Genomic DNA, 72,089 nt, shown 5'->3' on the forward strand with positions numbered 1-72,089 from the left:
TAGTTGCTGTTGAAATTGTCAGGAGCACCCGATGGCGCTCCCATCTCCGGCGGCGCTGCTCCCAAGATGGTGGCAGCCACGGCCGCCACGTGGGTAGCAGCGCCGATGTCTCGTCGCCGGCGTGATGACATCACCGGTCCGCCGAGAAATAAAAAGATGCCAAGGTCATGGGTTCAATGCCCGGATATAGGATTTCCTGTTTGTTTGTTTCCTGGGTGCTTCTATAATTACTTCTGATTGACTCCTGAACTTCTTGACCTTGCCTGAACTTGGATATTGCTACTCTGCTGCCTGCCTACTGATCTTTTGCCTGGAATTGACGAGGATTACTGCGAACTTGGACTTTAACCCCTAAACCTCCTCCTTGGTCCAGACTACTCCCACTGGGAGCCGATAGTCCGCCTGACAGAAATATGATTCCCAACAGCCAATTTCTCCCCACTAAAGCATGTAGCTGATTTGTAAACATATTGGTTTCAAGTGGATTTGCACCATGAGATACATGTGTGGGATCCGGAAACCCGTTATCCAAAAAACCTAGCCCATCTTTCATAGCCCTTTTTTTAATCAAATAATTAATTTTTTTTAAAAAACATTCCCTAGTCAAACAATCAAATTATTTAATTTGCTTAACTGATATAAAGACACTGTTGTTCAGTCTCTAGGCTGAAGAAGCTCGCCGCGTTGAGACGTTTCCCATCATCTTTTGCCTCGTATGCCGAGTGTCAGCCTAAATTCCACCTCCATTTATCTTCCCAGACAAATCTGACTTTGGTTTTTTTTTTTTGAATTTCTCAGGGAATTGCCAGCTGTCAGGTCGTCTTTAATGCCAAGTGTTCTTTGAAAGAAGATGTTTCCATTTCAGGAGAGCGGTTGTGACAGAATTACTGACGACTTCATCCAACTCGCACTTAACTTTACATAATCATCAGCTTCCTCTGAATTATTGCTCACACTGATTTCTTAAAGCGACAGATCTGGCACCAGAACAAAAGCTTTCCCCGCCGAGACATGTCAGAGCCGAGCGCTATAGGCTGCCGTCGTATAGAACAATCCCAAATCATTCTGTCATTTGCACTTTCCTTTTTTATTGCTTTTTGAAAGTTAAAAAAATTATACGGAGGGTTTTCACCATATTCGCTGTCACGGTCAATCAGCAAAAGTGAAATTGGAAATGTAATATATATAAATATACGGCTGCTCCTTTTTTTTAATAAAGACATTTCAGTTGCCGACAAGGCAAAGCTGAAAGCCTTAAACACTTTGATTTGACGAATCCTGGTAACGCTCTCATTCCAAAAAGACATATTATTAAGCTGTCCAAATTCTAATACACAGGATGGGGCTGCAATGGAGTAAGGAGTAGAATCCTTCATTCTTATATATTGCTGCCTTTTATTTGAAACACAGATGACAGATGCAGTGGTATATATTTTGTTACCCTTTAATGGTGTTTTTTGTCTTTAGAATCCAAGCAAGAGCAGTTGTTGTACACACAGGGGCTCCTTTACAAACACAGGGCAAATATGCACCAAAAGAACCTTTATTTTTAAGCCAGCTGCAGGTAGAACAATGAAAGTAAACATCTAATATGTTGCCATGGGTTACTGCCCAGGTGCAAATCTCCCCAGTGTTGATAAATGATCCCCACAATGTGCGTTTGATTTCAATGTATGATTATTATCATAGGCATCATACAGTATATTAAGAGCAAACGGGAACCCACAGTCAGCACCCTGGGTCACATTTCAATGATTTTGGGTCTGCTTTAAGAGCAGCAGAGGAAATCCAGTTTTATCTATGCTGCATACAAGATTGTTGTATTGGATTAAAGTAGCTCTCACTCTTATGCAGTAGTTGGCTGAGTGGGGGTCATTGTGCAGTTTAATGCTGGGAGTCACTGTGTGATTTAGTGCTGGGAGTCACTGTGTGATTTAGTGCTGGGAGTCACTGTGTCTATGTCAGCTGTTTCTTATGTACAGATTTCCTGCATATTCCCTGTCATGTGACGCTGGTAATCACTGTGGTATTTTATTCTGGGGTCACTATTCAAGTTAATGCTGAAAGTCACTGTGCCAATGTCCACTGTTTGCAGTGCACAGCATTTGCTGTGTTCTTGCATATTCCCTGGCATTTCATGCTCCAATTCACTGTGCAATTTTTTTACAGATGGCCACTTGTGGCATTTGATGCTGGTAATGACTGTTGCATTTTGTGCTGGGGGTCACTTTGTAATTTAATGCTGGAAGTCACTGTGCAATTTAATGCTGGAAGTCACTGTGCAATTAAATGCTGGAAGTCACTGTGCAATTTAATGCTGGAAGTCATTGTCCAATGCAATGCTGGAAGTCACTGTACAATTAAATGCTGGAATTCACTGTGCAATTTAATGCTGGAAGTCACTGTGCAATTTAATGCTGGAAGTCACTGTGCAATTAAATGCTGGAAGTTACTGTGCAATTTAATGCTGGAAGTCACCGTGCAATTAAATGCTGGAAGTCATTGTGCAATTAAATGCTGGAAGTCTTTGTGCAATTTAATGCTGGAAGTCACTGTGCAATTTAATGCTGGAAGTCACTGTGCAATTTAATGCTGGAAGTCACTGTGCAATTTAATGCTGGAAGTCACTGTGCAATTAGATGCTGGAAATGTTTGTGCAATTAAATGCTGGAAGTCACTGTGCAATTTAATGCTGGAAGTCACTGTGCAATTTAATGCTGGAAGTCACTGTGCAATTAGATGCTGGAAATGTTTGTGCAATTAAATGCTGGAAGTCACTGTGCAATTAAATGCTGGAAATCACTGTGCAATTAAATGCTGGAAGTCATTGTGCAATTAAATGCTGGGTGTCACAATGTCATCTCATGCTGGACATCACTGTGGCATTCTATGCTGGGGGTCATTGTACAATTTAATGCTGGGGTCACTATGCAATCATGGGAGCAGTAGTGTGCCTGCCATGATACCAGGTAAGAACCTTGCCTCAGGCAGCATTGCCCCACAAGTTACAGTATAAGAGGTGTCAAAAATCTGCTCCTGGTAACTTTAAGAGCCAAATTTTTAAATTTGAAATATGGCTCTTTTAGTGCAAGAGAGAACAGATGAGCTTTTTGCACTAATAATGAGTAGGGGCAGCATCACAGGAGCCACTTCAGGGCAACTTAGGGGCCCAAAGCGCCCCTTGTCTGAGGGATTACTGTGTAATTTTATGGAGCAGATAGATATCTATCGGACAGGTTTAAAAATTCCATCATGTGAGGACCACTTGTTGATGCAACCTCATTTGAGGGGTCTCCATAGGCCCAGTGGGGCTCTTGAAAAACAGAAAAAAACAATCATCCTGGTTACCTAGGAGGGGAGCCACATTTTTTCTGCTTGTGGGTGTTTCCAGGAGGTTGTGGTGGGTGCACTTTCTAGAATTCCTATCCTGCAATTGTACCCAGCCCAATCATATACAAGGAACGTATACGGGATTATTGTTGTCATCAAGTAGTTTTAGAGCGCCAACATATTGCGAAACGCTGTAAAATTACTGTGATTAAACAAAGAAATCACATGAATTACATACATATAACATACAGAGTTGCATACATATCAACCAATACCGGTACAAAAGGTGAGGAAGGCCTATGCAAAAGAGCTAACAATCTAAAGGGGAAGGGAATGAGACACAAGAGGCGTGAATGAGCAAAATCAAACCAAAAGAAAGTTGGCGGCCCCTCTTTAATTTTAATTCTCCTTGTACTTTCCACTGAAAGTTGAATCACATCTAACTCAATCAAGTTTTTTTCTTATAGATTTATCGTCAATAATCATCAGCTAGTTTATGTGGTTGGCCCCTTCTGAAGGGAAGAAAAATCAGTCCGTGCGGCTACTCACTGGTGGTTTAACCCGGCCTTTCCCTTGATTGATCGCAGTGTTTATAACGTCATAAAGAATTAGTACCCCGAGGCACAAACGTATTGCAAATACACACATTGCTTCACAGAACAGCTTGTTCCGGAGAAAATATATTCAATGTATTCCTTAATTCGTTGTTATTTTGTAAATAATTATTTAATATATCATGTTTGTGTGTTTGCTGTGCCTTGAAGGTTACTCAAAGGGAAAATCATTTTTTTTTAGTTCCTAATAACATGACTGTTGTCTGAAGGTTTAGCTTTTCCTTCATGAGTACATTCCTGCCTGTAGTACATGCCATCACTGAGCAGCCAGGATACTTGCTCTGGGGGGTCCCTTTGGAGCCAGGACAATACTCTCTACATAATGAAGAGAATACAGGTTGGTCTAGCCCTGTGATCATTCTAATACTCTGAGTGGATACAGGTTGGTCTAGCCCTGTGATCATTCCTATACTCTGATTGGATACAGGTTGGTCTAGCCCTGTGATCATTCTAATACTCTGATTGGATACAGGTTGGTCTAGCCCTGTGATCATTCTAATGCTCTGATTGGATACAGGTTGGTCTAGCCCTGTGATCATTCTAATGCTCTGAGTGGATACAGGTTGGTCTAGCCCTGTGATCATTCCTATACTCTGATTGGATACAGGTTGGTCTAGCCCTGTGATCATTCTAATACTCTGATTGGATACAGGTTGGTCTAGCCCTGTGATCATTCTAATGCTCTGATTGGATACAGGTTGGTCTAGCCCTGTGATCATTCTAATACTCTGATTGGATACAGGTTGGTCTAGCCCTGTGATCATTCTAATGCTCTGATTGGATACAGGTTGGTCTAGCCCTGTGATCATTCTAATGCTCTGATTGGATACAGGTTGGTCTAGCCCTGTGATCATTCTAATACTCTGATTGGATACAGGTTGGTCTAGCCCTGTGATCATTCTAATACTCTGATTGGATACAGGTTGGTCTAGCCCTGTGATCATTCTAATACTCTGAGTGGATACAGGTTGGTCTAGCCCTGTGATAATTCTAATACTCTGAGTGGATACAGGTTGGTCTAGCCCTGTGATCATTCCTATACTCTGATTGGATACAGGTTGGTCTAGCCCTGTGATCATTCTAATACTCTGATTGGATACAGGTTGGTCTAGCCCTGTGATCATTCTAATGCTCTGATTGGATACAGGTTGGTCTAGCCCTGTGATCATTCTAATACTCTGATTGGATACAGGTTGGTCTAGCCCTGTGATCATTCTAATACTCTGAGTGGATACAGGTTGGTCTAGCCCTGTGATAATTCTAATACTCTGAGTGGATACAGGTTGGTCTAGCCCTGTGATCATTCCTATACTCTGATTGGATACAGGTTGGTCTAGCCCTGTGATCATTCTAATACTCTGATTGGATACAGGTTGGTCTAGCCCTGTGATCATTCTAATGCTCTGATTGGATACAGGTTGGTCTAGCCCTGTGATCATTCTAATACTCTGATTGGATACAGGTTGGTCTAGCCCTGTGATCATTCTAATGCTCTGATTGGATTCAGGTTGGTCTAGTCCTGTGATCATTCTAATGCTCTGATTGGATACAGGTTGGTCTAGCCCTGTGATCATTCTAATACTCTGATTGGATACAGGTTGGTCTAGCCTTGTGATCATTCTAATACTCTGATTGGATACAGGTTGGTCTAGCCCTGTGATCATTCTAATGCTCTGATTGGATACAGGTTGGTCTAGCCCTGTGATCATTCTAATGCTCTGATTGGATACAGGTTGGTCTAGCCCTGTGATCATTCTAATGTTCTGATTGGATACAGGTTGGTCTAGGCCTGTGATCATTCTAATGCTCTGATTGGATACAGGTTGGTCTAGTCCTGTGATCATTCTAATGTTCTGATTGGATACAGGTTGGTCTAGCCCTGTGATCATTCTAATGCTCTGATTGGATACAGGTTGGTCTAGCCCTGTGATCATTCTAATGCTCTGATTGGATACAGGTTGGTCTAGCCGTGTGATCATTCTAATGCTCTGATTGGATACAGGTTGGTCTAGCCCTGTGATCATTCCCATGCTTTGATTAGATATAATTTGGTCTAGCCTTGCAGCATTATAATGTTCTGACTGGATACAGGTTGGAATACTATAGCAGAATACTATCCAAAGGGTTTGCACATTTTCTGCAACTCAAAATATTAATTTTGCAATCATACACAGTACATCATTAATCAAACAAGTCTGCATTTTATTGTCCTGATTTCAAGTATTTCCAGCACAGCACAATTTACCCCAACCATATTGAGACCCATGAACAGAATCAGACTATAGATCATTTTTATAGAAAGTTTAAACCAAATACATGCTTTTGTACTATTGCTGAGCTTCCCCCAAATTTCCGTATGTAAAGTTTCTGGGGTGTCATTTATAAAAGTGCATACACCCAAGTTAAATAGACATTTACACCACAGTCTATTGACATGTATGGGAAGGAAGGGTATTTACGCTTTGTTTTTCTTTTAATAATTGTGGCCCCTCTTGATAGTTGTACCTTTCAGCAGGTTGAGTATTTCACACAGAGCATTAATAAGTAGATGTGTTTTATTACAGGCACTCCGTAGAAGATTCTCAGTACCCTTTAACGATTGGTTCCTGACGTCTCCATTTCAGAATGTATCGAGAGTCGTATTCCAATAAATTTCCATTTTCCGTGGTCGCATGTCAGTTCTGGCACCTGCTTTGTGATTCGCCAACCACAGCATTTTCACACTCAGCAAAGCGCTTTTGCAGTGCTCCATAGGTCTACAAGGGAAAAGTCCCAGCAAAGCATTTTAGAATTTATTGCATTAGCAGCATTTGTAGAAAAAAAAATCAATATGTGCCCAATCTGCCTCTCTGAAATGGGAATACAGCAAATCTTTGCATACACATTTCTTTCTGTTAAACCTCCAAATGACTATTTCATAGGCATGCTGGATCCTTCTCCTCTGAGCTATAATGAAAAAACAGCAATACAATTTGAAGATAAACTCAGTTATAAACTGAGATGTAGAAATAAAGTGAATACAATATGTTAACAATGTGCATTCCTCAAGCAAAGCAGACAGTAACCCATCCAACACTTTCCTCTTGTTTCTATCTCTATATATTAGGTACCTATCTAGTGCTACCAATCCTTATTTCTGTAGGGGAAATGAGACCAGAGTAGTTAAATACAAACTCATCAGGGTATAATTAAAATACATCTGCTCAGGGTATGTCAGATTCAGTTTAAAGGGCCACCAGTTTGTTTTACCCATACATCAGCTACCCAAAAGCATTCAATTAGGAAATGTACAGCACCTACAAAAGCAAATTCTTTGTGATATTTGGAAATATTTAGTCTGATTCAATATCAGAATTATTTAGGGGCCGATTCACTATGGGTCGAATATCGAGGGTTAATTAACCCTCGATATTCGACTAGGAATTAAACTCTTTCGACTTCGAATATCGGAGTCGAAGGATTTAGCGCAAATTCTGCGATCGTACGATCGAAGGATTATTCCTTCGATCGAACGATAAAATCCTTCGAATCGAACGATTCGAAGGATTTTAATCCAACGATCGAAGGAATATCCTTCGATCAAAAAAAGTTAGGCAAGCCTATGGGGACCTTCCCCATAGGCTAACATTGACTTCGGTAGCTTTTATCTGCCGAACTAGGGGGTCAAAGTTTTTTTTAAAGAGACAGTACTTCGACTATCGAATGGTCGAATAGTCGAACGATTTTTACTACGAATCCTTCGATTCGAAGTCGTAGTCGAAGGTCGAAGTAGCCCATTTGATGGTCGAAGTAGCCCAAAAAACCCTGTTTTTTTACTTCGAATCCTTCACTCGAATTTAGTGAATCGGCCTCTTAATGTCTAAGTGACTAAGTCACACATTTCCCTCTGGAGGGTCAGTCCAATATACCATCGGCCCTCTTCTTTAAGGAGGAATTATACTCCCCTATAGTTGCTACATACATTGTTCAGAATTGATATTCTGAAACTATTTGCCATTGGTTTTCCTTTTTTATTATTTGTGGTTTTTGAGTTATTTTGTTGTTTATTCAGCAGCTCTCCAGTTTGCAGTTTCAGCAATCTGGTTGCTAGGGTCCAAATTACCTTAACAACCAGGCATTGATTTGAATAAGAGACCGGAATATGTTGTAGCTCCCACCCTTCCCAACTATAGTCAGGTGATCCCACTGGTGTCTAATAAAAGGGCAGCCAAGTTTGGGAGTTTTACTTTGAAAGCAGCAAGTAAGTTGCAGGTAAAACTTAGTCTCTTTGTAAAACGTATAATGAAGCAATAGAATTCTTAATGAATCAGATGAAAATTGAGCGTAGGACTGGCCAGATATGGGATGACTTTGACGTAGTTGGCCAGCTTAAATATATTGCAATATATGGACAAACAATCCCTGTTTTGTTTAAAGGGTAAGGCATTTTTCAGTAGCAGTAGCACAAAATGTCTCTGTCTTAAATATATTGATAATGGGTTGAGTGCAGAGGACTCTTGTATTTGTCTATGTGTATTTTGTGGTCACAGCCTCATTGCACCCCCGCCTAATGGTTTTAAAAATTAGTGGTGAGCACAACTTTCCCTTGTTTATGAATAGGAGAGGAACTGAACAGAAAGATGAGAAGTAAAAAGTAGCTATAACAATACATTTGTAGCCTTAAAGGGCATGTAAAGGCAAAAAAATAAAATCCCATTTTTACTTTCTTTAATGAAAAAGAAACCTATCTCCAATATACTTTAATTAAAAGATGTGTACCATTTTTATAAGAAACCTGACTGTATGCAGTGAAATTCTCCCTTCATTTACTGCTGTGGATAGGAATTGTCAGATGGTCCCTAACTGCTCTGCAGGGAAACAATCATACTTATGAACAGCAGGGGGAGCCCCCGCCTTACTTCCCAGCCATGCAGAACTCAAGCAGCTTTGTTTATGACGATCCCTAAGCAGCCCAGACCACACTGAGCATGTGCACAGTCTTCGTCTTGCAAAGATGTATAACAAAGTTACAAGATGGTGACCCCCTGTGGCCAACTTTGAAAGCATAAATCATTTGTTTGATTAGGCTTGTGGTGCAGTAAGTTCATGTTTATGTTTAGTATACAAAATACAGCATTTCTAGCCTTATTCTATTTGAGACTTTACTCCCCCTTTAAAGATCATTTTTAATGGGATCAGTGACCCCCGTTTGGAAACTGGAAAAAGTCAAAAGAAGAAGGCACATCATTCAAAAACTTAAAGGTGAACCATGCCTTTAAACTAACAAGAAGTATGAGGGGGCTTGGCTTATCAAAAAAAAGCTCGTTGAACCCTTCTCTATAAATAACAGGGAATGCGGGGACATATAATAAAGATTGGGATCATCCTACCCCTTAGTTTAAGAAAGATTAATTTATTTAAACCATGTTTGCTATGGAGTATGTTTGAGTATAGACAACACTTGATAGAACTAGGTTTACTATGAATATTCTAGAAGTTCCAGGGCCTTACAGTCCACCTTTCAAAAATTACCTTTCTCCCACACATACTTTAAAACAGGACAGGGCTCCACTGGGCCTAAACCTGTTACCCCTAATGTTACCCCATCATATTTTTTTAAAGGAGAGCTAAACCCTAAAAGTGGCTAAAAATGCCATGTCTTATATACTGAACTTATTGCACGAGGCTAAAGTTTGAGCTTGTCAATAGCAGCAATGATCCAGGACTTCAAACTTGTCACAGGGGGTCACCATCTTGGAAAGTGTCTGTGACACTCACATGCTCAGTGGGCTCTGATTGGCTGTTGAGAAGCTAAGCTTAGGGCTCGTCACTAATTATCCAGCAGAAAATGAGCTTCCCTGGCTGTAATATAAGCTGATGCTACAGGTTTGCTGATTATTAAATTCTGATGCTAATTGCACTGGTTTCTGTGCTGCCATGTAGTAATTATCTGTATTAATTACTAATCAGCCTTATATTGTGAAATTTTTATTCTATGTGTACTGTATATTGTGAGTAGGTCCCTAAGTTCAGTAAGTGACAGCAGCACAGAGCATGTGCAGTGAATCAGCAGAAAAGAAGATGGGGAGCTACTGGGGCATCTTTGGAGACACAGATCTTTACTGCTAAAGGGCTGTGGTTGCCTTGGGCTGGTACAGAAGCACAAAACATCATGTACAACATTTCTAGCTACTTCTTTAGTTAGGCTTTAGTTCTCCTTTAAACAAATATGAATGCATAAATAAGATGAACAATGCTCCAGCACACAGGCACTACTGATGGAAGAGACCCATTTGCTGTATATGTATGTTACATGTCATGTTGGTTTCCATAATGCCAGGATATGTATATGGATATAGCCTTTCTTAAATGAATTGTCTTTTATTTGCACCAGACGCAACCCAATAAAGCACCAACCCAGAATGGAAAGCTGAAAGCTGCCTAGCAGGTCACAATTGGGGCTGAATGATGGATGGATTGGGAACAAGGTTTCCCTTACACTGCAGGGAGTGCAGATTTTATTCTCTGTGCTGTTTAGTTCCACTTCAGTGGATTTATTCCCTCCCTATTGTATTGGGTATGTTTATATTTATCTCTCCCTGCACCTTATTAATTTAAATGTCTCCCAGCAGAGTAGTGTCACTTGGGTTAACCATCTTCTACCTGAAAGTGATCCGTTATCTAGTTACAAACACAATGGCAGCTGTAACTGTACATCTCATTAGTATTAATATAAACAGAACTCAATTCAAGCCATAGAATTGTATGGAGTGCAAGGGAAACCTTACACTAGTTCTGTTATAAGTCCAAGTATTAGAAGGGCACTGGACAGTAAAAGGGGGTTCAGGGTGCACATGAAAGAATATAAAATACATCTCTGATTTAATAATCTTTTGCCTCTACTCCAGTTGAAACCTTATATAAATACAGGCATGGGATCTGTTATCTGGAAACCCATTATCCAAATAATTAAAAATTTTTAAAATGATTTCCTTTTTCTCTGTAATAATAAAACAGTAGCTTGTACTTAATCCCAACTAAGATATAATTAATCCTTATTGGAAAAAAAAACAGCCTATTGGGTTTATTTAATGTCTATGATTTTCTAGTAGATTTTAGTTATGAAGATCCAAATTACAGAAAGATCCGTTATCTGGAAAACCCCAGGTCCCGAGCCTTCTGCACAACAGGTCCCATTCCTTTACTAATATACATCTACTTTGTACTTAGCTATACTTTTTCCCCAAAAGGCCCCTTCTGAAACTGGGTGCCCAAGGCCAATGCTTTTTCCATCCAACTATTAATCAGGTCTAGTGATGGGCGAATTTATTTGCCAGGCTCAAATTCACGTTGAATATACGTGTTTCGCTGCTGGCGAATAAATTCGCAAATTTGCAGCAAAAACGTTTTTGACGCCGGCGACGGAATTGACGCCAGTGGCAATTTAGACGATTAAGGCAATGACTTTAATGGACACCAATTTTGACGCAGGCGCCAAAATCTCAGTTTCACAAATTTTTCGCCCGTTCCACGAATTTCGCTGGAAATTAGCAAAATTTGTGTCAAAATGAACGGGGACAAAATCGCTCATCACTAATCAGGTCCTGTTTTATCTCTGCTCTTCCATCTCCATCTCTGCCTTAATGCCCAAGGAAAGGGGATAAATAGAAGCAACGAGAGTTGTTTCCATATTTCAGTTTTTACAGACCCCTATGCATTTCATTCTGCCCTGCAGAAAACCCCCAAAAATTCAATATAATATTCAGTTTTCCAGTATGTTCTGCACCTTTTCAGCTCCTGGTCTTGGGCTGGCTGCTAACTCATGTCCTTCAGATGATTTCAGACCTTCAGCATAGGGTGATACCGTTGTCTCTACTGCAAGACCTGGAAAACAAGCACAGCCTACAATCAATAGGCCACAATTCTGATAAAATAAATGCAAATAAGTAAAATAGTTTTTTTTATGAATTTTATACATTTATATACAGTACTTCTACTGCTTAAACTGCTTACTTGCCTAGTAGATAAGAACCTCTGCCACCCATCAAGTGTACTATTCTGAATAAAATTAGCACCACATATCTTTTGATATTGAAACAGGCTCCAGACATCTATTGCTGAACAACCAGGAAGGAATTTTATAGCCTTTCCTGTTTCTATAGGTATAACAGATTTTTACAGAAGACGTGTCCCTTTTCACTGGAAGTTGCTGCATGTCTTAAAAATATAAAAAATATTTAAGTTCTTCTTATGCTAATTTTGAGGTACAGGTATGGGATCTGTTCTGCAGAAACCCATTATTCAGAAAATTCCAAAAGAATTGATGACCATCTCCCATAGAATCCATTTTATCCAAATAATTCAAGATTTTAAAGTGAGGTGAATATTATTTTCTGCTGTTGGAACAGACACACGTCAATCACATCAGTGTCGCATCTTTATTTTATTTACAGTGGCCTTTCCTTTATAACAAGCTGGAATCTAAATGAAGTGTTATAGATAGGCAAGCTCACTGTGAGATGCTCTGATGTTCTTTCCTATTGGGAAGCTGTCTCTCTCTCTCTCTCTCTCTCTCTTACACTCTAATAAATGTGCAAGCTCTATCACCAAGCAATATGCCTTTGAGAAAATATAATATTTAGACCCCAAGGACGTATGATGTTGTTTTAACGTTTGCTGAATATTTTTAATATTTTAAGCTCCCCATTCAGGTCTACAGCCATAGAACAGGTTTGTATTCAAGGGGATCACCACCCAAAAATCCTTTTTTTTTTTTTTTTGCATAATGAAAGAAAATGTAAGTCTAAGAACTTTCAAATGTACATTAAAGGGATACTGTCATGGGAAAAAAATTTTTTTTCAAAATGAATCAGTTAATAGTGCTGCTCCAGCAGAATTCTGCACTGAATCCATTTCTCAAAAGAGCAAACAGATTTGTTTATATTCAATTTTGAAATCTGACATGGGGCTACACATTTTGTCAATTTCCCAGCTGCCCCTGGTCATGTGACTTGTGCTCTGATAAACTTTAATCACTCTTTACTGCTGTACTGCAAGTTGGAGTGATATCACCCCCTCCCTTTTCCCCCCAGCAGCCAAACAAAAGAACAATGGGAAGGTAACCAGATAACAGCTCCCTAACACAAGATAACAGCTGCCTGGTAGATCTAAGAACAACACTCAATAGTGAAAACCCAGAGCAGCACTATTAACTGATTCATTTTGAAAAGAAATTTTTTTCCCATGACAGTATCCCTTTAATAAACATTTTCAGTGTTTTTTTCAAAACTGCAGGTTTTGTTTGAGAAAATGCGATTTTTTTTTTTTTTGATTTTTTAAGTCTGTGGCCGTAGAACGTATTCAAGGGTATCACCAGGCAAAAATACTTTTTTTGTAAATGTAATGCTAAGAAATTTTTCAAATGCATTAAAATTTTGCAGCTACAGTCCCAACTACCGTAGGAGGGTCACCATAATGTACAGTGCATAGTATAGTTTCCCTTGTTTAAGCCTCTATTCAACAGCTTGGATAGCATTAATGAAAAATAGCAGAACTTTCAGCCAGCTATATTAGGCCGCTGTTTTTTTTTTCTTTTTTTTCTCCGAGGGACGCCCTTTTCAAATACCCTTTGGACCCTGCAATTTATTGCACAATGGCCTGCGGTTTTGCAAAATTATCCTTGGTGACCAGTTGTCAAACCACGGGGACAAAGGGTCCACGAGAACAAGGAAAATAAGTTAAACATGCCTTTTAGAAAGGTTTTTTTTGTGCTCTGATTAGTGGCCAATTTACCCATCCAGCTTAAACACCCCATCACTTTGCAAAGTAAGCAAGCTGTAAAGGGCAAACAGTGGCAAGTTCCAAGAAAAAGAACCGGGGCATGAAAGTTTCCTAGTATTACTTTCTTCCTAGTTGAAATGTATTAAAATACTTACACTCTTACACATTAATTTAAATATGGCAGTTACATAAAGGTCATATCTATGTATTCATTAGAGATGTTGGTGAAATTGCTGGAAGTGATCAAATGTTATTAAAAATGTCCAAGGAAGTAAAATAAAGACAAGAGATCCTCATGAGACTTTAGCCTACCCTATAACAAATGTAGCATGAGACTTTAGTGCTTAGAAAAAAGTGTAAATAACATATATTTAACATTTACAACTTGTAAACCTAAATTTTTTTTGTAAAGTACAGAATATGATGTCACTGACAATAATGCTGAGGATTTATCTTCATCTTATCAAATCTCTCCAGCCAGAACCTGGCTAAATAGACTTTGTCGAAAAATGGTAACGTATATATTTGCCTGGTGAAACCGTGCAAGACTTTTCTTGTGCCGAGCTTTTTCGCTAGCGAATTGTCTTCTTCGCCTTTTAGTAAGTTGGCTGTCCCTGCGAATTTTTATTTTGCCGAATTGGCCACTGGGAGCAACATCGAAGGGGTTAGTGAGCAACATGTTGTTCATGAGCCACTGGTTTGGGATCACTGGCCTAGACAATCTATAGAACTAAACAAAAGTGCAAGAGCACTAAGGGATACAAAAGTGTCCTACTTAGTGCTAATTCGTGGTGCATCTTTCTCCAGGGTCACAGTGCTCTCTGTACTTTGTGCCATATCAAAAATCTGACATGCAAGACCATTATTATGTGCAAGAATGGGAAATATATCTTAATTATTTCATACATTCTCATGACTGGTCTACAATTTGGTAGACAACTAAATAAAACTCTACCTGCTCTATTAACAGGATTTAATTGGAGGCTTCGCTAAGGATAGCTAAATATGTCGCTTACCCTATAAATAAATAAATAAACACTGGTTTGGGACTTTGCTCTTTGAACAAGAAGTCAGAAGCCTTAAGTCACCAGTCAGATAAACCTATTAGAAAAAGTTTATAGTGGTCTCATCCCAGGGAACCCCCAGTCCAAGAGTTACCAAGTTTTTTAGGATATATAAGAAAAGTTTAAATAGGAAAAGACCCACTACTAATAAAGCAGTAGCCAAAGTAATTATAAAATTAAGAAATCTTTATTAGGACATGCAATAGCCTAACGTGTTACGTGTCTAAATGGGCACTTACTCACAGGGTCGGACTGGGGGTTCTGGGCCCACTGGGGCTGCTCAAACCTGCCCATTTAGGCACAAAACACGTTAGGCTATTGCATGTCCTAATAAATATTTCTTAATTTTATAATTACTTTGGCTACTGCTTTATTAGTAGTAGGTCTTTTCCTATTTAAACTTTTCTAATATATCCTAAAAAATTGGTAACTCTTGGACTGGGGGTTCCCTGGGATGAGGGTCCCAGGGTCTCTTCCTATTTAAACTTTTCTTATTCTGCTAAATGTAACTACTATAGGGGTTACCCACAACCAGGTTCTATGTGCCATATACAGTATGGTGGACCTGTCCTGTTGTTACCAGATTGTAGATAAGGACATACAAAGTCATCTTTCCTCTATATATAATATCAGTTGTGATCCAGTACATGCTCATTTTAACGAGAAATGTCCAGAATTTACAAAGTCTAAGCATAAATGAGTCACAAATATCTTCTTAGCTGCAAGACAAACTCTATTGCTAAAGCTTGGAATCCTAAATCAATACCGTTCCAGGAATTTATTCCAAAAGTGGACTGGACATGATACATGTTGGGGCCCTTGGGTTCAATATAAGCAGAAAGAAAGAACTTACACTCGCACACCCTGGCCATCCAGACAAACACAATGGTGCTCGGTGATAGAGGAACTTGGCAACCTCAAAAGTAGCATAGAAACAGAACACACCGGCATAACATGGGTACTGCTAGCAGGTATAACCTTGCTCGTTTATTGCAGATGCATTATTGCTGTTTCTTCAATAGAAGCACCCTGATCCAGTATCTTGTTGTTTCCTCCTGTGCTTGTGAAAATAATATTTCTAGGTACCCAGAGCTGACTAACTCTAACTTAACGTCTGAAAATATTTCTTGACGATTACTTGAAGCTCATAGACAATGCTCAACATCTAAATATGTTTTTGCTAATGTTTTTTACTTTGTTTAGTTATTTTTTATTAACAAGGAGTGGCTTTGTGGCCTAATACCTCTCACAAAACTTACCCATAAAAACTATGGTTTAAAAAATAAAATCTGGCCATAGGGCCAGTCCAGTGCCAAGGTGCATCCCTTAGTGCAGTGATCCCCGACCAGTCGCTCTTGAGGAACATGTCGCTCCCCAACCCCTTGGATGTTGCTCCCAGGGGCCTCAAAGCAGGTTCTTATTTTTGAATTCCAGGCTTGGAAGAAAGTTTTAGTTGCATAAAAAACCAAGTATAGTGCCAAGCAGAGCCCTTATTTGGAACCCCAAGGGATTTTTTCATGCTTGTGTTGTTCCCCGACCTTTTACATTTGAATGTGGCTCATGGGTAAAAAACGTTGGGGACCCCTGCCTTTGGGGGTTATTTATTAAAGTCTGAATGCCAAAAACCCTGAAAAATCTGTGGGTTTTTTTTTGGAAAATAGTATAGCCCGAGGATGGAAAACTTTAGAATCTGAAATTCGGGCATCTCAGAACTGTCGAGGTTGCATATAAGTCAATGGGAGAAGTTACGAAGATATCTTGATCTGCACTGGGTTTCGTGCAATAATCCGAAGATTTTGTGTTTTTTGGACAAAAATCCAAAAAAGTTGGAGTTTTCGTGTGGAAAATCCGAAAAATTCATGCAATATGAATTTTTCACAAATTTTTCGGGTTATATCCTGCACAAGAAATTTTTGGGGACATGTATTGGGCAAAAAACCGAAGCTGATTTGGTGGAAGTAGTTTTCAGAAAATAATTAGATAAATTCGGACTTTGATAAATGGTCCTCTGTATGTTCATTCATAGAGTGTGGGGGCTCGCCTTAGGTGCCCCTTAAAATTTGGCCTGGCATTGTGACTGGTGCAAAGATCGTGAAGAATTTCTCCTCCAGAAAAAATCTGATGGGACAAGGTTAGAGAGCAGCCTTGAAGTAATTGTTAAACTGAGAGGAACTGTGAAAAGTGAGCTCAAGGATCCCAATAACTGGAAGTAGGATACACTATATAAATGTTTTCCATCCGAGAGAATCTATGGCATTGACAGTGCCAATGCTAACTGGTTTAAAATAGATTACAACGTTGACATTGTAGAGAAATGAACATTACAGCAGCTTCTTTCCTTATTACTTGGCTACTTCTGACAAATGGACCTGTTTATATCCTATTGACCTTCCCTGCTGCCGGCTGTGGAGAATAGCACTGGGAATGGGAATGATTAAAGAATCCACAGTTCCAGGGACAGAGTTAATGTTGAAATAAGTAGCAAGGTTACTGGGAAATGAGGCTTTTTTTTAGTTCCTTTTTAAAAAAGAATGATGCTTTTCTTTGAGTCATTTCTCACTTTCTCACTACACATAGGACAGGGCAGAGAACGACCATTTACATTGGTTCAAATGGTGCCCTTTGTGCAGTGAGCATGTAAGTTGCCTCCCACTGTTATTATATTAAATGAACGCAAGTGTAAAATATATTCATTAACATGATAAAAGCCACCCTTTGTTTCATTTGCCTCTGCAAAGGCAGTGTAAAATGATTTTACTTCTGAAATGCTTCTGGCCATACAAAAGTAGATCCACTTAACTGATAAGTCAGAGATGTTCTCTTCACCAACAATTGTATCACATGGGCTCATGTGAAGAACTCGAAAGGACCACATCCAGGGGTGTAACTACAGAGGAAGCAGACCATGCGGCTGAAGAGGGACCCAGCAGGTATAGGGAGCCCCAGAAGGCCCTAATTTGTAATTAATTTCAATATATATTGATAAAACAGGTCAACCTTTGGATATGTTGGGGGCCCTAACATTCATTTGCTGTGGGGCCCAGTTGCATCTAGTTACACCATTGACCACAACCATTGACCACATCCAAAGCCTGATGTGGATCAAGTTGATTTCCCTTTCCAGATATTGATGGTGGAAGCCACGTCAAGGCTGGCCATGTTGCTAGCCAATATCAATCCATGTTGTAGTCATCATCATCATCATCATCTAAATGAATGAATCTAGTTAAAGCAGTGGTTTTTAGATTATTTATGTCAAATATCTTCAACTGTGATTCAAACTTTGGTCAAGGGTTCCTCTATATCAGTGATCCCCAACCAGTAGCTCGTGAGAAACATGTTGCTCTCAGTAGCCTTAAAAGCAGGGGCTTATTTTTGAATTCCAGTCTTGTAAGCAAGTTTTGGTTGTATAAAAACCAGGTGCATTGCCAAACAGAGCCTCAATGTAGGTTGACAATCCACATAGGGGCTACCAAATGGCCAATTACAGCCCTTATATGACACCCCAAGAAGATTTTTCATGCTAGCGTTGCTCCCCAACTCCTTTTTACTTCTGAATGTTGCTCACGGGTTCAAAAGGTTGGAGATTCCTGCTCTATATCTAAAACAAAGTAGCATTCATATGGTATAAAAGTTCCGTATAGAGCTATAATGCCAGGAATATCTAGGACATCTAATGTGTTTATCCGAAATTTCACCCTATTTGCTCCTAAATTGGGTTTATGGGACTAATTTGGAGCAACAAAGAAGACTAATTCCACAGTCTTGCACCGTACATCAGGAACTTCAAAGAGAGGGACACTGTATTTGGTGGCAGTATACAGTTGCCCTCTGTTATGATAGTTAGATGTAGATATTGCTATCATATATTCTAGTTCATGTACTATAATTCTTTTTGCTGCATTTGCCTTTTTCCCCATTGAGAATGGGCTTTTTTTTTCTTCAAGGAAATGTAAACCCTCAAAACAAATGAATGTCAAATTGCTCAGAGTGCTCCTCTCAACATTTTGCAATTTACATTATTTTTATTTTGATTTCAAGATTTTGACAGAGTTGGGGGGGTTATTAATCAAAATAATATTTTAATTAAAAAAAACGCTGACCAAACCAAAATCCATGATTGGACCTTATTTATTATAAAAAAAGCAAGATTTCATCAGATCGGGAACAAACTAATTGTACGATCGTTTAGATTTTTTTCCCGAATCGTTCGTTTTTTTTTCTGGCTTTTTTTTTTTTTTTTGGAAAAGTCCAAGTTTTTTGGATTTTTGCGCAAAATAGTCAGGTTTTCCGGCTATATCCAGCGCAGACCACAGAAACTTCCAAATAGGATAGGGACCTCTCCCATTGACTTACTGTATATACAACCTCGGCAGGTATGAGATGCCATCCTCTGCTGAGCCTATGATTAAGTGTCAATTGGCACGAAATGCGTAAGGCTATGCAATTATTTATTATTGTGGCCTAAATAAAGTTCTCCGTTTTTTTTACAAGCCTGCTTGTGGGATCTGTGATTGCGTGCAGTTTTTCTTCTTTGGTTGGATGCCTCCACCTTGAGCTGTAGGTTTCGCGCATGAGCACCCAGACCCCACGTATTACTGGTGAGAAAATATAAACTTTTTAGTTTTTTACATGGTGACTTTCTTTCTAAACATTTAATTTATAACCCCCTAAATGGTTGTACCATCTGTCACTGACTATAATGACTACATTGAACAGTGGAAGCCAAAATGCCTCTGCCCACCTGTCACCACTCCTAATTCAAGTGCCCTGTCTGATGACCTTGGTTTGTCAGGTATCACTTTGTTCTGATACAGTTCATAAGAAATATTCAGTAGTTTTTAAAGCTTATCTTGTCAATTTCCATGTCAAACCCAATCAGACTGCAGAATCCTGAACCAATAAGTTCTCGTGTGCAGGCATCTATAGACATATTTGGAGAAATCAAGCAGAGGGTGTAGGTTGATGTTAATAGGACACGTTATCGAGAAGACATTCTATGGGTGAATCATCTATACTATACAGAACGTTATCGGGCTGAGTCAAACAAGATAAAATTATGCCTGAACAGCGAGTATATATGGAAGTAGATCTTACAGTATAACCACATATGTGTGTTTCTTTCTCAGGAATTAACAGCTAGGACTTTATGGGTTTCTGGCACCTTAGAATCTTATGGAACATTAGTGTCCTTATTTTACGCTGCATCAATCCTGTGCTTTTCAAACCTTCCTTGGTCTCTGCCAGCACATTTCTCACTGCCGCGTATCAGTGTCTGTGTATTCAGCATCTGCGCTCACACATTTGTCTCTGACATAGGGAAAGAGCAATGGAAGTGTAATGGAGATAAGTGGGAATGGAGGAAGCTACAGCCCATTAGTACGTCGAGAGCTATTTCGCCATCCATATAATAAACTTGTCTGCAAGTAAAAGTGTGGCACATCCCTCCCTCTTTCATACAGCACATTTCTGAATATATAATACACAAAAGCCATGATTATCCTGTAAATGATATCCTTATAAACGGCTCTTTGTGATGTCATCAGTTATAAACAGAGCTTAGTGATGTCATTTGTGACAAATGACTCACTAGAACTTGTGTATTATAATATATAAAGTGCCCCTTGTTGGATATTGAGGATATTAGAAGTAACCTCGGAGTTCAGCCTTCAGCCTTGTGCTTTTATATGGTCATAGAACTCCTGGTGACTTATAATATCCTTATATGTTACAATAAGGGGTACTATGTATATATACACCAAAACAGGACTGACATCAGAAATCATAGGGCTTCATATTAGAAGAGCCCTTCACCCGCATGTTATTAGTCTACTCCCCCCACCTGGGACACAAGGGGACCCAAGTAAAATAAAAAAAATGCATATAGCACAGGTGACCATTGCCTAACATAGGTCAAGTTCAAATACAAAAAAACCCAACCCTGACCCTACAGTGCATTCCATTACATCCTTTTTTCAACTGGAATTGTATTGTTGTGCCTGTCTGGGGCCAGGACAAGATTTAAACCTGTCCAACCCTTTGCAAGACAAATATGTGCAAGCAGAACCAGATAAACTGCCTACATTCCCCCTTTTGGTTTCTGCTGGACAAGCTCTGTCCCACACAAGTCAAGGGCCAAGCTGGTCATTCGTGTTGGTTGGGTGCAGCACTTTAACAGGCTGGGGGTGTTGTTTATACACCCCTAGCTCAGCACGTCTCAGATACGTCTCTCTCACCATGGCTTGAACCGCCTTAGGGATAGTTTTGTACAAAAAAAAATTGGGGGGTCCACAATTACTAACACATTTTGATCAATTATAAGAGCCAACCTGTATCACTTTAAATCATTTTGTGGAACTAACATGTCATCAGGGGAATGCCAACCAAAAAAGCCAATTAATAAATATATTTATAAGCTTTAAATAAGCAACTTTGCAATATACATTCATTACAAATTTCCAATAGTTTTTAAGTTATTTTTATATGCTTTGCTATTGAAAGCAGTGTCTGTCCCTTTCTATTCTCTGCATTGATGGTTCTAAGACTTTTTCAGCATTGATTTAGGGTGGTGGCACAGGAGACTACTGGGTGAGATTAGTCGCCCAGCAACAAATCGCCTCTTCTTCGGATGACTAATATCCCCTAAATGTAAATCGCCGGCAGGATGGCACTCGGCACGCTCGAGGTTTCCTCGTGAGGCAACTTTGGGCGACTTCGGAAAACGAAGCGTTTCCAGTGCTATACATGTAAATTGCAGGCGGGAAGGCATATAGGGTATATTAGTCGCCCGAAGAAGAGGCGATTTGTCACTGGGCGACTAATCTCCCCCAGTAGCCTACTGTGCCACCACCCTAAGGGCAGAGACACACAGGAAGATTCGAGTCACACGGCAACTAATCGCCCCTTCTTCGGGCGACTAATCTCCCAGAAATGCCTTCCTGCAGGCTGGAATCGAAATGCCGGCGGGGTGGCATTCAGAGCACTTTGTTTTCTGAAGTTTCCTCGTCAGGCAACTTCAGGCGACTTTGAAAAACAAATTGCTCTGAGGGCCATCACGCTGGCGATTTCGATTCTAGCTGGCAGGTAGGCTTTTCGGGGAGATTAATCACCCGAAGGAGAGGCGATTAGTCGCCAGGTGACTAAATCTCAACCAGGAGTTAAGCAAACGCTGCTTTCAATAGCAATTGTTTTTACAAGTAACTTTAAAAGCACTGACATTTTCGAATAAATATATATTGGAATATATTGCTTAGAATTGTGTTTTCTTTTATCGGGCAAATCTTTATTTTGTTGCTTGCCCTTTAAAAATCTCTGCTTTCATACCAAACGAGAGGGGTGAGTGAGATTTTTCCGATGAGAATCTTTGTTATTTGCCGTGGTTTTTTTTTTTTTTTTTTCTTCACCTGCGTATTTCAGATATTCCCTACCCAAATGTCAGCGGAGATTTTATAAATAAGGGATCAGGATTAATGACTAAAAATCGGAGTATCCTAGCAACGCCACCCTGTGATTTTGGTAAGAAAGGAAAGAATATAGCCTTTGAGCTCTCGCAAGTCTGCGTGTGGCACTGTGCCAGTTTATACTGTATTTCTCCCATTTATCCAGCACAACAGAAAGTGGTAAGTTGTATAAATAACTCATGTCAGAAGCCAAATATGTGATTCATTTTGGTCACAGTCTCATAAAACGAACATAATTCAATTACAAATAATTAATTTGGACATGGGTGAGACTACTGGCTTCATCCATTTGTTATCATCCCTTGCGGATACAACACATGGTGAATTATATGTATTTTCCATTTGCTTTATGTCTCTAAAGATTACTGGCTTCACTGTGTGGCCAGGGCTGGTCCTATCAAATGTGGGGCCCAATTGGGACCATGTTGGCGGGGCCCCTAGACAAAGTGTTGCTGGCTACTGACACACAAAGTATTTAGGAAAATAAGGGCATACAGGCACAAAATAGAAAGGAAAGGGGCAGACAAGGTAACATAATAGGGGCACACAGGGTAAGAGAGAGAGGGAGGAAATAGGAGAGTGGACTGGGCCAATTAGTTTGGGGCTGGGCCGATTCAGCTTGGGAGCAGGCTTGGTTGGATTGGGGGCAGGCAGGGCCTATCAAGGTTGGAGGAAAGCTGGGCCTATGAGAGTTGGGGGCAGGCTAGACCTATGGATTTGGGGATGGGCTGGACTCTCAAAGTTGGGGGCAGGCCAGGCAGCATCATGTGCTGAGGGAAATATTATCTGTGCTGCCCTGTGGTGCGGGGCCCCCCAAAGGTGCGGGGCCCAATTGGGCCCAATTGGTCCAATTGGCCTAAGGCCGGCCCTGTGTGTGGCCATAAGAGGTCATTTAAAAAAGCATGGCCCTTAATTTGGTTGCGCTCTGGGGTCTGGCTGTGCTCTCTACTAGCAGTTAGCTTCATTTTTTGCCATGTACGGTTTCCCCATAAATTCTGCCACCATTGAAAAGTTTCGGGGTAACAGTGAAAAATACCCCACACAGTAAGCAAATTGTAGCGCGTAACACAAAACTGTTCGGTAGACCAAAAGTCGCCACGGCAAAAATGCTCAAGGAAAATTTGGAAATTCGTCCCTGATGCCACCATGCACAGGTGGTGAGTACAGGACCCTGATACAGCCTGTGCCTCTTCACAAGTTGTGAGTCTTAAAGGTATTGTTCAACTTGTAGTATGATGCAGAATGATATCCTAAAAATGTTTTTATTATTTTGTTTGCAATTTAATCTATCTTGTTGCTAGCATCTAAATTTCCCTAGCAACCAATTGGAAATTGTAATTTAAAAGATAAGTAATACATTGTAACAATAACATTGCAGCCTCACTGTCAGGAGAGTCTGTTGGTGCTCCCATCTCGAGCGGCGTTGCATCCAAGATGGCGGCACCCATGACCCACGTGGGCCGGCGAGATGACGTCACGCACCCGGCGTGAAATTTGGAAATGAAAGGACTTCCGGGTCAAGGGTTCAATGTCCGATTATAGCAATTGCTACCATGATTCATGAGTGTTCCTAAATTGTTCCTGATTGTATTCCTGGACTTTGACTCTCACCTGAACCTGTTTCTATGATCCTTTGCTGCCTGCCTTTTGATTACCGCAAACTTGAACTTTGTCCTGTCCTTGGTCCAAACTTCAACCGCTAGGAGCCCGATAGGACCCCACTGAGGAGGAAGCTCCGCTTGATGAAAAGAATGCTCCACGGTTTGGAATTTTATGAAGCTCAGCAGATCTGCATTGGGCAAGTTCCTGATACTCTTCTCTCCCATATGCCTTCTGTGTCTCCGGTTGCCGGAAATCCTCCCACAGCTGTTACTCCTCCTTCAGCGGCTTCATCACCTGGTGAGTCCCGCATTCCTCCACTGCCTCGATATAATGGGTATCCTCAAGTCTGCAGAGGTTCCGTAACTCAGTGCCTCATCCAGTTTGAGTTTCAACCTTCGCAATACTCCTGTAAACAAGCCATGGTGGGGTATGTGATTCCCAGATTGGAGGGTAAACCATTAGAGTGGGCAACACCTCTCTGGGAAAAGAATTCTCCTCTGACCTTCGATGCCAAAGCTTTCCTTCAGGCTTTCCAAACTGTGTTTGATGCACCGGGTCGTGGCGCTAATGCCCCCATCCCGTCTCCTACAGATCCGGCAGGGAAATCGCAGTGCCAGTGAGTACGCTATTGACTTTAGAACCTTGATGGCTGAATTCCAGGCTGTAGTTCAACTGGCAGGCAGCAAAGGATCATGGAGACAGGTTCAGGCAAGAGTCAAAGTCCAGGAATACAATCGGGAACAATTTAGGGACACCCAGGAACCAAGGTAGCAATTCCTGTAATCGGACATTGAACTCGTGACCTGGAAGTCCTTTTATATCCATATTTAGCGACGGGCACGTGACGTCATTGCACCGACATCAAGGCACCAGCTTCGGCCTACGTGGGTCATGGGTGCCGTCATCTTGAATGCGACGTCGCCGGAGATGGGAGCACCAACGGGCGCTCCTGACACTCACAGAGCAATAGTTCATTGGCAGAAGAAGAAGGCAAATTATTGAAAAAATATAGAAAAGTTGCTTTTTTTCACATACTAAAAGTTAACTTAAAGGTGAACAACCCTTTTAATGATATGCAAGTTAGGACATGGAAGGCAGGGTGCAAGAACATAGCAGATTATATTCGGAGGTTTATTTATTTATTTTTTGCTCCTTCTGTTCCATGGTGTACATGACCCTTATACTCTCACTGCTATCTGGCCATAGCTTCCATATTAGGAGAGAGAAGCACAAAACCCGTAAAGCTTTATATAAGGCTTTTTGTAAAGTTTTTTGTAAGAATTGTTTTACAATAAATATTTTTTTTTTTACTGTGATCTGATTTTGTGCCAGTCCAATTTTTTTTTTATCTAATGGTGAACTATGGATCTCTCCTTTAGTAGAAGGTATGGGGCATGTGCACCTAGACCCAACATTCCGTGAATGAGTTACACACATCTCTTTATTGCATTTATTATTAGGAACCTAATTTGAGTTGTATAATCCTATTTCAATAGGCCAGGAGGAAGCAAAGTCTAACGGTGAAAACATTATGGAAGGACATAATTTGGAGTCCATCAAAAAAGTCACACTTGCAAGTGGTTACAATTAAAATTAAATATCCTTTAGGTAATGCCCCAGCTACCCAATCTACCCAGAAACCAAGTGGTTCAAAGCATTCCAAAAAAAAAAGCAGATCCCTGACCTGTAATTTAGTTTATTTTATCTAGAATCCGTACAGGGATCTTATAATAATACTATAAAACTCATGACAGTCTTATATTTCTCTACTAATTTAACTTCCTTTATGTGTGGGTACAAAGAAAGACATTTGTGCTGTGAGACCACTCCTTCCATTAGATGTTAATTAAATTTCATCTTAGATCATCTGCTATCTGCAACAGTGAGGGCTCTGAAACACTTCTTGTTTGATCAGTTTTTAACCATTGTTCAAGCAAAGATTGATTTAGCCAGGAGAAGCAAATGTTGACAAAAGAAAGGCAAGGTCACCATAATCCACAAAGAACAATAAATCACAGTCTTCTTTGGTATTGAAGTTAATATACATGTAATTCTGGGCAATTTTCGATCTTTCCTTCTTCTTATTAATTTACTGGAGTTTCACAATATGCATAAATGAAGAAGGAATTTATCATTGAATGGTATTGCCCTTGGCGAAACTAGAGTAATGGAGAGGCTGAAATAATATGCTTCAATTATTCATATTGGTATTAATACACATGACACTCCTCTAATGTTGTTATTATGGAATGTCAACAGTAATAGGTGTATTGATTGAGGTCCCCTTTTTGGAACAACAAGGGACTATGAGTGGGGACCAATCCTTTTGTAGTAGGTGTTGTAACATTAATAGCAGAAGGCTGGTCACTTTAGGAGGAAATCCCTTCTAAATGGGTCATGTGAGCATCCACCAACTTATAAAAAATTGTCAAGGCCCACACCGTCCTTCCTCAGTTTTATTGTAGTGATGTGCAGGTCAAAAAAACTCAACCCCCAAAATATTGCCATTGTAGTACCATCACCCAACCCGTACCAACATCTCTCTTTCTCTGTTTGCAAGACATGGAATCTTATGGAGAAGTGGAGGCGTGTACTTCCCGAGTCTGACCTGTACCCAATCCTAACCCACAATGGTTTCAACCCGAACCCGCCCAACTGGTGGTCAACACAAGGGTCATCAGGGGTTTTGGGTCAACCCCTATATCATATCAGTTTATTGGCTCAGGTTACAAACCCATCAACCTGGTCTGTTTCGATTGTTTACACATTTGCCCCCAACCATTGGACTGTATAGTATGTGTGTTACCTGCTTTCATCTGAAATATTATGCAATATGACCAGAAATAGGATTATTGATTGTGGTCCCTTATTGGAACAAGCAGGGCAGGATTTGCATAGCGGGTGCCCCAGGCCTACTGCCGTTCATCGCCCCTGTCCCCTCCCCTTTATTTGTGCAAATTTTTATCATCGGGACCAGAGCAATGGGGATTGGCGCATGGGAAATGAAAAAAAAATTATTGTATCTCCTGTGCATCCCCGGTGTTTTTGAAACAATGTAGGCATGATTGGGAAGCATGCCATCCCCTAAAATTTTGACACCCTAGGCCCGGGCCTGGGAAGAGAGAACTATGACTGCCTAATCCTTTGATGCAGGTGCCATAAGATTCAAAGATCAAATAGCAGTAATAGGTCACTTTAGAGAGAAATTTCTTAAGGTGGCCATACACGGGGCAGATAAAGCTGCAAATATCGGTCATTTAGACCAATTTGACAGCTTATCTGCCTGTGTATGGGGGCTTCCGACGGGTCTCCCCGATCTATATCTGGCCATAATATAGATCGGGAAGGTTTGATTTTTACCCGACCGACCCGGCGTATAGTAATTTGATCGTTCGACCATACGGCCGAACGTTCGAATTACCCCCGATATAGCCATGCTGTCAGTGGCATATCGGGGAAAGATCTGCTCGTTTGGCGATATCGCCAAACGAGCTGATCTTTGAGTCCATGGCCAGCTTTAGGCTCAAGGACAAGTGATAATGTCCGCATCTTCCTGTTGGATCAAGTCACAGCTAGGGTTGCCACCTTTTCTGGAAAAAAATACCACCTTCCTATATATTTATCTTTTTCCCCTATTATTAGCATTGGAATCAACCATCATTTTTACCAGCCAGGCCGGTAAAATACCAGCCAGGTGGCAACCCTAGTCACAGCCCAGTAAACCAGATGTCCTGAGCCATCGGAGTACATACTGTAGCATGCATGTGGTCTGAATTCAATGGAAATCCACTGTACACACTGTATTTGTTCTCTTTTGATGATGGAATTTGAGAAGTGGCATGGTAATATGGTTATGGTAACCTCAGGGTATTGCTTTTACCCACAGGAATATAGAAATAACAAGAGAGATGGGGTTGGATTACTAAATATGGCCAATGTACTCAAAGCAAATGGATTTTTTTAATAAGCAATTTTTTAACTTATTTGGCATTTTTCCAGCAAATTACAGGGACTGACAAAGCAGCGCTGCCTTAGGGCTGCAACACAGGGGTTGATACATAATATGCAAACCAATCAGCCGTTCTATGTAGCCAGGGGGCAGTTGCTAATAATGCCAATCAACTTAAAAACTGCTTTAAAAATAAAGTAAATAACAAGAGCTGGAGGTGAAACCCCAGAGGATTCTAAAGAAAATAAAACACAACTCAAACGGTGAGAGCAGAGAAGAGAAGAGTTGAGCGTAAATAAAGGTGGAGAAGAATGGTTAATGGATCACCCGAGTTCTCTACTAAAGTGGGGGAATCTTGAAGCATCTTCCTACTGATCATTTCCTATAAAACATTGTTTTACTGCACCTCATGCAATTTACAGTAATGAATCAGACAGCCTTATTGTATTCTGATCCTAGACAAGCAAAGTGGCAACGGTGTGCACTGAATACAAATTGACACTGTTTGTGTACAAATATGTGTTCTGGGTGCAATTTACAATGAAGTTGCACTGTATTTATCTGCCATGTGTTCTGGGCTATTAGATAAGGAATTTGCACTGTATTTATCTGCCACGTCTTCTGGGGTATTTTATAAGTAATTCGAACTGTATTTATCCTGCCATGTGTTCTGGGGTATTTTATAAGGAATTGCACTGTATTTATCCTGCCATGTGTTCTGGGGTATTTTATAAGAAATTTGCACTGTATTTATCTGCCATGTGTTCTGGGGTATTTTGTAAGAAATTTGCACTGTATTTATCTGCCATGTGTTCTGGGGTATTTTATAAGGAATTTGCACTGTATTTATCTGCCATGTGTTCTGGGGTATTTTATAAGGAATTTGTACTGTATTTATCTGCCATGTGTTCTGGGGTATTTTATAAGGAATTTGCACTGTATTCATCCTGCCATGTGTTCTGGGGTATTTTATAAGGAATTTGCACTGTATTTATCTGCCATGTGTTCTGGGGTATTTTATAAGGAATTTACATGCCATGTGTTCTGGGGTATTTTATAACAAATTTGCACTGTATTTATCCTGCCATGTGTTCTGGGGTATTTTATAAGGAATTTGCACTGTATTCATCTGCCATGTGTTCTGGGGTATTTTATAAGGAATTTGCACTGTATTTATCCTGCCATGTGTTTTGGGGTATTTTATAAGGAATTTGCACTGTATTTATCCTGCCATGTGCTCTGGGGTATTTTATAAGGAATTTGCACTGTATTCATCCTGCCATGTGTTCTGGGGTATTTTATAAGGAATTTGCACTGTATTTATCTGCCATGTGTTCTGGGGTATTTTATAAGTAATTTGAACTGTATTTATCCTGTCATATGTTCTGGGGTATTTTATAAGGAATTTGAACTGTATTTATCCTGCCATATGTTCTGGGGTATTTTATAAGTAATTTGAACTGTATTTATCCTGTCATATGTTCTGGGGTATTTTATAAGGAATTTGCACTGTATTTATCTGCCATGTATTCTGGACTATTATAAAAGGAATTGGTACTGTATTTATCTGCCATGATTTATGGGGTATTTTAGAAGGAATTTGCACTGTATTTATCTGCCATGTGTTCTGGGCTATTATATAAGGAATTTGCACTGTATTTATCTGCCATGTGTTCTGGGCTATTATATAAGGAATTGGTACTGTATTTATCTGCCATGTGTTCTGGGGTATTTTATAAGTAATTTGAACTGTATTTATCCTGCTGTGTGTTCTGCGGTATTTTATAAGGAATTTGCACTGTATTTATCCTGCCATGTTTTCTGGGGTATTTTATAAGAAATTTGCACTGTATTTATCTGAAATGTTTTCTGGGGTATTTTATAAGAAATTTGCACTGTATTTATCTGCCATGTGTTCTGGGGTATTTTATAAGGAATTTGCACTGTATTTATCTGCCATGTGTTCTGGGGTATTTTATAAGGAATTTGCACTGTATTTATCTGCCATGTGTTCTGGGGTATTTTATAAGGAATTTGCACTGTATTTACCTGCCATGTGTTCTGGGGTATTTTATAAGGAATTTGCACTGTATTCATCCTGCCATGTGTTCTGGGGTATTTTATAAGAAATTTGCACTGTATTTATCTGCCATGTGTTCTGGGGTATTTTATAAGGAATTTACATGCCATGTGTTCTGGGGTATTTTATAACAAATTTGCACTGTATTTATCCTGCCATGTGTTCTGGGGTATTTTATAAGGAATTTGCACTGTATTCATCTGCCATGTGTTCTGGGGTATTTTATAAGGAATTTGCACTGTATTTATCCTGCCATGTGTTTTGGGGTATTTTATAAGGAATTTGCACTGTATTTATCCTGCCATGTGCTCTGGGGTATTTTATAAGGAATTTGCACTGTATTCATCCTGCCATGTGTTCTGGGGTATTTTATAAGTAATTTGAACTGTATTTATCCTGTCATATGTTCTGGGGTATTTTATAAGGAATTTGAACTGTATTTATAATGCCATGTGTTCTGGGGTATTTTATAAGGAATTTGAACTGTATTTATCCTGCCATGTGTTCTGGGGTATTTTATAAGGAATTTGCACTGTATTCATCCTGCCATGTGTTCTGGGGTATTTTATAAGGAATTTGCACTGTATTTATCTGCCATGTGTTCTGGGGTATTTTATAAGTAATTTGAACTGTATTTATCCTGACATATGTTCTGGGGTATTTTATAAGGAATTTGAACTGTATTTATCCTGCCATATGTTCTGGGGTATTTTATAAGTAATTTGAACTGTATTTATCCTGTCATATGTTCTGGGGTATTTTATAAGGAATTTGCACTGTATTTATCTGCCATGTATTCTGGACTATTATAAAAGGAATTGGTACTGTATTTATCTGCCATGATTTATGGGGTATTTTAGAAGGAATTTGCACTGTATTTATCTGCCATGTGTTCTGGGCTATTATATAAGGAATTTGCACTGTATTTATCTGCCATGTGTTCTGGGCTATTATATAAGGAATTGGTACTGTATTTATCTGCCATGTGTTCTGGGGTATTTTATAAGTAATTTGAACTGTATTTATCCTGCTGTGTGTTCTGCGGTATTTTATAAGGAATTTGCACTGTATTTATCCTGCCATGTTTTCTGGGGTATTTTATAAGAAATTTGCACTGTATTTATCTGAAATGTTTTCTGGGGTATTTTATAAGAAATTTGCACTGTATTTATCTGCCATGTATTCTGGACTATTATAAAAGGAATTGGTACTGTATTTATCTGCCATGAGTTATGGGGTATTTTATAAGGAATTTGCACTGTATTTATCCTGCCATGTTTTCTGGGGTATTTTATAAGAAATTTGCACTGTATTTATCTGCCATGTTTTCTGGGGTATTTTATAAGAAATTTGCACTGTATTTATCTGCCATGTATTCTGGACTATTATAAAAGGAATTGGTACTGTATTTATCTGCCATGAGTTATGGGGTATTTTAGAAGTAATATGCACTGTATTTATCCTGCCATGTGTTCTGGGGTATGTTATAAGGAATTCGCACTATATTTTTCCTGCTATGTGTTCTGGGGTATTTTATAAGCAATTTGCACTATATTAGCCATCTAAAACCTACTGAATTGGTGTTTTAGCCTATGGGGGACCTCCTACAATCAATTTAGAGTCGTTCGATGGACTTTTGAAAATAATTAATTTTTTTAATTCAATTCGAATTCAATTCGAATTTGCAGCTCGATCCTATTAACCCAATTTTTTAAATAAATTTCGATTGTTCTGTCTTTTTTAATTTTTGAGTTTATGGGAGTTTTCAGAAACTCGACCCTTGATAAATCTGCCCCATAGTGTAGCACATTTCATAGAACAGACACAGCAATATAGCATGTTGCGGTCTTACATTTATTTTGTATGCTGTTATTGCCCAAAAGCTTGATTTATCACATGTGACAAGCTTAGCGTATATCACCCTATATTTGCCTTTAGAAAAGAGCAATCTAAGCAATATATTTGTTGCTCGTTTTTTAAAGCCAAGCAGTTAAAATCTCTGCAGAGGGGAAGTTAATGAAAGCACACGCTCATTAGCTAATCCGGAAAGTAATATGTTCAAGCAATACTAAGCCCCACTTATTGCAGGGAAAGCCAAACAAAACCCTAAAGTCTCATTTAAAAGGGATGATTTTTGTTCTCTCTTCTATATATTGATGATCCCAAGTGAGCTGCCGTAGACAATATGAAATTCGCCAGCTTTAAACAGAATTAAAGAGAAGCTCCTGGGAAAGGGTTTCTGCACAAAGGAAAGCTTGTTCTGACACTATATTCAGTTAGAAGAGCTTTCTCTGACACCGTGCAAGGCAGTCAACTTAAAAACAAAACAGTTGCTTCCAGCATCCGAACAGTTCTTTATTCTTTGTGTTTAGTTGCTGAAAGGGAATCGAGATATGTTTCAATATTTTATGCTTTCAGTGATTTTGCTTTTCAAATTTATAGTATTTTACGGCGTTGGGTGCTGGGAGTTGTGCTTCAATAAAACTGAAGGTCAAAAGTTGATCATCACCATAACATTCCATTCTACTATATCATCTCTCCCTACTATACCTATCTGCTATCCCACAGTCACACTCCCTTCCCAGAGACTATTATCCACTGTTACTATAGGCACCATCTCTCCCTACTATACCTGCTATCCCACAGTCACACTCCCTTCCCAGAGACTATTATCCACTGTTACTATAGGCACCATCTCTCCCTACTATACCTGCTATCCCACAGTCAGACTCCCTTCCCAGAGACTATTATCCACTGTTACTATAGGCACCATCTCTCCCTACTATACCTGCTATCCCACAGTCACACTCCCTTCCCAGAGACTATTATCCACTGTTACTATAGGCACCATCTCTCCCTACTATACCTGCTATCCCACAGTCACACTCCCTTCCCAGAGACTATTATCCACTGTTACTATAGGCACCATCTCTCCCTACTATACCTGCTATTCCACAGTCACACTCCCTTCCCAGTGACTATTTTCCCACTGTTAATATAGGCACCATCTCTCCCTACTATACCTGCTATCCCACAGTCACACTCCCTTCCCAGAGACTATTATCCCACTGTTACTATAGGCACCATCTCTCCCTACTATACCTGCTATCCCACAGTCACACTCCCTTCCCAGAGACTATTATCCACTGTTACTATAGGCACCATCTCTCCCTACTATACCTGCTATCCCACAGTCACACTCCCTTCCCAGAGACTATTATCCACTGTTACTATAGGCACCATCTCTCCCTACTATACCTGCTATCCCACAGTCACACTCCCTTCCCAGAGACTATTATCCACTGTTACTATAAACACCATCTCTCCCTACTATACCTGCTATCCCACAGTCACACTCCCTTCCCAGAGACTATTATCCCACTGTTACTATAGGCACCATCTCTCCCTACTATACCTGCTATCCCACAGTCACACTCCCTTCCCAGAGACTATTATCCACTGTTACTATAGGCACCATCTCTCCCTACTATACCTGCTATCCCACAGTCACACTCCCTTCCCAGAGACTATTATCCACTGTTACTATAGGCACCATCTCTCCCTAATTTACCTGCTATCCCACAGTCACACTCCCTTCCCAGAGACTATTATCCACTGTTACTATAGACACCATCTCTCCCTACTATACCTGCTATCCCACAGTCACACTCCCTTCCCAGAGACTATTATCCACTGTTACTATAGGCACCATCTCTCCCTACTATACCTGCTATCCCACAGTCACACTCCCTTCCCAGAGACTATTATCCACTGTTACTATAGGCACCATCTCTCCCTAATTTACCTGCTATCCCACAGTCACACTCCCTTCCCAGAGACTATTATCCACTGTTACTATAGGCACCATCTCTCCCTACTATACCTGCTATCCCACAGTCACACTCCCTTCCCAGAGACTATTATCCACTGTTACTATAGACACCATCTCTCCCTACTATACCTGCTATCCCACAGTCACACTCCCTTCCCAGAGACTATTATCCCACTGTTACTATAGACACCATCTCTCCCTACTATACCTGCTATCCCACAGTCACACTCCCTTCCCAGAGACTATTATCCCACTGTTACTATAGGCACCATCTCTCCCTACTATACCTGCTTACTTCCTGTGACTAATTTCCATGATAAAATAAAGACACACAGGGTTCATTGATTATATACTACAATATTGTATATGTATATATTATTTATGCTACTAGTTTTGAATTATTTCTCTAAAACGAAATCCTCCTTTTTATAAAGAAGCTTTAGTTTTTCTTTAGAATTGTGTCATTTTCAGCAAGTAAATTAAATGTATTTAAATTCACTGAGGATTAATATGAGAAAGACATTCCATCTCTTCAATGCTAAAAATAGTGCAATAAAATATCAGTGCCAAAGAGGAGAGATTTACATATAATATGTATATAAAAATATAAAACAAATAATAAACAAATACATTGCACAGAGTGATTTATGGGATGGTAAAAAACGAGTGGGATGAGAATTGGCAATAAAAAATTCAATATTCCATTTTTGAAAGTAAATTATAAGGGAAGAGGAGAGGCCCATATAAAACCGCACAGAAATTAATGACCATGAAATTAAGCAAATGTTTGAACCCAGCGCTGATGATTCAGAAGAGTCCAGTAAATCTTGGGTACAGTTGCCAACTTTTAGTTGTCCCTCTTCTCACAAGTAAAGCGTTTACATAAAGAATTTCCAAAATGTTTTCAGTTGGAAAAAAAGGAAGTTTATTGTCGGCTATTTAATAAGGCATTTTATAAGCCGCATTAAAGGGATAGTAAATCCCCAGAAAATGGGTTGTTTTTCGAAAATCTTATCAAAAAGCCTCTTTCTGGCCCAATATTTGCTACGGATCCCCTTAAAAGAGTTGAGAAACGTTTCCATTTTCAGAATATTTAGTGGAGGAAATGCATATTCACCCCAAATCTCACTGCAGTTGACCTTAAAGGGAAACTGCCTCTTCTTCGGGTGACTAATCTCCCTGAAAATCCTTCCCGCCGGCTAGAATCTAAATAACCGGCGGGATGCAGTTCTTCGTTTTCAGAAGTCGACTAAGGTGCCTCGCGAGGAAGCTTTGGACAACTTCGGAAAACAAAGCGATCCGAGTGATAAATTGCATCTTCTTCGCGTGACTAATCTCCTCGAAAAGCCTTCCCGCCAGCTAGAATCTTCTCCAGCCCAATGCGACCAAAATCCGCCCCACAATAAGCCCCTATGTCCTGGCCTCATCCCCGTTGTGTCATAGACTTTCCACTTCAAGATCTTCCAAGACCTTTTTCATTTAATTGACTTTAGAATTCCCACCCACCACTTACAGACTGTAGGCAGTGGCGGAACTACAGAGGAAGGAGACCCCTCATTCGCTGGGGGGCCCGAGGAACAGGGGGGCTGGACTGTGGGATCAGCTTTCTCTATAGTAAAGTCCCCTGAGCAACCAGCAGAGCAGCAAAAGGTAAAACGCACCGGGACCCTCAATTTTTTTCTTAGGTGGGGGGGGTCTTGTTTCACTAATAGATGTAAGGCTTATTTGTGAAGGCAGTGAAAAGCACAAAAATCACCTTAGTTTGTAAATGAGCCGATTGGACACCGGGAAAAAAAACCTGGTGGGACTCGCCCCTCATGAGCCTCACTGACTTAGACCCACTCAGTACCAGAAACCCTGGGTTTTGCACCTTGTACAAGTAAAAAATAAGATAAATGGGAATGGGGTGGTGGAGGGGGGTTATGGCTTTGGTAGGTGTGGGCCCCTGAGGTTGCAGTGCTGCTGGTGAGCTCTGGACCCCTACTTCAACACTGCCTACAATGCCGCATTTTCCTCCAGAATTCAAATTTTTTAGCAGAGAATTTTCTCCTGGGGCTCATTTATCAGCATTTGCCAAGTTTGCTCATGGGCAGTAACCCATGGCAACCAATCAGATCTTTGCTATAATTGTTCCTCTGGCTTAAAGGAGAAGGAAACCTAGTCGGCGCAAAAACCCTCCCCCCTCCCCTGTGTTTCTTCCCCTCCCTCCTCCCCCCTGGCCTACCCGTTCCGCTGGGCAAATGCCCCTAACTTGTTACTTACCTTTCTGTGCAGGTCCAGTCTACGGAGTTCACCGACGCCATCTTCTTCCACGCGATCTTCTTCCTGCTTCCAGCTACTTGCTGATTGTTTGCTATGGGTTACTGCCCAGGTGCAAATGTGTGTTTTGTGTGTGTCTAGTCAGTAGCACTATTGAGGTTAGGGTTACCACCTGTTTGCACTGGCAATTCCGGGCGGAGGCGGGGCCGTGGTGTTCTGGGGGGCAGGTCAATGGTGTATCGGGGCTGGGTGTCAGGATGTCAGGGGTGGGGCTATGAAGTGGGGATGAGCGACTGGCCACATCAATCTCAGAGAAACCTAAATTGGATTAGGCATTTTTATTTAGTATTTATTAGATACTTATTAGGTACCTATTAGGTGTTTATTAGGTACTTATTAGGTATTTATTAAGTAATTATCAGGTACTTATTAGGTATTTATTAGGTACTTATTAGGTATTTATTAGGTACTTATTAGGTATTTATTAGGTATTTATTAGGTATTTATTAGGTACTTATTAGGTACTTATTAGGTATTTATTAGGTACTTATTAGGTACTTATTAGGTATTTATTAGGTACTTATTAGGTATTTCTCACCCAGACACCTGGTATTTTGAAGGGCTGTCAAAACAGGACAGGTGGCATCAGTAATTGACCAACGAAAACCTGGCATTACCATTAGGTTCAGGTAGGTTGTCACCTTTCAGGGAGAGAGGTCCGAGCAGGGGGCGCGCCAGTAAAATCATGGAGAGAACCAATGACCATGGGCTGGATAACAGGAGGACAAACCCCTACATTTTGCAACCTACTTAACTTACTTATTTATCACCCATGTATTACTTATCTGTTCCTTTAATAAGGCAAAGTCAGACTTACAGGCCCCGTCACTTTATGTATTTATATGGAATGTTTTACCATCATATTACAATACAGCGCTGCCACTAAGGCCTGCCATCAAGCCATTGATTAAGTCTACAGGCACTCTCTCTAAATATATATTTATATACTAGTGCTGTTTAAACATACATTATGTGGGTTTCAATATTCAGGATTTTTATTAAATTATACACGGAATGGAAACTCATTTCCCCAGTGCATTATTTATTAATCAGATATTCAGTATTCCTGGGATTATCAGCACCCCCCCCCCCTGATAATGCTGCGCCCAATCTAACCTTTAGAATTTATTCCAAGCAGCCGCTCACTTAATAACGCAATGTTCTTTTAAGCTGAATGTAAAATGAGAAAGACCTATAGGTATAAATGATAAGCAAGTCTCTCTCTCTCTTACACGCAGCGGGATTAGTTCAACAACTCGTTCCATTTAATAAACACAATCACTTTCATTTATATATTAAACACTACAATGGCATGCTGTGAGAAATATGTCGAAAGCGATATACACCCATCACTCTAACATGGGCACAACAACGCCATGGACACAGGAGGTGATGTTTGGGGATAAATCATAATTGGTTGTAATGAGGTGTTTGCTGATATGTGTCATGGAATCACTGAGGGGTTGTTCTGTGACCATATAAAGGCACAAGGCTGCAGGCTGAGTTATACAGGGAACTCTGAGTATCACTCATGTATTATAAGGGATAATGTACCCCCCACTGTAAATGATAAGGATATTAGAAGGCACTGAGGGGTTGTTCTGTGACCATATAAAGGCACAAGGCTGCAGGCTGAGTTATACAGGGAACTCTGAGTATCACTCATGTATTATAAGGGATAATGTACCCCCCACTGTAAATGATAAGGATATTAGAAGGCACTGAGGGGTTGTTCTGTGACCATATAAAGGCACAAGGCTGCAGGCTGAGTTATACAGGGAACTCTGAGTATCACTCATGTATTATAAGGGATAATGTACCCCCTACTGTAAATGATAAGGATATTAGAAGGCACTGAGGGGTTGTTCTGTGACCATATAAAGACACAAGGCTGCAGGCTGAGTTATACAGGGAACTCTGAGTATCACTCATGTATTATAAGGGATAATGTACCCCCCACTGTAAATGATAAGGATATTAGAAGGCACTGAGGGGTTGTTCTGTGACCATATAAAGGCACAAGGCTGCAGGCTGAGTTATACAGGGAACTCTGAGTATCACTCATGTATTATAAGGGATAATGTACCCCCTACTGTAAATGATAAGGATATTAGAAGGCACTGAGGGGTTGTTCTGTGACAATATAAAGGCACAAGGCTGCAGGCTGAGTTATACAGGGAACTCTGAGTATCACTCATGTATTATAAGGGATAATGTACCCCCCACTGTAAATGATAAGGATATTAGAAGTCACTGAGGGGTTGTTCTGTGACCATATAAAGGCACAAGGTTGCAGGCTGAGTTATACAGGGAACTCTGAGTATCACTCATGTATTATAAGGGATAATGTAGCCCCTACTGTAAATGATAAGGATATTAGTAGTCACTGAGGGGTTCTGTGACCATATAAAGGCACAAGGTTGCAGGCCGAGTTATACAGGGAACTCTGAGTATCATTCATGTATTATAAAGGTTAATGTACCCCCTACTGTAAATGATAAGGATATTAGAAGTCACTGAGGGGTTGTTCTGTGACCATATAAAGACACAAGGCTGCAGGTTGAGTTATACAGGGAACTCTGAGTATCACTCATGTATTATAAGGGATAATGTACCCCCTACTGTAAATGATAAGGATATTAGAAGTCACTGAGGGGTTGTTCTGTGACCATATAAAGGCACAAGGCTGCAGGCTGAGTTATACAGGGAACTCTGAGTATCACTCATGTATTATAAGGGATAATGTACCCCCTACTGTAAATGATAAGGATATTAGTAGTCACTGAGGGGTTCTGTGACCATATAAAGGCACAAGGTTGCAGGCCGAGTTATACAGGGAACTCTGAGTATCATTCATGTATTATAAAGGATAATGTACCCCCTACTGTAAATGATAAGGATATTAGAAGTCACTGAGGGGTTGTTCTGTGACCATATAAAGGCACAAGGCTGCAGGCTGAGTTATACAGGGAACTCTGAGTATCACTCATGTATTATAAGGGATAATGTACCCCCTACTGTAAATGATAAGGATATTAGAAGTCACTGAGGGGTTGTTCTGTGACCATATAAAGACACAAGGCTACAGGCTGAGTTATACAGGGAACTCTGAGTATCACTCATGTATTATAAGGGATAATGTACCCCCTACTGTAAATGATAAGGATATCAGAAGTCACTGAGGGGTTCTATGACCATATAAAGGCACAAGGCTGCAGGCTGAGTTATACAGGGAACTCTGAGTATCACTCATGTATTATAAGGGATATACCCCCTACTGTAAATGATAAGGATATCAGAAGTCACTGAGGGGTTCTATGACCATATAAAGGCACAAGTTATAATTTAGCAAGGGCTGTAACTCTCTGCTATAAATAAGCACAAGCTTGTAAAACACAGATACTCATAAAGGGCAAGTTATCCTGACAAATACTGGATGCTTACGGGCTTTGCCGAATAATAAATCGTCACTTCGCATGCAATAAAATTTACTGCGGTGGCTCTTAAAGCATGTAATACTCTCTTTAAAATGCCACCCGGATTGTTAGTCTTTAGACCGTGTCATAAATAGTGCAGGTAATTTATGAGTGGCACGAGAGCCACGCGACTGTAAATAGCAGCTTTATATGAGTAAGTGTTGGGAATAGCTTTAAGGTTAATCTGCAGTTCAGTGAACACATTCTACGTATCCATCAGCCCTTTCTGTAAACACTATAATAAAAGGTGAGAGGGGTAAATCAGTCACAACGATGGTGATCGCAGACAGTTAGGCCAACGTTCTGCAATTGCTGAGCTGTATGTGCAATGCTGGTGCGGGAAAATGCTCAATGTAAGGCTCACGGGGAGGAATTGGGAGCAGTTTGTGCCTATATTTACCTATTAGTAGGGATGGGCGGATTTTTTCGACTTGTTTCACCTCTAAAATGACACCCATAGACTTGTATGGCGTTGTGCTTCAAAAAAGACGCGCATCAAAAAAATTTAGACGCCCATAGACTTTAATGGGCATCTTTTGGTGAAGCGAAACGGGTCAAATTCGCCCAAGGAGACATTTCTAAATGCAGAGTGGAAGGCATTGTTTTGGATATAAATTTCAATGTTGATACTATTCCCCAGTGGCCCCCAGACATGCTCCTAGCAACTTGCACCAATGTGCCATCCACGGGGCTCTAATAATTAACATTGAACTCTAGAGACCCTGGAATCTGCATTAGCCTGGACATGGCATGGAACTCCAGGGTTCCCTCAGCACCAGTAGCTGCAACTGAATTGTGCCAAATGAATCAGGGACTAATGCATTAGTATTGGTAATCCTGTGCAGAGTCTAAACACAAATGCTGGGGAATCTGCATGTGCTGCAACTGCATGTGCTACTTTTCATCCTTACTGATGCATTGCATGTGGGGTTGCCACCTTTTCTAGAAAAAAATACCGGCCTTACAATATATTTATCTTTTTTCCCTATTAATAACATTGGGATCAACCATCATTTTTACCGGCCAGCCCGGTAAAATACTGGCCAGGTGGCAACCGTAATTGCATGCAACTTCAGTCATTGCACTAGAAATCTTGGGAGGGGGGGATGCTGCATTGTTGGCATAAAAAATGGTGATTTGCATCCAAAATGCCAGAAATAGGAGACAATTTTGGAGATGAGGCCAGAACTTGGGGTAGGCAGATAAGGCACATGCCTCAGGCACATCTGTATGGATGCTTTATTGGTAGAGGGGTTCAGGTGCACAGAGGAGCTGCGGCAAGTGTAGAGTGGCATGGGTGGGCATGTACTGCAAGAGTGCCATGAGGACAGAGCATAATGGAGGTGCAACTGGATGGGGCAACTGCTGAAGATCCCTCATTGAGGCAGCCAGGGGGGGTTGGAGTGATATGTGCCATGGATCAGGAGCAACTGTGGATAAAGCAGACCCTGCAGGGGGCCCGGAGAGTAGAGGACACTGTAATGCCATAATTAATGAGCATTTTCAACATATCATGGTAGAACAGGTCAACTTATCAATATTTGGGGGGGGGGCTAAACTGAATATCTGTGGAGCCCAGTAGAGTCTAGTTACCCAGCTGCCATGGATGCCGACTCTGGTTTTGTTGCATTCTGAGCATGGAAAACATATGCTGGGCATAGCACACAAAAACCATTGTTCTGCTGGCTTCAGAATCTGTACACAACTTGCACTCTATGTGTTCCACCATACGGCAATGCAAGTGTTAATTGTTTCCTTTGCTGTGCCTCTATACCCACGGGAGAAGCTGGCTATCCATAAGAGCTGACTCTCGCCCACTGCCTGGCGTTGGGACTATGTAAATAATAAAACTTTGTGTTACCGCACACCTCCTTCCACTTATTCTGCGTAGTGGTGCTGGTCCACCGTTGACCTTGCCAGGTCACCTTACTGCTTTGTAGTTTTCTGATCCTGAAGAAGTGAGGCTGTGTCCCCCCGAAACGTTGAATATTTATTGTTGGTGGCATTAATAAAAGGGGCACAATCCCCGACTGCAATATTGGTGTGTGCGGACCGTTTTTCGAAACTACAAAGCACTATGTAAATAATGCCAGGTGTCATGGTGGCTCCCCTGTGTAATAAATGTGCATGAAATAAATGCACAAATAGGCTAAACTGAGAACGTGTTTCTATTGGAATGTAATTAAAGATAATACCAATGTACATTTCCACACAGCCTTCCTACTGTCTAATCTGCGCCCACATACGGCACAATAGAGCCAAATCTGCAGATAAAAGCATCCTCCATTTGTCAAATGTAATGAAACATGTCAGCTACACGGAGCCCAAGTTGAAATTCAGCAGAGAAAGGAGCAGCGCGGTGACACGTTGCTTTGAGTGACAAGGTCACCCCTCTCCCCTTTTTTCCCTTCCTCTGCATTTCCGCAGCTAAACACTCAAGGTGCTGTAAATTAATTTGTAAAAAATGGAGACAAGCCATCTAACGTGATTAGCGCAGGCTGTCAAAGCGAGTCGAATTAACACCCTGGAGCGCTGGTGGACTAATTGGCGACCGTTAGAAGAGGGTTAGTCCAGGCAGAAGGGAAAAGAAAATTACATTTTTCAACAGGGTTTGAATTTTTGGCTCAGATATTCAGAACAGAACAGTGAGGGGGGAGTCTCACCGCTCGCTAAATAAATGCAGAGTTTCCTCCGTGTCTAATTACTAGGGATGCACCGAATCCACTATTTTGGATTCGGCCGAATCCATCTTGGAAGATTCAGCCAAATACCGAACCGAAGGGCGGGAAAGTTGAAAAAAAGCGGTTTGCTTCCTTTTTTTGTAACGAAAAGTTGCGTGAAATCCCTCCCTCCCCACAATTTGCATATGCAAATTAGGATTCAGATTCTTTTCGGCCAGGCACAAGGATTCGGCCGAATCTGAATCTTGCTGAAAAAGGCAGAATCCCGAACCGAATCCTGGATTCGGTGCATCCCTACTAATTACCCATAGTGACCAATGAGTAATGGTACATACAGGTTTGCTGTTTGGAAGCAAAATGTAACTGGTTGCAATGGGTTACTGGACTCTGAGCACCTTTGTGTCTGCTATTAAAGCAGCCAAAGTTTCTTCAAGGTCAATGAGATCAATGAGTTACCTGTACCCCTTGGGAATGGAGGAGGGTTACAAAACGGGTGTAACTCTGATTTATCAAGTGCAGTTAAACTAATATAAGAAAAGGATCACTAGTTCCTATAAGAAACTACTCAGCTATGGAAGTGCTTAGTGCAACTTTTGTCCACCGTCACCCAAGGAGTAGATCTGTGACCCATTATACCCAAGGAGTAGATCTTTGACCCATTATAACTAAGGAGTGGATCTGTGACCCATTATACCCAAGGAGTAGATCTCTGACCCATTATACCTAAGGAGTAGATCTCTGACCCATTATACCCAAGGAGTGGATCTGTGACCCACTATACCCAAGGAGTAGATCTGAGACCCATTATACCCAATGAGTAGATCTCTGACCCATTATACCCAAGGAGTAGATCTGAGACCCATTATACCCAAGGAGTAGATCTCTGACCCATTATACCCAAGGATTAGATCTGAGACCCATTATACCCAAGGAGCAGATCTGTGACCCATTATACCCAAGGAGTAGATCTGTGACCCATTATACCCAATGAGTAGATCTCTGACCCATTATACACAAGGAGTAGATCTGAGACCCATTATACCCAATGAGTAGATCTCTGACCCATTATACCCAAGGAGTAGATCTGAGACCCATTATACCCAAGGAGTAGATCTCTGACCCATTATACCCAAGGAGTAGATCTGAGACCCATTATACCCAAGGAGCAGATCTGTGACCCATTATACCCAAGGAGTAGATCTGTGACCCATTATACCCAAGGAGTAGATCTGTGACCCATTATACCCAAGGAGTAGATCTGTGACCCATTATACCCAAGGAGTAGATCTGTGACACATTATACCAAGGAGTAGATCTGTGACTTATTATACCCAAGGAGTAGATCTCTGACCCACTATAGTTAGTAGAAAGGACCACTCCAAACCCACCCTCCGCCTAGTATTCCCTCTGTTCAGCTCCTATCAGTGCTGTGCCATGAACTCACCAGGTGCTCAGCCTTCAGCGTGCCAGCCACAGACTCCTCTCAACCACAGACCAGGCGGCACTCCGAAAGTCTGTGTTTCTAGGCCCATCTAATGAAAATGCTGCACTCCACCCTGCACGAATGGAATCAAATCAGCTTTGTTTGCCCAATTGTAAATCATCAACTTTTCATAGACCAGAAGAATAGATGCTTTGTTTTTGTGCCCATCAATCAAATTTACGGGCAGCAGAAATTTGCAGAAAGCACCACAAATCAGACGGCAATCTGTATAAGCGGCAGTCTGGCTGGAAAGGTCACTTACAGCTAAGGAAACAAAGTAAATGAATTCTATAAAGAAGTTTCTAAGTGTGACCAGCCCTTTCTCTTTCTCCTGCCAACTTATTCCTTGACTACTTGCTGGTCAGACTGGTGGGAAACTGACCAGCAGGTGTCGCTGTTGTAACACAATTCATTCATATTAACAGTACATGTATCCCTTAATATCTTGGAATTAAAAATAAATAAATAATGAATGTACGTTGCAAAAGTGCTTAGAATAGCCCCTCATTAATTTTACATTCATAAAGGTTTACTTATCCTTTAATAACTATAGCATCTTCCTGTAAGTAAGTAAGAACTAAGCCCATTGTATTATGCAGAGCTGATCTGTTATCTGCTGTGTGAGCCTGTGGCCTTTTTGTCCTATTTAGCTAGAAAAACGTTCCCGTGGTTACACAGTTACTTGTTTATATCAACTATAGTAGCGTTTCTGAAGCAAACCTACGATTTTAGCATGGGACATTATATTTAAACACAATTCCATTTTTTGGTGTTACTTTTCCTTTAAAGGGGTTGTGCACCTGTAACGTAACTGTTTTTTAGGGACTTATTTACCCTAGCAACCACGCATTGATTTGAATAAGAGACTGCGATATGAATAGGAGAGGCCTGAATAGAAAGATGAGGAATAAAAAGAAGCAATAACAATACATCTGTAGCATTGCAGAGACTTTCTTTTTAGATGGGGTCAGTGACCCCCATTTTAAATCTGAAAAAAATATTTAAAAAACTATTATGAAGGCCAGTTACCAAGTTTATTACAATTAGTCATTCTATAACATACTAAAAGTTAAAACCTGAACTAAAATTAAACTTGAACCACCCCTTTAATATGTGTTAAAGGAATGGGGTGGAAACCCTAGAGGGCTCATTTAGGAATACAAATGTAGCATGCTAAAATAGGCACAACATTTCAGAACCACAATAAATGCATTCAGAATAGGAACTTGAGCCCCTATCGGCCCCTTGCATTAAGTTACATATCGACTTTAAACTGGTTAGATTGTTTTTTATGAGACAAGCCACATTGGGAACAATTTGCAAAGCAGACTTTACCATTAGGGAACTAAGGAATCTACTTTTATTCTTTGGCAAAAAGTTGAAGCTTCAAGTCACTTGCCATAATTAGAGTTGGCAACCACTTCAAATAAAAGCAACAACCAAGCACTTATACAACCGCTCTCAAAGGCCTGGACCTCAAAGCAATGCACTACAGATACGGGACCTGTTATCCATAATGCTGGGGACCCAATAGGCTGGATTTGCTTCCAATGAGAATTAATTATATCTTAGTTGGGATCAAGTACAAGCTACTGTTTTATTATTACAGAGTAAAAAAGGAAATCATTTTTTAAAAAGTTGAATTATTTGGATTAAATGGAGTCTATGGGAGATGGCCTTTACATAATTCGGAGGTTTCTGGATAACAGATCCCATACTGGTATTGGAGGGTAGCTGTGATTAAAAAAAAACATCCTACAGTGAGCAGGTGCGTGTGTGAGTTTCGGAGTAGCCAAGTCCCAAACTTGATGGGGTTTCATTTTACTCCAAAGCAGCCAACCAGCAATTCATTGTTATTAGCCCACTGCAAGACTAATGAAAACCAGATTTTCATTAGTCGTTGGGTTTAGTACTGCTGGATAACAATTTAATCCAGGGTTGTGAGTTCCACCCCCTGTTCCTGGTAGCTCTGCAAACTCTTCAATGGCCAAGGGTAGGAAAAGCAAGTTTTAGGACAGAAGAAAATGGATCAGGATAACACGTGCCTCCCAGGTGGTATGGCCAGTGCCAGTACCCAGTTCGGCTCCAGTTATATCAAGGAGAAGATTTCTGAATTCTCGGAAGTGCTTGCCAATTTGGAAGCCGACTGTATGGTGCTGAGGCGGAGGCTGAAGAAAAAGAGAGCCAAGTGCAGGAAAGCCTACAGCCTGAAGAGAAAGCTGATCAGAAGGGACATGGCGGAGCTGCAGGACTTGCTGGAGGAGAAGACCACCCATTTGTGTCAGTTGAGGACACGAGTGAGGGAACTGGAAGAGAAATATGGAGAGGGGAAAGAGGAGGATTTGCAGGAATTCAATAAGGACATTGAACAATGCAAGAGATCTTGTGACTGTGAACTGGAAGACAAGAGCAATGGCCACACAACATGCACCCAACTGGAGTCAAGTGAAGATTCACTCACACCACAAGCTTATCAAGAGGTAAATATGGGCACTCCATGTACTTATGAACATATCCAGACACCGCCACTATTCGCTGTGAGTATTGTTATTCTTCCTCTTAGTTTTCACTGCCAACCTAATCCAAAGGCATATAAAATGCATGGCTAGTCCTCTTTACTAGAGCTTTGCTGAGCTGGTTTAGATGCATCTAATTAAGTACTGAATAGCCAAGGAGGGTGCAGAGGGTGCAGTAGCCAGAATCAAAAATAATTAAAAATCAGTTGAGTAACCTGCAGCTCCCATGATTTACCCAACAGCCTTAGAAGGGTTGTAGTTCAACAACAGCTGGAGGGACACAGTCAGGCTGCACCTCCCTGACACAAAAGAGAGAATATCAAATAAATGATGTTCCAATCTCCCTGATCATGTTCCTTTTGTTCACTAAACCATAAGCAGTGTTTTTTAATATAAGCTTATAAGAGAGGGATAGTGAAGATAAACTTGATTGTTTCAGAAATGAAGCAGAATATTTAATTGTATTTATAAAGTTTCTTATTTCAGTATGATGAAGCTTATATTAAATTTTCATTTTCGCGATAGTTCCCCTTTAAAGCTAAATATTAGGACTGTTCAGTAAATGTAAGCCACTGTTTCCTAGAGGGGCATCATTGATTAACCCATAGAAAGCCATGACCTCTAATAGCAGTTACAGATCTACCTGTGTGATAATATCCATAGGGAAACGACACCCTTTTTTCCATAATGAAATTATCAATGATTTTTAAATTATTTATAATCATGGTTGAATTTAACACAAAATATGCGAAAACGTCGAAAAAGTTCGGAAATACATTGAAGTCAATGGGTTTCAAAACAATTTTGACGCCAGCGACCATTTTTATTCGCGCGACTTTTCTGTCCACATGCATTAAAGTCAATGGGTGTCCGAATAATTTAGACACGCGTCAATAGACTATTCTGATGCGCGCCAAATTTTTTTTGATGCAGCAGATTTTTCACATCGAATTTTCGCTGCAGAATTTATTCTCTAGCAGCGAAACGCAGAAATTTGTCGCAAATTTGTGCCATTACTAGTTATTTACTGATTCTGACTTAATGTAGCAGGAGCTAACACTTATCCAGCCCCGATGCCTTGCATGCTTCTACACAGGTTTCTTAAACCAGCTGGCTTCTACTACATTGTCAGAACCTGTATCGCAGACAACAGAAAGGCACAGACAGATACTACTAAAGCATTACAAAAGCAATGACAGTTACAAATAACTTTAAAAATGTATTATTTCTTCATTAGTGTATATTGGAAAGTTGCTTTGAATTGAATTTTGCTTCAAATTGGGGGGAGTTCCCCTTTAATGATGAAACAAATATTTCCAGTCTCACTTGTGGTTAATGCTAGTTTATCCCAGAATTGACTGCCTTGGTTCTTAGATGTCCTCTTTATGTCCTTCAGATAAGCTCTGAAACAGATCAAGTGAATGGAGTGGACTATGAAAGATCGGATCTTGCCATAACAACTGCAAGCAAGAAACTGAAGTCAGGATTAGGGATGTAGCGAACTGCCGATTTGGTGTTCGCGAACGCCTTTCGCGAACACCGGCAAAACTTCGAACACCCGCTAAAATCGTTCGATTCGAACGATCGAAGGATTTTAATCGTTCGATCGAAGGATTTTCATTCGAATCGAACGATCGAAGCCATTCGATCGAATGCTTACAATCGTTCGAACGAATGGAAATCGTTCGATTTTTAGCGGTCGAAGGAATTCGAATGGTCGAACGATCGAACGCGAACTCAAAATGCGAATGTTCCCAAACGTTCGCGAACATTCGGCGGACGCGAACGGTTGAAGTTCGCGCGAACTAGTTCGCGGGCGAACAGTTCGCTACATCCCTAGTCAGGATGCTAAAAAGAAATGTTCTAGTGAGGGCCTAAAGAGGGGAAGCCCAAGGTCTGAAGTTGCACCAGGGCCACCTGGCTTCCTATCTATATCCATGTCTTGTATGAGCTTCTGCTTGAAAGCAATCATCATATAGACTTACCCGCAGCACTGTCATATGTATCGCTTTTTTTCTGATTCAAAAATCCTTCTCTGCCCTGCCATATTGATACCTTTGGGAAAAGAGCTAAGGCAATGTTCTCTACATGGAGAATCACATTCACAAAATAATTAGAAGCCGAAGAAACTGGAAATAAAGTTTACGCACGTAAGGACTAATCAGGGATGGTGAATTTCTCCCGATCTCCTTTAAAGTGGACCTGTCACCCAGACACAAAAATCTGTATAATAAAAGTCATTTTCAAAGTAACCATGAAATCCAATTTCAGTTTTTTTATTAAAGCATTCATAGCTGTTGTAAGCTCATTTAAAAATTTCAGCTGTCAATCAAGTATTGTCTGCCCCTCCTCTATGCCTTAGGCAATTACTTTCACTTTCCATTCAGCACTTCCTACATGTCACTGCTCTCCCCATATTCCCCCAGTTCTCTTCACCATGTAATTGTGTAGCCAGGACATGGGGATGGACATCAGGTCCCCCATTCTGGTGCACAAACAAGATTCGGATATGATAAGACTTGTCTTAATAACAGTGTCCACAAAATGGCTGCTGCCTGCTTGTTATAATTATGAATTCCCAGACTGAAGGAAACTAGATTCAAATAATTTATATAGTGTAATTAAATTCATTTTGCTTGACTAATGTGATAAAATAGGATTTTCAATAATTTTTTTGGGCGACAGGTCCCCTTTAACTGACACCGTGCACCAGCAGTGGAACATTTTTATTGACTAATGCACTTTCATGCCTTCCCTTCCCAATGACAATTTGAAAGTCTGAGAGAAACACACAGTAAAATGACACTAAATTAGAGAGTCTTGTCGATCGCATTATATGCTGAAATGTCAGCCTGACAATTGCCTTAACTTATACTGCCGGTTCTTCACCAAAAGGCTGCCAGTTATAGACAATGGGCTACGCATGATCTTTGGAGAACTCATATATTTCCTTTTAATTGTGCACATGGGTCAATATCTTGTTTAAATTCCACAGATCATTTGCCTGAGCTATATGGCATCACAACATTACCCAAGCTGAGCTTTATTCTGAGAGTTAGATGTCTTCTAAACTGAAAATATCTATACGTTCCCCTATTGTTCAGATGTAGAACAGCTACATGGCAACATAGGCTGGTCATATAAGGACAATGCTTCTTGAGCGTCTTTAAATAGATGGTCTAGTTTTTATGTCAAATTTCTTGCCATGGATTTTACAGTTTTTCTCTTGTTGCTGGGGTCAGTGACCCGGACAACCAGACGGCATTTTCAGTTGCAAGCTGGACAGAGGAACAATAGGAAGGCTAATAGTTCAATACCATACCAATAGGTTGAATCTTTAAAATACTAAAAGGTAGTTTGAACTTAAAATCTCCCTTTAAATTGTCAGTTTATGTATCACGTTTATGAATGTGGAGTAGCCTTAGCAATATTTTACAATGGAAAACCTTTAAATGGCACCCTAGCGCTAAGCACTGCATATGGAATAATATATCCTCTACTGCAGTGATCCCCAGCCAGTGGCTCACGAGAAACATGTTGCTCACTGACCCATTTAATATTGCTCCTAGGGGCCTCAAATAAAGGTTTTTTTTTTGCTTTTGTGGCTTGTAGCCACATTTTTAAGGCACAAAAACCAGGTGCACTACCAAACAGTCAGTCCACAGTGTTCACCAATTAGTCTATCCCTGCCCTTATTTGGCACTTCCTATCAGCTTTTTTTTTCAAGCTTGCGTTTCTTCCCAACTCTCTTTATATCTGAATATGGCTCATCTGTAAATAAAAAGGTTGGGGACCCCCGCTCTACTGTAAATAAGGTCAACAAAGTGGCAAAGATCACCTAACAATGAAAATTATGTGTTTAAAAAAATACATGTTGTTGGAATGGTTTGAGAACCATTTAGTTGGGTTAATAACTTTTTTGCCAATAGATGATTTTATGGTGTAAACGGACACTTTATTCCACTTCAGTAGCACTGTGTGACCTCTTTACAATACTCCCAAGGTGCAATTATTTCATGCCATCCTCTATATATTATTTTTCCCCAAAGACCCTGGTTATTAACCTATCTCCTAAAGCTGCTGTGATTAGGCAGAGGGTGAAGCCCTGGCTCCCGTGGTGTGGGAGTGGAGATTGGCACAACACATTACTAGAACGCTGTTCCAAAATTACCCAGGAGTGAAGGCCCATGACCTGGTAAACCCCCAAATGCAGATCTACTCCTGAACCTCACACAGGCTCCTGAGGACTTGATTGGGAACTGCTCTGGTCATTGCTTTTGGGCTGAAAAGTTCTCAGATCCATAATTCTAAACTTTTCCCATTTCAGTCCATTGAAGGTGGTCCGAGTTTTTTCATCCCCAGTATGAGAAATTAGCCTTAAGTGATACACTGGCAGATTTGAGTTGCTGGCCCTTTAGACCAATTCGGCATTTTATTATGTATTATATATATGTGTAGGGCCCTCGACAGCCCTAGGGCCGATCTATCAGATTAACCCGATATCACCCTGACTTTGGTGGGCATTTCCGGTTAAGATCCGCTCGTTGGGCAACCTCACTAAACAAGCGGATCTTATAGTGTATGGCCACTTTAACACATTCATAACTTTCTAACAAAGTATGGATTAAAGTTAGTCAAACAGAATTTGATAATTATGTAAATCAAAAGAATCTGCAGGTTGGGGCCAAACCCCCGACCGATGCGATCGCAGATTTGCACGTGAACAAACCACCCGAGGTGGTGCAGCCCCAGATTGCTCCCTCGGCAGTTCCACCACTGTTACATGGGACATATATTTCTCTACTAAGGGGAAAGGTCAATAAAATATCTTTTGTGACACATGTACAGTGCTCCAACAACCAAATGACAGAAAAAAAACAGATTATTTTCACCCCTGGAATTCATCGGCATCCATACATTATTCATCAGCTTTGTCATCTCACAGGGTATTCAATTTTCTTTAAAAAAAACCACTGCATCTCTTCTTAAATTGCATATTGTCCAATTTGTGTGTGCCCTTCAAGTTGTCCTCTGTGTATCACTTTAATCAGGGTTTCTCATCACTTCAGCGAGAGACGGAGCCGGTTCAAGTGCTATTCACGGAGAAGTGATTAGGAAAGGCGAGGCCATGATAGTCTGTTTGTCAGTGCCATTGGAGATCATAAACACATCAACTAGAATGTTTTAGATTTTATGTTAAGTCAAGAATCAAAACAGATGAGACATAATTGGAATTGGTTCTGCCTCACTAAACAACATCAATGGAGGGAGAGAGAAACGGCTTTGAGAGCTTGGAGTCCACATCATTTGCATCTCATTTAGTAGCTGGTTAATTTAACCTCAACAATTAGATGTCACGCAAATACCTCGGTAATAATGAAAGAGATTATCTGAGCTACTATTAACTTCATTAAATTTGATCTCCGTTATTATTATCGCACTTCATGACACCGTTTCTAAGTTGCTCTTCAGAGAGATATGCAGGAGCATGGGTTGCACCAGCGCGTTTCATTTCCAGGAGGATATTGTTGAACTTTCACTCCCATAATACTCAGTTATACACTGATTGTGGGTGACTGGATCAGTAGTGCAGAAAGAATTGGAGGGCCACATGCTGAAAATATCTAATTTTGCCCTTGAAAGATGATGCAGTTGGGTTTTAGTGGGTATAGAAGAGGCCATTTCTCTTTTTCAACAGGTTGAACCTTTCTTTTGTGCTTATGTGTCTGTAAGTTAACAAAGTGAAATCTGATCCCAGGACTGGACGAACCTGTATACAATCCAAGTATTAGAATGATCACAGGGCTAGACCAACCTGTATCCAAGCAGAGCATTAGAATGATCACAGGGCTAGACCAACCTGTATCCAATCAGAGCATTAGAATGATCACAGGGCTAGACCAACCTGTATCCAATCAGAGCATTAGAATGATCACAGGGCTAGACCAACCTGTATCCAATCAGAGCATTAGAATGATCACATGGCTAGACCAACCTGTATCCAATCAGAGCATTAGAATGATCACAGGGCTAGACCAACCTGTATCCAATCAGAGCATTAGAATGATCACAGGGCTAGACCAACCTGTATCCAATCAGAGCATTAGAATGATCACCCAATCAGGGCATTAGAATTATCACAGGGCTGAAAGTCAACCAGATGTTGGTCTTGCAGGGTAAAAAATCCCATCTGATCGCGGCCGCATCTGTTCATTGATGTGGTCCCGTGATCCGACCGCCCGTATAGTCTCCATTCTGATCCTATTGTTGGGCAATAGTGCCCACGATTGGATCAGCCTGATATTGCCCACCTCAATGTGGGCATATCGAGGATCTCCCTGAGTATGGCCATCTTTAGAATGATCACAGGGCTAGACCAAGCAGCATCCAATTAGAGCTTTAGAATGATCCCAGGGCTAGACCAACCTGTGTCCAATCAGAGCATTAGAAAGATCACAGGGCTCGACCAATCTGCATCCAATTCGAGCTTTAGAATGATCACAGGGCTAGACCATAACTTAAAGTTATTTCAGGGTTAGACCAACCTGTATCCAATCAAGGCATTATAATGATCACAAGCCTAGACCAACCTGTATCCAATCAGAACATTATAATGATCACAGGGCTAGACCAACCTGTATCCAATCCGTGCATTCAAATGATCCCAGCGCTAGACCAACCTGTATCCAATCAGAACATTAGAATGATCACGGGACTAGACCAACCTGTATCCAATCAGAACATTAGAATGATCACAGGGCTAGACCAACCTGTATCCAATCAGATCACTAGACTGATCCCAGGGCTAGACCAACCTGTATCCAATCAGAGCATTAGAATGATCACAGGGCTAGACCAACCTGTATCCAATCAGAGCATTAGAATGATCACAGGGCTAGACCAACCTGTATCCAATCAGAACATTAGAATGATCACAGGGCTAGACCAACCTGTGTCTAAACAAACCAGTAAAGAAGAATAATTTAGACTATACTATCTGGGCCAGGGTTGTCCATCTGGAAGATCTGTTGAGGAGATACTGTTGGACATGATTTTTGTCAAGATGGGCCCCCCCCCCCACCACACTACATTCCTGAGGGCCCCACTAATCAAACTCCAGCCCTGTGGCTGTTGAATGATAAATTTGCCTGCCTTTGTAGCTCAATTAGAAATAACACTGTTTAAATATTTGATTGGCTGCTGACTAAACACTGAAAGCAATTTGAAGTGACACCACTTTATCAACATGTCAAGAAATGAAAGTGGAAAGTGTCATTTTTAAACTCTTCAGTGATAAAGGGGCTTTTCATATGGAACAATCTCACGAAGGCGTCTGTGCTGTGCTAAGGAAGTTTTTATATATTGTAATTTAAAGGCCCGTTATGTTCCGTGGACAGAAAGATGGATGGGGAGTTATTAAACAAACTATTCAGCTAAATCCTTGGCAAAGTTCTAGCACGACTACAGACACTAGGGAAGATAAAAAAGACCAAAATTAGAGGGGCGTAAAATAATTTATATTCCTTTCCATAATGTTTTTAGTATTAAGAGCTAAATTAATAATTATATTCATTTTGTGGATACCCCCAATGTCCAGGTTCTGCTTGCAGACCTTCTTGTCTATCTTCCTTAAAGGAAGGCATTTTATTGCCAATAGATTAGCTGCAATAGTGCAAGCTAGAATGCTATATTTATTCGGTAGAATCTTTTACCATAACTGATTAAAAAGCTCTAGAAGCTCTCTGTTTGTTTAAGATAGCAGCTGCCACATTAGCTTGGTGTGACATCACTTCCTGTCTGAGTCTCTGCCTGCTCACTCATATCTCTGGGCTCAGATTCCAGCAGGGAGGGGGAGAGGAGCAAACTGAGCATGCTCAAGCCCGGGGCAAGGAGGTTTAAGCTGAAAACAGGAAGTCTGATACAGAAGCCCATGAGTACACAATAGAAGGAAAGAAATGTGATGTTTCTTTTGACAGGGGACTCAGAACAGCATTACTTTGAGGGTTTACTGGTGTATTTATATAGACCTTTCTCATAAAGTTTACTTAGTTTTAACCTTTCCTTCAACTTTAAGTGGAAGAAACAAAAACCCACGAGTCCAAGCAGACATGGTGCATAAAAGTGAACTTGAATTAAGCACTTCAACCCAATTTAACTATGTAACACCCAGGAACTGTATTCATGTTTGTGCAGCTACCCAACACTTTTTACATTTGGGAACCCCTGCTCTAGCCTATAAACTTCTACCATAAATGTCCTCTGTTTCCACCATATAACCCTTCTTCCATCACATCTTCCTAATAATCCTAACTTTGTTAAAAGGGTGTTTCATTTTCAACTTTTTGGTATGTTATAGAACATATTAGAACTTATTCTTAGCAACTTTTCAGTTGGCCCTAATTGTTTTTTTAGCAGTTGTTAAATGATCTGCCTACTGCCTCTGGCTCTTTTCACTGACACTGACCCCATCTACAAAAACAAAAGTTCTGTAAGACTACAAATTTATTGCTACTTTTTATAACTCATCTTTCCATGCAGACCCTCCCTTATTCATATTCTAGTCCCTTATTCACATCAACGCATGGTTGCTAGGGTCATTTGTACCCTAGCAACCAGACCATTGAAATGGCAAGCAGAAGAGCAGTTGAATAAAAAGCTAAATAACTAAAAACCCACTAGTAGTGATGGCCGAATTTATTCGCCAGGCGCAAATTTGCGGCGAATTCCCAGGATTCGCCGCCGGCAAAGAAATTTGTGAAACTGCTGCGAAAATTCAACAGGGTAAAAAAAAAATGGGCGTCAGCGTCAAAAATGAGACGATGGCACCATTTAGCAAATTTCGCCATTTTGCAAATTTCGCGGGAAATTTGCACATTTTTCTGCGAAACGCCCCAAATTCGCCCATCACTACCCACAAGTAATAAAAAAAATGAAAACCAATTTACCTGAGAAAATCACTCTCTACGCCATACTAAGGGGCCAATTCATTAACTTCGAGTGAAGGATTCGAAGTAAAAAAACTTCGAATTTTGAAGTGTTTTTTTGGCTACTTCGACCATCGAATGGGCTACTTCGAATCGAAGGATTCGAACTAAAAATCGCTCGACTATTCGACCATTCGATAGTCGACGTACTGTCTCTTTAAGAAAAAACTTCGACCCCCTAGTTCGCCACCTAAAAGCTACCAAACCCAATGTTAGCCTATAGGGAAGGTCCCCATAGGCTTGGCTAAGTTTTTTTGGTCGAAGGATAATCCTTCGATCGTATGATCGAACTATATGCGCAAAATCCTTCGACTTCGATATTCGAAGTCAAGGGATTTTCATTCCCAGTCGAATATCGAGGGTTAATTAAGCCTCGATATTCGACCCTTGATGAATTTGCCCCTAAAAGTTAACTCAAAGGTGAACAACCCCTTTAACAGCCATGTTTTTATAGCTTGTGTCTCACTTAACCACGCCCCTAAGACTGTAAGCTTTTGTGGTCAGAGCCCTTATCACTTACTGTATCAGTTTGTCAGTTGTACCTTTATGTACAGGGCTATAGAAAACAGAAGCAGTTTAATAATTTGCGACTGCTACAAAAGGTTTAAGGGGATAAATAATAATTTTTCTATGACATTCTCCCAAAACACAGAAGAGTTTGCCAAGAACCAAGCCGCTCTTATTTCCTTAGTAAATTTTTTATAGGTAAGGGTGAAGCCAAGGAGAGATGTTTGTACAGCCAATTAGCTGCCTCCTTCTTAACATGCAGATGTCTGGTTCAATGGCTTCATTTGTCTGGTCCCAATAGTGCAGAGAAATAAGACGGGACCTGTCTAGTTTCAGCCATTGATTCTGCCAGTAACATCAGTTGGACGGTAGAAGCGAGACAGGAGAGTAAGCCGACTGGAAAGAGAGGGAATGTGAAATGAGGAGACAAGGAAAGAATTTTGGAGGAAGAGGGGCAGCTACTTATTATGGGAAAAGATTGTGTGACATTTACAAATAAAGGAATTCGCTCTACTTGCTGCACCTGTTGTACAATGACTAGTGGTCTAGCGCCCTCTACTGACGCTAAATCGCTGAGAATCTTCCATACATTAACAATAGAATTGCCTTCTCATTTGCACTAATGTACATACAATCCTACGGGAATCACTTTATTTAATGGTAAATATATGAACCTATAGTAGGAAGTGCACGCTATGCAGACACAGTTCATGTTTTAGCGCTGAAGGAAAGTACATTAATGCACCTAGAGCAGAACACAATGGCAGGTCGCTACGGTACAGAAAGATTGCTACAGTAAAGCTTTAGAAAACTGTTGGCAAATCTGCAACAATTCAGCTGTATACTGTATATATATATAAATATATATATAGAACAGTGAAAGTAGACTTTGCAGCAAGCCCCCCTCCCGCTGAAAAGAAATTTGGATGGTCCGGTGCGCATTAACTAGCACTGCTCTGCTGGTCGCTCCCCCGTCGCATGCTTGTGTTGCTCCCCAACTCTTTTTACATTTGAATGTGGGTCACGGGTAAAAAAGGTTGGAGACCCCTGCTTTAGACTAACTCCATGATGGGGGCCATGACATAGCGGGGGCAAGGGCGGGGCCGTGACATAGAAGGGCAAGCTATGATGCGCCAATGATGTCAGATTTCAAAATTGAATATAAAAAAATCTGTTTGCTCTTTTGAGAAATGGATTTCAGTGCAGAATTCTGCTGGAGCAGCACTATTAACTGATTCATTTTGAAAAAAATTTTTTTTTCCCATGACAGTATCCCTTTAATGTAAAATGTACAATTAAGACAATTAAAGGCAACCTGGGAGATCCGTGTTTACTGACAGCAGTCTAGCGATCAGGCAGGATAATCCCCTAAAATGCCTCTTTCTGATGGTTGTTTAAATGCCGGGTGCTTAGCCGGGGGAAATAAAACATTTCCTAGCAGAAGGAGCAATATTTCATTTTGAATTTCTGCTTCGCTATTTCAGGCTGTTGGCAGAGCTCCTGCCTTGGGAAGCGATAAGTAATCCTGTAGGCCTCGGCTTTCAATTTCCCGTGTGTCACTCACCAGAATGAAATTATAAGGGCACCTGAACTCACAGATAAAACAAGTAACTTCTCTTTATTTCATTCGGCGCCGGGGGGAGGGAAAGAGGTGCTTCTTACATTCCAAATAATATCTTTTTTTTAAAAAAAAAACATGGCTGACCACTCTTGTTATTGAAATGTTATTGATTAAAGGAGAAGGCAAGGCTTGAACACTAGGGGCGCCAACCCTGGGTCATTGAACCTCTTTGCTGAAAAAGTCATCAGCATTATTCTAGTGAGCAAAAAAAAAACAGAAAGCAGATTACACTCTCACCAATTATTTTTGTAGTTTTTGTAACCCCCTATTTTTTGACTTAATAAAAAATTGTTACTTTTTTGCATGTTAGTCTTGGAGAGCCACATGGTGGATTAGTACCTTGTAATTTATTTTAAGGGTGTATGCTTTCTTACTTTACTTTTTAGATGTTATTCTAGTGAGAGCTGGGGCACTATCCTGTTTCCTACTCAAAAGGTCCTTGCTGGGCCAACAATTGGATCATACCAAGGACTAGGGTTGCCACCTTTCTGGATTTCACCAGGACAGTCCGGATTTTTGAAGGGCTGCCCAGTTGAAAAGTGCCTGTCCAGATTTCCAAATTAGGCAATTTGGACTGGACATTTCAGTCCCTCCCCCTGTGTCACTTATCCCACCCCTGTCATCACTGCCCCACCCCTGATGTCTCCCGGCCCGCCTTTGATGTCACTGGCCCACCCTCCTGACTTCACCCGGCCCACCCCCTGCACGTTTTGCCAACACAATAAAGGGGGCAACCCTACCAAGAACCTATGGCAGAAGACCCCATACAGTCTTTGTCCAAAAGCATTTTCTAGTGGTCAGGAGCAGGGCTTTATTAGGTCCAGCAATGTACTAGGCACTAGACCTATGAGCCACTATCACCAATCAGTGCATGGCAGGACTGTTTGATGATCACAGATGAACCAATCAGCAGCTGGGCTGTCTGCAGGGAACTAAAACCTGTCTTTGCTTGTGTTACTCCAGGGCTGTGATTGGCTGCCTACAATCAGGGATGCGTCGCCAATGAGGCAAGTTGAGGCTGTCGCCTCAGGCGGCAGCGCCCCACTAGGTACCAGGGGCGGCAAAAATGCTGCTCCTGGTACTTTAAGAGCGAATTTCAAGGGGAGGGGGGCAGCAGCAACTGCTGCTGCCTCAGGCGGCGGAGGGGCCAGGATCGCCCCTGCCTACAATTTTGGAGAGTTATTTAGTAATGCTATAGGTCTCCTTTAAGTAACATTCTGTAACATTTGCTTAACAATGCTCAACCTTAGATTGTGACGTCATAGCTTGCTTCTGACCATTGTTGCACATTACCATCAATATTGGGCAAATTTGCCCATGGGCAGTAACCCATTGCAACCAGCCAGTGATTGGCTTTTTTTTTTTGCGGCTAGCTGCAGATTCAACAATGAATGCAATGATTGGATTGGTTGCCATGGGTTATTTCCCATAGACAAATTTGCCCGGTGTTGAGGCAAAAGCAAGAAATGCAGGAGAATTGTGGAACAGGTTGTTGGAAGTTGGTGGAGTCCATGTAACACAGATGTGCAGCACAGGAACACTGTTATACAACTTAATATTTGTTCCGTCATTTAAAGGAAAGTAACAGCATGAAACATATTTCAGTTTATAGATAGTAATGGACAAATTTGTCCCATTTCGCTTCGCCCAAAAAAAAGGCGATAAATTTGCGAAACGCATTGAAGTCAATAGGCTTCAAAAATTATTTTGACACGTGTCAATTTCGACCCCCGCGACAATTGCGATACGCGCACCTATTTTGGCCAAATGCATTAAAGTCAATGGGCGTCCAAATAATTTTGACGCGCGACAATGTCTATGTGCGCGACTATTCTGACGCGTGCCAAATTTTTCTGACATGCCGGATTTTACGCAGGCAAATTTTTGCAGCAGTTTCACGACTTGATTCGCCTGTAGCGAAACGCAGAAATTCGCCGCAAATTTGTGCCTGCCAAATTTATTTGCCCATCACTATTTGTATATATACAATGAATGAGTTTGGAAAGAAAGAATGCAGGAACTGCTAATATCCCCTTTTCTTCACTTTCTGTTGGGGATGCACTGAATCCATTATTTTGGATTCGGCCGAACCGCCGAATCCTTCGTGAAAGATTCGGCCGAATACCGAGCGAATCTGTATCCTAATTAGCATAGGCAAAATAGGGGTTGAAAGGGGATAACATTTTTTACTTCCTTGTTTTGTGACAAAAAGTCATGTGATTTACCTACCTGCCCCTAATTTACATATGCAAATTAGGATCCGGATTCGGTTCTACCGGGCAGAAGGATTCTGGTGAATCTTGCTGATAAAGGCTGAATCCTGGCTGAATCCCGAACCGAATCCTGGATTCGGTGCATCGCTACTTTCTGTAAAGGAATAAGACAAATTTTGATTTTTCTTCATGTTATGATTGGGAATAGAATGTGCAGTGTTTCCAATGACATTTGCCTGGATGGAAATACAAGCTGATACAGATTCTGAGTTGTATTCACTTTCTTTAAACACACTGCTATTATTCTGAACACAACTCTATGTGTATTACGTTGGACATCTATGATGAAGCCTCCCTCCCGCCAGCTATGCAAGGGGCCCCACCTTCTCCATTCCTCAAGTGCCTCTTCCCATGCGTTTGTGCACTTACCTATATTCCCATTGTTTCCAGGGTGAGTGGATGTGAGCTCTTGAGAAAAGACTTCCCAGGAGCCCGATGAGCATTTGTCTCTAATCTTTCCTCTCATCAGGGAGCCATTTTTAAAACTGAAAGAAGCGAGTGAGACTATTAAGGGAACATTGAACACTTTTCTCATACGACTCTTTTCCTCTGAAATGGAATATTGACCTTTCTGCGCCTCCCAAACAAACCAGCTCCCAAAATTGCATCTGACTCCAGGGGAAAATAAATAGCAATACTGTCGCTGTGATATTGTGATTGTTACATGTGAATGGCAGGGCCCGACTGGTTGATGATGGTATGAGAAATGAGAGATAGTCATCTCAGGAGCGGCCATTCACTCTACAGGCAATTTATGGCTTTGCTTCTTTGTAGCTCGAAATCACCTTTACTGATTCCATTTCCAGCTACTTCTATAGGATACCTTTGTCTCCTTGCAACAGACAATCGGGAAAGATGAAAATAGTAAAGAGATACACGTGTAAATATATGGAAAATAAATAAATAAAACACTGTCACAAAATTCGTACTTTTCTCAACTCATATTATAAGGGATAATGTACCCCCTACTGTAAATGATAAGGATATTAGAAGTCACCGAGGGGTTGTTCTGTGACCATATAAAGGCACAAGGATACAGGCTGAGTTATACAGGGAACTCTGAGTATCACTCGTGTATTATAAGGGATAATGTACCCCCTACTGTAAATGATAAGGATATTAGAAGTTACTGAGGGGTTGTTCTGTGACCATATAAAGGCAAAAGGCTGCAGGCTGAGTTATACAGAGAACTCTGAGTATCACTCATGTATTATAAGAGATAATGTACCCCCTACTGTAAATGATAAGGATATTAGAAGCCACTGAGGGGTTCTGTGACCATATAAAGGCACAAGGCTGCAGGCTGAGTTATACAGGGAACTCTGAGTATCACTCATGTATTATAAGGGATAATGTACCCCCTACTGTAAATGATAAGGATATTAGAAGTCACTGAGGGGTTGTTCTGTGACCATATAAAGGCACAAGGCTGCAGGCTGAGTTATACAGGGAACTCTGAGTATCACTCATGTATTATAAGGGATAATGTACCCCCTACTGTAAATGATAAGGATATTAGAAGTCACCGAGGGGTTCTGTGACCATATAAAGGCACAAGGCTGCAGGCTGAGTTATACAGGGAACTCTGAGTATCACTCATGTATTATAAGGGATAATGTACCCCCTACTGTAAATGATAAGGATATTAGAAGTCACTGAGGGGTTGTTCTGTGACCATATAAAGGCACAAGGCTGCAGGCTGAGTTATACAGGGAACTCTCAGTATCACTCATGTATTATAAGGGATAATGTACCCCCTACTGTAAATGATAAGGATATTAGAAGTCACTGAGGGGTTGTTCTGTGACCATATAAAGGCACAAGGCTACAGGCTGAGTTATACAGGGAACTCTGAGTATCACTCATGTATTATAAGGGATAATGTACCCCCTACTGTAAATGATAAGGATATTAGAAGTCACTGAGGAGTTGTTCTGTGACCATATAAAGGCACAAGGCTGCAGGCTGAGTTATACAGGGAACTCGGAGTATCACTCATGTATTATAAGGGATAATGTACCCCCTACTGTAAATGATAAGGATATTAGAAGTCACTGAGGGGTTGTTCTGTGACCATATAAAGGCACAAGGCTGCAGGCTGAGTTATACAGGGAACTCTCAGTATCACTCATGTATTATAAGGGATAATGTACCCCCTACTGTAAATGATAAGGATATTAGTAGTCACTGAGGGGTTGTTCTGTGACCATATAAAGGCACAAGTCTGCAGGCTGAGTTATACAGGGAATATAATCAAAAACGGATAGCACACCCAATTAAAGAAAAATAAATTTATTACAAAAAGGAAAAATATAACAAAAATTGCAAAATAATAATTAGTGAGCCAAACGTGTTTCGACCTTAAGGGTCTTCCTCAGGGCACAAACCATAAAAAAATCAAAAAATACCTTTTTTGATTCTTTTTTATTTATTTATTTATTTTTTATGATTTGTGCCTCTGAGGAAGACCCTTAAGGTAGAAACGCAATTGTAGAATTATACAGTAGGTATAGGTAGGATACACACAATGTGGGTCTAGCATGGGAAGCAGAGAGGTATACGCAGGCTGATCTGCCCACCTTCCCACCTTCCACTCACTCTCAAGTGATGTCACATCTTTACAATGATGTCACTGTGTTCATTCAGCTGTAGCTCAACTGCAACTACCTGCACCCTCCAATATCCCTAGTTTGTCAGGTAAAGCTTTTATAACGGGGCCCCACAAAATTCATTTTGCTTCCCTAAATGCGCCAGACAGCAGTCTCACCTCAGTCTCCGGCTCCTTGTATAAATATATAAATTAAAAATATTGTTTCCCTCAATCATTTGCAAAGGTCAAGTTTGCATTAAAACTCTCTAATAATGAGCCTCATTAAAGAAAAATAATCCACGTAACCTCTGTGATCCCAAAAGCTCATTTGCGCTTCTCTACAAAGATAGGGCTGATCCACCTATAAAAATAAATGTAAAACGGAGATACAAGCGACTTCACAAGAGACAGAGAATGTATGTGAGCAGTCTTAGAGCTGTTTACTAACATAGGTGCTAAACTCACCCAGTAACAATATAACAACCAATCAGATTGTGGTTTGCATTTTATAACTTAAAGAAACATGATCAAACCTCACTAATGATTGGTTGTTGCCAGTGGTTTAACTAGAGTGTGACGGGCCTAACTGCAAAAAAATATTCAAATGGGCCTGGCACACTCCGATCGCCATCCTCCCGCTCACTTCCCGCCCCGCTTCTGCCCTGCCCACATCCTGCCTCTGCCCCGCCCACATCCCACCACAACTCCACCCACATCCCACCCTGAATTGCTTCCCACTTCCTCGCCAGTAACAGAGCGACTGGGGAGGAGGGAGTTTTCTTTTTAGCTATAGAGGAATCAGACCCCACAGTCCGGGCCCCCTGTTCCGGGGCCCCTCTCCAACTTGGGGTTCTGCTTCATTTAAAGTTATGCACTGGTGCCCTGCTCTGTTAAAACTGAGGTGTTTGCTTCAAAAACACTATTATAGTTTATATAAACAAGCTGCTGTGTAGCCATGGGGGCAGCCATTCAAGCACAGGATACACAGTAGATAACAGATAAGTACTACTATAGTTTATATAAACAAGCTGCTGTATAGCCATGGGGGCAGCCATTCAAGCACAGGATACACAGTAGATAACAGATAAGTACTACTATAGTTTATATAAACAAGCTGCTGTATAGCCATGGGGGCAGCCATTCAAGCACAGGATACACAGTAGATAACAGATAAGTACTACTATAGTTTATATAAACAAGCAGTTGTGTAGCCATGGGGGCAGCCATTCAAGCACAGGATACACAGTAGATAACAGATAAGTACTACTATAGTTTATATAAACAAGCAGTTGTGTAGCCATGGGGGCAGCCATTCAAGCACAGGATACACAGTAGATAACAGGAAAGTTTTGTGCTTTTTGTGTTTGACCCAGAACTCTGGGAAATACACATTCCCTGTCCATCTCGTATCTGTCTGATAACGCATATGAAACAGGATTAAAAATGAACTGATCCAAAGCCAGCAAATAACACCCATTAGCTGGGGAAGATGTAAATAGCAATTACCCTGTTAAATATGATCTTAAATCTCAAACAAACGTTAATTAAACTCCTACTGATCAAAGAAGATTTTCCAACTGTCAGAATCATTAGCAAAGTGTTTGTTACTTTTCATCTCCTCGCCTGGGTTATTCCCGGTAACAGCCACGATTTTACACTCATGGTTGAACCCCTAATGATGGACGTAATACGAGGAAACTGACCCCTGCCATAGGAAAGAACGATTAAAGGATTTAAATGTTTGTTGGGTGTTCTACAGTGTTTGAAAATATTCCTGCTGAATTGTGCTTAGTACAGGGGAATACCTATGTGCCATAGTTTTATGGGATCTCTCTGTACAGACTATGGAACTTAGGGGCTGTTCCTGCTGAATTGTGCTTAGTACAGGGGAATACCTATGTGCCATAGTTTTATGGGATCTCTCTGTACAGACTATGGAATTTAGGGGCTGTTCCTGCTGAATTGTGCTTAGTACAGGGAATACCTATGCTGCCATAGTTTTATGGGATCTCTCTGTACAGACTATGAGCAAACTTAGGGGACTGTTCCTGCTGGATTGTGCTTAGTACAGGGGAATACCTATGTGCCATAGTTTTATGGGATCTCTCTGTACAGACTATGAGCAAACTTAGGGGACTGTTCCTGCTGAATTGTGCTTAGTACAGGGGAATACCTATGCTGCCATAGTTTTATGGGATCTCTCTGTACAGACTATGAGCAAACTTAGGAGACTGTTCCTGCTGAATTGTGCTTAGTACAGGGGAATACCTATGCTGTCATGGTTGTATGGGATCTCTCTGTACAGACTATGAGCAAACGTAGGGGCTGTTCCTGCTGAATTGTGCTTAGTACAGGGGAATACCTATACTGCCATAGTTTTATGGGATCTCTCTGTACAGACTATGAGCAAACGTAGGGGCTGTTCCTGCTGAATTGTGCTTAGTACAGGGGAATACCTATACTGCCATAGTTTTATGGGATCTCTCTGTACAGACTATGAGCAAACTTAGGGTGCTGTTCCTGCTGAATTGTGCTTAGTACAGGGGAATACCTATGCTGCATAGTTTTATGGGATCTCTCTGTACAGACTATGAGCAAACTTAGGGGACTGTTCCTGCTGAATTGTGCTTAGTACAGGGGAATACCTATGTGCCATAGTTTTATGGGATCTCTCTGTACAGACTATGAGCAAACTTAGGGGACTGTTCCTGCTGAATTGTGCTTAGTACAGGGTATACTATGTGCCATAGTTTTATGGGATCTCTCTGTACAGACTATGAGCAAACTTAGGGGACTGTTCCTGCTGAATTGTGCTTAGTACAGGGTATACTATGTGCCATAGTTTTATGGGATCTCTCTTTACAGACTATGAGCAAACTTAGGGGACTGTTCCTGCTGAATTGTGCTCAGTACAGGGAATACCTATGTGCCATAGTTTTATGGGATCTCTCTGTACAGACTATGAGAAAACTTAGGGGACTGTTCCTGCTGAATTGTGCTTAGTACAGGGTATACTATGTGCCATAGTTTTATGGGATCTCTCTGTACAGACTATGAGCAAACTTAGGGGACTGTTCCTGCTGAATTGTGCTTAGTACAGGGAATACCTATGCTGGCATGGTTTTATGGGATCTCTCTGTACAGACTATGAGCAAACTTAGGGGGCTTTTCCTGCTGAATTGTGCTTAGTACAGGGAATACTATGTGCCATAGTTTTATGGGATCTCTCTGTACAGACTATGAGCAAACTTAGGGTTTTATCGCAGGCCTCTAAAGGCTAATAATGCCATCCTGCAGGTATAATCTTGTAGATTGGAGTATTTGGCTTAGTATTTGGGAGGTGTATGTTGGTAGAACTGTGCTGAACACTGCAGCGCCCCCAAGCCATTAGTAACATATTGCTCTAATACCAAAGTCTCTGTTAATTAAACTGTGCACAGAAAACTGTAAATAAATTCAAGTTAATTGCAAAACCCAGGGCAGATTTATATGTTTTCACTGGAGAAAGCAGTTGGTATTTATGGCTACAAGTAGTTATTGGAGCTGTTGGCAGAGACAATTTACAGCACGGCTTGAAGCCCTGACTCCCGACTGCTCAGTGGCACAGAAATGTCCAGGATACACTCACAGACCTTACACAATACAAAAGACCAGATACAGTAATGTGAATATTACCTAGAATTATACACCTGCATATAGCATAAACAGTTTCCCAAATCTGGTACTGATGTCTATTATTCTTGTCGCTTTCTTGATAAATTGTAGGACAGAGGAATACCTATGCTGCCATAGTTTTATGGGATCTCTCTGTACAGACTATGAGCAAACTTAGGGGCTGTTCCTGCTGAATTGTGCTTAGTACAGGGAATACCTATGTGCCATAGTTTTATTGGATCTCTCTGTACAGACAATGAGCAAATTTAGGGACTGTTCCTGCTGAATTGTTAAGTTACAGCACCGATATGATGTGAGTGACAGCAGTGTATAGGGCTCTAGGATCTCACATTTAATTGAACTAATGTTAAAAAAGGCCACTAGGCTCAGAGATTTCAAAGCTGGATATGGATTTAAATGAGAATGAACTGTTTTATAGACCTGAAGCAAACATTGCCCCCTTAAAGGAGAACTAAAGCCTAACTAAAGAAGTAGGTAGAAATGTTGTACATGATGTTTTGTGCTTCTGTACCAGCCCAAGGCAACCACAGCCCTTTAGCAGTAAAGATCTGTGTCTCCAAAGATGCCCCAGTAGCTCCCCATCTTCTTTTCTGTTGATTCACTGCACATGCTCTGTGCTGCTGTCACTTACTGAGCTTAGGGAACCACTCACAATATACAGTACACATAGAATAGAAATGTCACAATATAAGGCTGATTAGTAATTCATACAGATAATTACTACATGGCAGCACAGAAACCAGTGCAATTAGCATCAGAATTTAATAATCAGCAAACCTGTAGCATCAGCTTATATTACAGCCAGGGAAGCTCATTTTCTGCTGGATAATTAGTGACGAGCCCTAAGCTTAGCTTCTCAACAGCCAATCAGAGCCCACTGAGCATGTGAGTGTCACAGACACTTTCCAAGATGGTGACCCCCTGTGACTTGTTATGAGTTAAGGGGGCCCAGCCTGAAGGCCAGTTAGGGGGAGACTTGGGGTGAGTGTTTATTTGTGCCCTGGAACTATAGCAGGGTGACCCCAATGCTTCTATATGGCAGGTAAGTGGTCAGGGCTTCTATTGTAGGGGTAAATGTTAGGGCTTTAGCATAAATGTGGAATAAATGGAAGGGATTCAGAGTGTGGATTCAGTGCTGTGGGACCACTGTGTGAATAACTGCAAGGCAAGAGATTATACACTTTGTTAAAATTAACTATTTTGCTAAAATAAATAGAATTGATTTGGAGGCTGAAACGCCAAGAATCATCCTGACGACTTTACAAAGAAAGGTCAATAAGCCGCGCAGTTGGGAGAAGAATAATCCATCAGAGTAATTCATTCTAGTCAATAGGCACATTGCTCTGGGAGAGGCAAGGATAACAATGTCCTACACAAGCTTTAACCCTCCTCTTGGAAACATTCTAATGCCCAGGATTTAGACTCATGGCACACGGGGCCTATTCTCATTTTTGTGCTGGGGCTGAAAGGATAAGTAAACATTATAAATAAGTGAATGTTAAATTGATGAGGGGGCTATTCTAAGAACTTTTGCAATGTAAATTCATTAGTTATTGATTTTTAATTCTAAGATATTAAGGGATACATGTACTGTTAATATGAATGAATTCTGTTACAACAGCGCCACCTGCTGGTCAGTTTCCCACCAGTCTGACCAGCAAGTAGTCAAGGAAGAAGTTGTCAGGAGAAAGAAAGAGGCTGCTCTCATGTTTTTATTCTTAGGAAAAAAATTAGAAACCTTTCTCAAACCTTTGCTAAGCAGAAAAACATCAGAGCAGCCTCTTTCTTTCTCCTGACAACTACTTCCTTGACTACTTGGTGGTCAGACTGGTGGGAAAATGATCAGCAGGTGGCGCTGTTGTAACAAAATTCATTTATATTAACAGCACATGTATCCTTTAATATCTTGGAATTAAAAATCAATAACTTATGAATGTACATTGCAAAAGTGCTTAGAATAGAGCCCTCATAAATTTTACATTTACTTATTTTTATGGTTTACTTATCCTTGAAGCACCTGCAAAGGAACCTGTCATTGGTAGTGATGGGCGGCAAATTTCCGCATTTCACCGCCGGCAAATAAACTCGCAAAATTAATTTTGATGCGGCGACAATTCTGACGCCTGGTGACAATTTTGACGCGTCAAAATTGCGTTTCGCGAATTTCGCAGCAAAGCGAAACGGGACAAATTCACCCATCACTGGTCATTAGTTTTAATGTAATCAAGCAGATTTCAGCCATAAACTAATAACGGGCTCCTCATTTGAGCTCAGGTTCTCCTCTGTCAGCTGATAGACCCAAGTGCAGTGACCCCCACATTACATCCTTTATGGTTTACATTACAGGCAACTAATAGCAGCACAGTCAGTTCTTTAACTCAACAGAGACCTGATAGTTTTGCCTGCACCGCTCGCTTTTCTTTCTGTTCCGCAGGGGGTTGGTCTGAGTGGAGGGCGGGGTTTATATTTGTGAGCTACTCATGGGTGGGGCTCATTACAGACAAGCATGAGGTTCTGGTTCTTTTCCTCTCATACTTTGCTCTCTATTTGAGGGGACTTACTGGAACATCCATTATGATTACAAATAAAGTGTATTTTGCCTATAGCACAGTGTTTTCGGTTTGGGATCTGTTATCCAGAATGCTTTGGACCTGAGGTTTTCTGGATAACGGATCTTTCCGTAATTTGTATCTTCATGCCTTAAATCTACTAAAAATCATGAAATAAACCCAATAGACTGGTTTTGCTTCCAGTTAGGATTAATTATATCTTAGTTGGGATCAAGTACAAGCGACTTTTTTATTATTACAGAGAAAAAGGAAATACTCCTGGATAATGGGATAACAGATCCTATACCTCTATAGATAATAACCATACCATGGCTAATGCCAGTCTATATATATCAAACAACTAGTGGCTGGGCATGCTGGGAGTTGTAGTTTAAGTTGTAACTATGACAATGCTTGAGGCATTAAAGGGCATGTAAAGTCTAAAATAGAATAAGGCTAGAAATGCTGTATTTTGTCTACTAAATATAAATATGGCCACAGGGGGTCACCATCTTGTAACTTTGTTAAACATCTTTACAAGACTAAGACTGTGCACATGCTCAGTGTGGTCTGGGCTGCTTAGGGATCGTCATAAACAAAGCTGCTTGAGTTCTGCATGGCTGGGAAGTAAGGCGGGGGCTCCCCCTGCTGTTCATAAGTATGATTGTTTCCCTGCAGAGCAGTTAGGGACCGTCTGACAATTCCTATCCACAGCAGAAAATGAAGGGAGAATTTCACTGCATACAGTCAGGTTTCTTATAAAAACGGTACACATTTTTTAATTAAAGTATATTGGAGATAGGTTTCTTTTTCATTAAAGAAAGTAAAAATGGGATTTTATTTTTTTGCCTTTATATGCCCTTTAAATCCCCAATTGGAACTAGTCTAGTTAAATATGGGGGGGGGGGTTATTATAGTATATATTTCAGCTCCTAGGGCAAGGGCACATTGAAGTGTTTTACCAGCCTTACTATACACATTCACATTCTATTTAGGCTCATACAGTATACGCGGGATCCAGTGATGTTGGATAGATTCTGTGCCCCACCAACAACTTCCTCCAGGTAGCGACATTCTGCAGAAGTGATGGAATCCACCCATATTGGACTATACATGATGGAAAAACATGTCTGCGGATATAGAGGCAGGTGGGAATTTCCTTCTAGTGGGATGCCCACCATTAACATTTTTCTTCAGCAGCTCCCCTCAACCTAAAACTGTTATCTAGTTGCTAGGGTTCACCTAGCCTTAGCAACCTGAAAGGAATAACAGTTTGAAATACTGTTAATTACATAAAGAAGGACAGGAATAAAGCAGGGAAACCTACATTTACTAACAGGTTTATTACAGTTTCTACCAATAAAGCAGAGGAGAGGGAGGGGGTTGTAAGAGAATACTGGACCTCCAACAAAGCAAATGTGACATTTACGCCTAAATGCGTCTATTGACAGAGCAGGATCACCTTGTATTACAGCGACAGGCTTGTTGGGCTCACAAAGAGAAGGTTGGCCTTACCCGTGCAATATACTTGATGTGCCGCAGTACAAAGCCCTATAATCCTTGTAGACTTCAGAACTTGAAATTGGATACTGGCAGCTCTTCTTAGGGTTTTAATCCAACACATATCCGCCCACTCACTGACCGAATACTCAGTAGTGAGGGAGCCTACATACCACCCAAAGCCTCCTAAGAGTCTTAAAGCGGACCTTGTCATCTACACATAAAAAGCTGCATAATGAAAGTCCTTTGCAAATTAAACATGAAACAATTTTTTTTAATTAAAACCTCCATACCTGTTATAAAGGTGTTTAAATATCTGAGCTGTCAATCAAATAGTATCTGCCTGCCTCTCTGCCTGGGGTGGGGCAGTCAATTACTTTCACTTTCCATTCAGCACTTCCTACATGTCACTGCCCTCCCCAGGCCATGTAATTATGTATGACACTGTGTATGGGCATTAGGTTTCCCATTCTCGTGCATACACAAGATTTTGGGGTGACACAATTTATCTAAATAACAGTGTCCACAAAATGGCTGCTGCCGGCTTGGTGCGATAGTGTAATTCCAAGAGTGAAGAAAACAAAATGTAAATAATAATATGGTGTAAGTAAAGTTTATTTTGCTCAACAAACATTATAGAAAAGAATAAGGAATTGTTTCTCAGGGTGACAGGTCCCCTTTAAGGAGGAGTCCAGGTGACTAGGCGGTGGGGGGCGATGGGGCCCTAAACATTCCCAATCCTGTTTGGGTGGATAATTACATTTATATGGGGACAATATGTAGGAAACAAATAATGAGGAGAAACAACAGAGCTCACCCACTCGGCGTCTTTGAAGCACATCTCCCCTTCAGCGGCATCCCGCTAAAACTCCAAAGGCGCAAGCAGTCCCAACTCCACACAGGATACGATGAGTTCAACACTGCGGGCGCTGCCTCAGCCGGATAAGTTAGGAGGCGTATGATGCTTCATCAAATATGGCTTTATTTCAGCAAACAGTGTGACATACAGTGGCAATCAATAGTGCAGTTCAGCCTTCGCGTTTTGTGCCCAGAGTTACCGGCACTTCATCAGAGCTAACTTCGTAACACGCGAACACCCCTTTAAATAATGTGATAAATACACCCACTACACACGTGTGTTCACTTCTGGTATATTGTTAAAATTGATACGTATAAAATTGAATAAAATACTGTTATACCCCTTTAAGAAAAGTGAATCTTAAAGGGATACTGTCATGGGAAAACTTGTTTTTTTCAAAACGCATCAGTTAATAGTGTTGCTCCAGCTGAATTCTGCACTGAAATCCATTTCTCAAAAGAGCAAACAGATTTTTTTATATTTAATTTCGAAATCTAACATGGGGCTAGACATATTGTCAGTTTCCCAGCTGCCCCCAGTCATGTGACTTGTGCTCTGATAAACTTCAGTCACTCTTTACTGCTGTACTGCAAGTTGGAGTCATATCACCCCCTCCATTCCCCACCCCCCCCAGCAGCCAAACAACAGAACAATGGGAAGATAACCAGATATCAGCTCCTTAACACAAGATAACAGCTGCCTGGTAGATCTAAGTACAACACTCAATAGTAAAAGCCAAGTCCAATTGAGACTGATTCAGTTACATTAAAGGGATACTGTCATCGGAAAACATATTTTTTTCAAAATGAATCAGTTAATAGAGCTACTCCAGCAGAATTCTGCACTGAAATCCATTTCTCAAAAGAACAAACAGATTTTTTTATATTCAATTTTGAAATCTGACATGGGGCTAGACATTTTGTCAATTTCCCAGCTGCCCCTGGTCATGTGACTTAGAATACCAGTTACACCCTCTCATGCTCTTACTCTTGCCATGCACATGGTGCCAACATGGATGCACTAAGGCAAGATGGCAACAGTAGGGCAAGATAGTGACTCAAAGGCAAAATGTGAACAGTAGGGCAAGATTGTGATACTAAGGAAGGTTGGGCAGTTGTTCCTCATGTCAGGCAGTGCACCTATTCTTACCTACAATAAACCAGCCATGATCATGTTTTATTTACTGTAACAGAGAAGCTGAATTCACTGTATTGCCTGCCTTTTTGATTTTTTAATTTTTTGTGCCCCTGATGAAGACCCTTAAGGTCGAAACGCGTTGGGCTCATTATGATTTGATTTTTGTTCTGTAATTTTTGTATTATTTTTTCTTTTTTGTCTAATAAATTAATTTGGTTTTTTCAAAATT

The 72,089-nt window shown here is 40.8% G+C and overlaps 1 long non-coding RNA gene across 1 annotated transcript; it reads right to left on the minus strand.

Annotated features, from left to right (window-relative positions):
• Nucleotides 1-6,145: 6,145 nt before the first annotated feature.
• Nucleotides 6,146-43,701, minus strand: LOC121394991. Its single transcript, XR_005962162.1, has 3 exons — nucleotides 43,611-43,701; nucleotides 11,710-11,807; nucleotides 6,146-6,700 (listed from the first exon to the last, which is right to left on the minus strand). It is a non-coding gene; the product is annotated as an uncharacterized LOC121394991 (long non-coding RNA).
• Nucleotides 43,702-72,089: the final 28,388 nt, after the last annotated feature.

The sequence above is a fragment of the Xenopus laevis genome, chromosome 6S, assembly GCF_017654675.1.
Source record: "Xenopus laevis strain J_2021 chromosome 6S, Xenopus_laevis_v10.1, whole genome shotgun sequence".
Taxonomy (NCBI): domain Eukaryota; kingdom Metazoa; phylum Chordata; class Amphibia; order Anura; family Pipidae; genus Xenopus; species Xenopus laevis.